The sequence below is a fragment of the Pelophylax lessonae genome, assembly GCF_965119305.1.
Source record: "Pelophylax lessonae genome assembly, contig: HAP1_SCAFFOLD_654, whole genome shotgun sequence".
Classification (NCBI taxonomy): Eukaryota; Metazoa; Chordata; class Amphibia; order Anura; family Ranidae; genus Pelophylax; species Pelophylax lessonae.
The window spans coordinates 1-67468 of record NW_028119691.1 but is presented as its reverse complement, the minus strand read 5'-3'; the positions used below and the strand labels follow the sequence as shown (position 1 = coordinate 67468).

General features: G+C 42.2%; 1 protein-coding gene across 1 annotated transcript; it reads left to right on the top strand.

The window, feature by feature from the left end:
* Positions 1-32365: 32365 nt before the first annotated feature.
* On the top strand, positions 32366-60488 carry LOC309544030 (pulmonary surfactant-associated protein D-like; the record flags this gene model as incomplete). The annotated part of the gene is given in 6 exon segments (XM_082276423.1): positions 32366-32450; positions 56766-56828; positions 58214-58252; positions 59401-59438; positions 59441-59486; positions 60049-60488. Coding segments are annotated over 6 exon segments (651 nt in total). The 3' UTR covers positions 60429-60488.
* Positions 60489-67468: the final 6980 nt, after the last annotated feature.

Below are 67468 nucleotides of genomic sequence, written 5' to 3'. Positions count from 1 at the left end.
GAAAAATCTGTTCACAGAGTTCCAACTATAGGTCCAAAGCGTGTTTATCCAACGCGTTTCGGCTACTGTGTAGCCTTTTTCAAGGATTATATGGTTATCACCAGTTTTTCTCTGTCTATTCTTGCGAGCCTCTTTTGTGTCTGGATGAGTTCGCAGCAGGAACCACTATGGTGCAGCTATATGGTGGTCTTCCAATGTTCTTATGGTTTTTTAAGTGCAAGGGTTGGTATCCTATTCTTTGCTGAATAGATAATCAAATTGGCCTGTTTTCGCCTTAGTATAGATGTTTTGGATGTTTTCTTTTGGTGTGGGGTATCTTATGTAGTAGATACGTGATCAAGGGGTGAAAAAGCCTTTGTCCTCCCGCACAATCATTGAAAGCATAGTAGTCATAAGTATTCAATTTTGGTAGACTTTTATTTTTAGGTGGTTTGTTCCTCGTGCTGCCGTTCTGTCTTCTCCGGTCCCTTCAGTGTGAAGGGACCGGAGAAGACAGAACGGCAGCACGAGGAACAAACCACCTAAAAATAAAAGTCTACCAAAATTGAATACTTATGACTACTATGCTTTCAATGATTGTGCGGGAGGACAAAGGCTTTTTCACCCCTTGATCACGTATCTACTACATAAGATACCCCACACCAAAAGAAAACATCCAAAACATCTATACTAAGGCGAAAACAGGCCAATTTGATTATCTATTCAGCAAAGAATAGGATACCAACCCTTGCACTTAAAAAACCATAAGAACATTGGAAGACCACCATATAGCTGCACCATAGTGGTTCCTGCTGCGAACTCATCCAGACACAAAAGAGGCTCGCAAGAATAGACAGAGAAAAACTGGTGATAACCATATAATCCTTGAAAAAGGCTACACAGTAGCCGAAACGCGTTGGATAAACACGCTTTGGACCTATAGTTGGAACTCTGTGAACAGATTTTTCCAAGCAACAAGCCTGGAAAAAACAGAGAACAACGTCCAAAAACAAAAGTCACCCCTTTTTTCACCTATGTCACGGATATTTTTCCAAAACTTTACCTTCTTCTTAACACACTTTGGGTCTATAACCCAAACACTTACGCACTGGATATAAGTACAAATAATTGTATCCTAACATTGTATATAAATAAATATTTCTGATTACTTTTTATAAATTGTATGCAACTCACTTGCCCGTAAAAGTCCCACCCCACTTCTTGGCCCGAGGCACCAAGCAATTTCCCCCATTTTAGACACATAGGGACGGAGGCAAAAAACTACTGCTCTGCTACAGGATCAAAACAAACCCCTTCTTGTTTTTGCATTCTAGCTTTACAGATTTTGCAATCTTCTTTAAATGACCTTGTTTCTTGCACACAAAACATTCACATGTTTTTTTGTTGCATGTTACTGTTTTCATTTCTATTTTTCATCTTTAAAACAAACTCACCATCACTATTAATGCTTTCTGTTTTACGCTTACATTCATCCACAAGTTTTCCCTTCACATATTCCAATTTCAGTTAATCATCTGGACATGCATTAAGTGCTGTGACAAGCATTTCATAACTTTCTGGTAAATCACTGAGTAATAGTGCTGCGACATGAAAATCTTTTATTACTTCCCCCATACCTCTCAGGCGTTCTACCATTTCCAAAGTGTGCCTTATGTAATTCTGCATATGCTGGCCTTTCATCAGCTTGGTTTGGTATAGCTTTCAAAGGATTTGTCCACACCTGAGCGTTTTGAGCTTGTAAAACGCTCATCTCTGAAGTCTCAAAACACCCAACAAGCAAAATCCCATTCATTTCAATGGCCCCTGTTCACATATGAGCGTTCTGTCATCTGAGGAAAAATGCCTGAAGCTCAAAAAAGTACATGAACTTCTTTTTTGGCAGATTACAAGTGTTTTTGTTAGATGTCAATGCCTTCCTCCAAACACCTGCACAAAACGCCTGAAAAAACGCTGAAAACCGCCCAAAAAAGCCTGAAAAAAGCCCCAAAAAATGCCTCAAAAAAGCCCAAAGAAACCCCTGAAAAAAGCCCAAAGAAACGCTTGAAAACGATACCCTCAGGTGTGAATGGAGCCTAAACAAAGAACAGTTTATTGCTGAAATTAACTTTTTCATGTACATTTTTTAATCCTTCTCACATTTCTTTAGTAGTTTCACACTTACATACATACTATATCACCAAACGTATTGGGACGCCTGCCTTTACACACACATGAACTTTAATTGGCATCCCTGTAGGGTTCAATATTGAGTTGACCCACCCATTGCATCTATAACAGCTTCAACTCTTCTGGGATGGCTGTCCACAAGGTTTAGGAATGTGTCGAGGTCAGGACTCTGTGCAGGCCAGTCAAGATCCTCCACCCCAAACCCGCTCATCCATGTCTTTAATGACTTTGCTTTGTGCACTGGTCCAAATCATTTGGTTGTGGGGGGATTATGGCGTGGGGTTGTTTTGCAGGGGTTGGGCTTGCCCCCTTAGTTCCAGTGAGAGAACTCTTAAGGCGTCAGCATACCAAGACATTTTGGACAATTTCATGCTCCCAACTTTGTGGGAACAGTTTGGGGATGGCCCCTTCCTGTTCCAACATGACTGCACACCAGTGCACAAAGCAAGGTCCATAAAGACATGAATGAGTGAGTTCGGGGTGGAAGAACTTTACTGGCCTGCTTAGAGTCTTGACCTCAACCTGATAGAACACCTTTTTGGATGAATTAGAGTAGAGAGTGCGAGCCAGGATTTCTCGTCCACATCAGTGCCTGACCTCACAAATGTGCTTCTGGAAGAATGGTCAAATATTCCCATAGACACACTCCTAAACCTTGTGGACAGCCTTCCCAGAAGAGTTGAACCTGTTCTAACTGCAAAGGGTGGGCCAACTCAATATTGAACCCTACAGACTAAGACTGGAATACCATTAAAGTTCATGTGTGTGTGTAAAGGCAGGTGTCCCAATACTTTTGATAATATTGTGTATGTATGATTTGATCATCTTTTATAGACAAATAGAACAAAGACAACCCAGCGCTCATACCACAATACTTCACCCAGGGACTATGGCACGTAATGGTTTCAAAGATGCAGCCTTCCTCAGACTGGGCAATCTTCAGTATACTGTGAAGACATATACAAGAGGGCGCAAACATCCAGGGCATTACCACCAAAAGCATTTATTTTAAATTTATAAGACAATGTTATACTCACAAAGGCAGAATGAAATCAAGCTCGACAATAGCACCACTTCAGCAAGTTAGATGGGCATCCCAACCGATGCCACTTGGTGAAAAGGCTCACACGTTTCGGGGGATAGACCCCCCATTTCTCATTTTATCCTGCCTTTGTGAGTATAACGTTGTCTTATGATTTTAGAAAATGGTTTTGGTGGTAATGCTCTAGGCATTTGCGCCCTCTTGTATATGTTTTCACAATAATTATCTAAGATGCATCATTGTGTGCTCTGAGCTTTTTGGCCTTTCTCTATCTACTCATCTGAAGGGTGTTCTGGCCTGAATTAATTGATACATTTCTGAGTACCTCCTCTTATTAACAACATCTTACATTTCCAAGACTGGTAGTTCTGGTTTGTCAGGTTTGCAAATGAAAGCTATGCTGCAGCTGTGTTACTGGCCATTTTCTTTTATTCTTTGCAGTTTTCTTTCTCTTGCTGTATCTTGCACGGTTGCTGTAGCTGGCTATGGAGCCACTGGTGAATATGATTATCTCCCACCCTGCACGGCCAGGCACACAAGTTTTCAACACACACTTGAGTCAGGATTTAGTCCTCGCAGCTTATTTGTTTTTGTATTTTATTAGGGGGATTGAACTTGGATGAGGATAGGGTTATTATGGGATGCCCACTTGATCAACAAGGAATTCTTCAGGAACACAACTATATACATCAAGTATACATATATACACTTCTCTTCTATCTCCAGCACAATCTTACTTGTAGAACTACATCTCCTGGGACCAGGTAGCACTGACAAATTGATCCAACAGAGACTCAGAGGAAGTGCCCTTTGCAGGCTTAGCTGTCCTACTCCTGTGGTTACTGGTCATAGTACCACCTCTTCAGGCACTGCCAGCCCACCTGGCTGCAGCTGCCCCTTCCACTAGCCCTCTTGGCTACTTCTCCACAGTCTTCACAGACTGTCTCTGCATCCATCTCAGACTGCTGGCACCCAGTCCCTTCAGGCATGCCTCTTAGTCATCTGACTGTAACACTCACCAGCCTTCCTGGTTATCTTTCTCCCTGGAGATTTGCCCAGCAGTGTTCTCCTGCTGTCCTCTCCTTGCTCCAGTGCCTCCTGGTCAGGATCCCCTTATGTGTCCTGAGAAGGGGTCCCTTCCACACCCACGCTCAGGCCTGAGTTCACCTCCCCCAGACTAGGGGGACTACTCTCAATGGCCTCTAACAGTCTAACACTCCATCTCCAGCTTCCCCCTGAACTCCACCACCCCCAGCTGGGATGGCCCTGATTACTTGAGGGGGCCTGCCCCCTGCCAACCCATCTATTGGTGAAAGACAGGGCCCTCAGTATATTGCAGGCAGCTCCTCCTCCCCTCCACGCCCATCCTTCTGGAATGTTCTGCTAGTTTCCAGAAGTAGGGGTAGGTATCAGAGATACTAACTGTGAGTCACTCACCCTGACCCAGATTAAACAACACAGGCTTGGGTGCCAGCCAAGCCTGAATTTACCTACACTAACAAAAACCATAACACTAGCACTCTAGCAACGCTAGGGGGTGCTACACTAATATTTTTTCAGATAATATTTTATTGTAATTTAAAAATTAGTGCATAAACACTTATGCAATTGCACACAGGATAATCAATTTCAAGTGAATGAATAAATAAATATATGGATGAATAAATAAATAATAATTATTAGTGAATAAGTATAAATAAATATTGAGCAGCACGTCAAACTAGCAAAAGCTCAAGGTTTGGACAAAGTATAAAGACCGCGCTCTAAATCACACAAAAATAAATATTTGAAAAATATATAAATTCATATATATATTTATATATAAAAAAGGGTCCTTATGTGATAAATGACAACTTCTCCTTTAGATAACAGTGGCTCAACCACCCGTGCTTGTGGAATAAATACGGTATGTCCTCCACTGATATCCACATGCACATACCGCTTACCAGATAAATTTGACCCCATTACAGGTAATCAAAATGGGCACCAGATCAAATAATAAACGATTGTCCTTAAATTGTTCAATTTATTGATCGTTGGCCTTGATCTGTGGACCTTTGAGTGGAATCCTAAGGACAATCATTTATTATTTGATCTGGTGCCCATTTTGACTACCTGTAACGGGGGTCAAATTTATGTGGTAGGTGGTGTGTGCATGTGGATATCAGTGGAGGACAGGACACATTTATTCCACAAGCACGAGTGGTTGATCCACTGTTATATAAAGGAGAAGTTGTCATTTATCACATATGGACCTTTTTTTCACATTTTTTTCACATACAGTATATCACTTTTTGTGTGGTGAATTGATATTTAAAGGAGAAGTTTATGTATATATATATGAATTTATATATTTTTCAAATATTTTTGTTTTTGTGTGTGCCAATCACTAGATTTAGAGGGTGGTATACTTTGTCCAATATTTTATTGTGCAGCAAAATATTACCTTTTAGGCTAAGTTCACATATAGGTGTTTTGGGGCGTTTTTCTGCTCTAGGATCAGCTCAAAAAATGCCCAACAAGACAAATCCTATTAATTTCAATGGCCCCTGTTCACATCTGAGCGTTTTGACGTTTTAAGCAAAATGCCCAACGCTCAAAAAAGTACATGAGCTTCTTTTTGGGCAGATTACAGGAGTTTTTATTTTTTCCATTGGTTACTAGTCAACCTAAAAACGCCTGCCTGTAAAAAAAACCTGTAAAACACCTGAAAAAACGCCCATAAAAACGCCTGAAAAAACGCCTAAAAAACGCCTGTAAATAGCAACGCCAAGATGTGAACGTAGCCTAAAACAAGGCTCATGACATCCCCTTGAAATGTACCTTCCTAGGAAGTAGGAATGTGCCTCACTGCCCCACTGCTCTCCATAAAATAGGGGGAATTAAAAAACAAACCTATTTTAGTCAAAACAGAGATTATGAAATATGCATAACTTTTAGCTCAGCTAGGAAATGTTGATTTTAGCATTCCGCTGCTTCCAGGGGAACTTGGATAGGAGGGGAGGCAGGGGTTGCTACTAATCCCATGTATCTTTTTCCTGCAGCAGCTGAAAACCGGCAGGAGGGAGAGGAGGAGAAGCCAGCTAAGAAGATACAGGGGAAGATACAGGGGATTGGTTCCAGTAAATGCTGTTCCAGCTCCTGTCTAGGATCCAGGGGTTGGCAGGGAAAGGACGCGATCTACCTGTCACTTGCCAGAGAACGATAGGTAGATCCCAATCGCTGGATTTCTGACCCCCATTGTAAACCTTGCCTCTGTAGAGAACAAACACGTATATTTCCTTAAGGAATATTAAGCTAGTTGCTACTTGTTTTAATGGTTTATATAGCCTAGGCCTGGATAAACAAGAATAACCCTCTTTAGCAGTTCCCTGTTTATTAGTGATCTGCTAAGTAACGTTGTATTAGAATGGTTTATGCCCATTCCTAAATTGAAATAGCAGTTGTTTACAGGCCCTTGGAGAAATGTAAACGGCTATAGAGATACATTCATGGTGTTCTATTTTTTAGGAGTGAGCCACAGGCTGGCTATGTGGATGTAAGCTGACTGAGTTTCCTATGCTAAAAAAGGTTCACTTCTCGCTTTTGAATTTTAAAACAACATGGCTGCACACTGGAGGGCACTTGGTGAGAGGCATGGTGGTGCACTGGGGAGACTGGGTGCATATGAGGCACTTGGAGGCACAGGGGTGTATTGGAGACACAGAGCACACTTAGAGACACAGGAGCTATAGGCGTGCGCAGGGGGTGAAGAAGAAGGTTTGTCCTTCGAAACACGTCAGCCAGCAGGGACCAGGATTTGGGTCCCCTTACCCCAGCTTGGTGTTCCAGACACATGTGGCCTGTTGAGCAAATTGTACATTCATGTTTGTTGTGAGTAGACATTTTAACCATTTTATTAATACAATAAATTTATGTTGAATAAAGCATTAGGCCAGTGTGGCTTCCATATTTTATTTTCTACAGTACGATCAGGACAACCCCAGTCTTAGAGGGCAGCAAGACATTTTAAGGATTATCCACATTGTCCAAGGCAATACAGCCACTACAGAGCTAGTCCACTCATGCACAGGATTATGGTGCTGTTGGTTTGCCTGGGCACACCCTTATCACTATGTACGGTGCTGATTCACCCTACTGCCCAGGCTTCCCACCTTGTTGACCCCTCGCCTTGCAGTGCTGCTGGCTTCCCTCGCTTCTCCCCCTGGCTGCTGTGCAATAGGCTGTGCACACCTATGACAGGAGCACACATGGCACAAGGACTCTGAGGTGAAGGAGGGGTAGTGGTAGGGCCAGCCCTACAATTTGTCCCGCTGGGTCCATTGGCCCCAGGCAAAACTTTGAGAGGGGCAGCAAATTGACTACCAAGATTTTTTACTTTCAGCATTTTTTTGTGTCATCAGTTTGCGGCGCATTTCCCCCATCTCATACTGCCCCCTGTAGTGCAAACTGATGGGTATGAGGAGGCGGAGCATCTCCTCCTGGAAACCTCCCTCGCATGATCATGGTGTGCGCAATGAGGTCAGACATCAGCGCACTCCATCTCACGCAGGGCAGGCTGGATCTTCTAGGGTGGTGCTTGCGGCAGACACAGTAGTGACAAAAGGACTGAGGACAGACAGTGGGTGTTTGGTGGACCGGTTTGGTGGTGAGTTATGAAAGAAGACAACAGTATATATAATATTTTCTAATTTTTATATTTACTGTATATAAAATAATGGATGTGGGGCCTTTTGATGGGTGTGATTTTTTTTTGGGAGGGGGGTTGGGGGAGGGGCAGCATTTCATTCTTGGGCCCAGGCAGCACAATGTCTTGGGCCAGCCCTGGGTAGTGGCACAACGAACACTTAAAACTGAGGACCCACAGAAGACTGGAGGCAAGCAGGGTAGACACGGGGAAGAGTAGTGCAGCGGTGGGAATTGACCTTGGCATAGTGATGCATTGCCTCGCCATTTAAGCTGGTACCGATCCGAAGACTGGAGGCAGGCAGGGTATACACAAGGAAGAGTAATGCAGTGGTGCGAATTGACCTTGGCATAGTGATGCATTGCCTCGCCATTTAAGCTGGTACCAATCAGAAGACTGGAGGCAGGCAGGGTAGACACAAGGAAGAGTAATGCAGCGGTGGGAATTGACCTTGGCATAGTGACACATTTCCTCACCATTTAAGCTGGTACCAATCAGGAGAGCATATCCTAATGCAATAGGCTGTGCACACCTATGACAGGAGAACACATGCCACAAGGACTCTGAGGTGAAGGAGGGGTAGTGGTACAACGAACACTTGCAGCTGAGGAACCACAGAAGTCTGGAGGCAGGCCGGGTAGACAGGGGAAAGAGTAGTGCAGCGGTGGGAATTGACCTTGGCATAGTGACACATTGCCTAGCCATTTAGGCTGGTACCAATCAGGAGAGCTGTTTCCGGATTGGACACACCAGCAGTTTGCTGTCCACTCTGGGATTTTAGAAGAGAAACTAGAATTTGTTGATGGGCACATTTGGATCACAGTCCTCATTACCTGCTAATCCAGGACATCTTAGATGTTATGCCATGCAAAAATGACCATAGGTCAAGCTTTTTTCAAAGAAGGAAATTTTATCAATTTACAATTGAAGGCCAACCAATCTATTGACTTGACAACCTGAAGGTCTTCTATAGCTAGTTCAGAAACCAATCAAACCTCTTTCACCTTCCTGTTACCATAGATGATTTCTTATTGGTTGTTAGAGTTACTGCCTCTAGTTCATCATATCTGAACTTTGAACTGACCAAATGTGATTGTGGTATGATAACAGATAGATGATAAGTCAACTGTGAGTATGAAGATTTTTTTTATCCAGTTCCCGACCGGCCTATTGCATAATGACACCGGCAGGAGCCTCTCGTCAAATGGGCGGATATCATATGACATCCTCCTGTCACCGGCCATGACCACCAGACACAGTCTATGACTGATCACTGTACCGGCCTGCTTCCGGTACCATGTGACTGCTGTAACCAATCACAGCAGGTCACATGACAGTTGTAAACAATGAATGGCTTCCTTTCAAGCAATCCATTGTATACAATTGTGTTGCTAGCTTTGATTGGTGAGTGTAATTACATGGTACAGACTGGGCCAATCACAGTCCATCTGTACCATGTGATTAGCTTTGACCAATCACAGATAATCACAACAAAGGAAACTGAATGAATTGATTTCATTCAGTAAAATGATTTCATATAGCATGCACTGCTATATGCAAACATAATGTGTAAAAAAAATAAATCACTTCCTGTTACTATAGTAACCTTATATTGCTTTGATCAAAGTGTGTTAAGAAAAATAGTTTTTAAAAAAAAATGTAAAAAATATAATTAAAAAGATAAAAAAGAAAAAAAGAAAAAAATATATTTATTTTATTTTTTTGCACTGTCACCAGTCAGTATCCTATTATATGATGGGGATGTAGTTTACTGGTGACAGTATATTAAAAAACAATGTATTTTCTTAATTTTCCAAAAACTTATGATGACAAAAAATGACAACTTCAAAAAACTCGCCATGCCTCTTACTAAATACTTTGGACTGTCTACTTTCCAAAAAAGGGTAATTTGGGGGATATTTGTAATTTTCTGGCATTTTTGGGCCACAAGAAATAAGATTGGCCTTCAGTGCATCAAGATTGATCAATTTTCAGATATATTCCATAGTTTGTAGACTCTATAACTAACTTACACTGATTTGGGTAATTGTCACCAAAGAAATGCAGGAGAATACATTTTGGTCTAAATTCAAGAAGAAAGTTTATTCATTTGCAAAATTTTATAACAGAAACAAAGAAAAACATGTTTTTTTTTAATTAATTTTTGGTCTTTTTTCATTTACTTAGCAAAAAAATAAAAATCCAGAGGTGAGGGTTACATCGTTGTGTCATTCAAAGTGTGAGTGCGCTGAAAGCTGAAAATTGACCTGGGCAGGAAGGAGGTAAAGTTTCTGGTATTGAAGTAGATAATATATATTTTTTTTATATATTTATTATTATTATTATTATTATTTTATTTTATATTATTTTTCATATAATCAAAGATATTTTTTTTTTTAGAAAATCAGATAAATTAATACCCGCATTTCTAAAAATGGATTATATTTGATAATGATTTAAAGAATAGAGAATCTGAGCCTTGTAGGGATGATGTTAAAGGGAGCATGCACTGATAGAAATATAAAAACATCCATTGCCCACATCCTTTAGAAAAATCCTGGCCTGGCTGCCTCTGGTTCTAGTACTTTCCGAGCTTCTGATCTAGAACAAGCATGGACATTTGAGAACCAGGACCCGGATCTGCAAACTTGCATACCTTCTTTTGTTTATTATGTTCATAGATAAAAAAAAATAAAGTTTTTGAAAATGCTTTTATTTCTTTTTAGGTAATTTTAGTGAATGTTTAGTAACACAAAGCTTTACTAATATGAAGTAATACTTCATATGTCTAGGTATTTGGGAGCCTGGGACTCGCCTCCTTTCCACCCATTGGGTACCTATGCAACCAGTCACAAAGCCCTAGATTGGGAGGAGAGTCCTAAGCTTTGTGTAAGCTCCAACCAGGCCATATTGGATATTACATAAGGCTTCCTTCAGAAGGTAAGTTAAGAGAAGATGAATATAAGAAAAAACAAAAGTTGGGGTGCATTGGTAATTTAAGTAGACAGGGTCACTTCAGAAGCTGAAAGCTTCGCCAGATCCATAATCACATAGGGTAGGGCCATGAAATTTCGGAGGATTTAGAATTCACAAATTACTAGTTTTTTATGTTCACAGGGGTAGTCATTCCATTTTCCATTTTCACACATCTCCACGCAGTCCTCCTTTATTCCTCTATGATCATTAGGTTCTCCCAAATCCCAGTTCTTGTATGAGATAACCACACCGTTGAGATATTTGAAAGTTCCCGGTGTCTCTTTATCGTTCATACCAAGGATTGCACGTGGGCCATAAGGGCTGGTGAGGGTAAAAATAGCATTATTCTCTGCTGAGTTACGTGGTGTGGCCAGCGTACCTCCAGCTTTTTTACAAATATTTATGGCTTCATCATAGGTGCCTGTAGTACCATCTGAAATATAGATTTTGTCAACACTTGTAGCTCGCTGTCCCTTTGGTAAACCTGAAACAAGAAGAGGAAAAGAGATAAGAAAAGAAACCTATTTGATAATTGAACTGTACTTTTGTTGCTTCATAAATTAAATATATTCTTTCCTGAAAGATTACCTATGTAGCACCCTCCTAGTTAGGTGGCTAATAGGTTTAGGTAAATTTCAGGTTTTTTTTTATTTTGGCTCTTTGTAGCCAGTGCAGCAGGATTTGATTACTTCTGACTGTTATGGGTTCTGCTGCCTACAGGTTTGACTGCTTCCCCTTGCATTCCAATAAGTTCTGGAATATAGTGGGTTGGGAGAGGTGGACCATGGTGTCAGGAAAGAGTTCACCTGCTGGTGACACTGTGGCACCCAGACCTATAGGCTGCAATTCCGATGTCCACAGTGGGTGTCTCCCTGCCACTAGAGATGTCCCGAACTGTTTGCCGGCGAACAGTTCCCGGCGAACTTCGCATGTTCGCGTTCGCCTCGGTGGGCGAACATATGCGATGTTCGGTCCGCCTCCTATACATCATCATTGAGGCAAACTTTGACCCTGAACCTCACAGTCAGCAGACACATTCCAGGCCAATCAGCATACCTCCCTCCCACACCCTCCCACCTCCTATATATAAGCAAGGGCAGCATCCATCTTAGATCATTTCTGAAGCAGTGTGTTAGTGAGAGCAGGGAAAGTGCTGCTGTTGTTAATAGCTAGGGACAGTTGTTAGTCAGTGTTCCCGGTCTTGTTAGTCAGTGTTCTTGGTCCACTCCTGCTGTAAGGACAGCATCCTGACAGCACCCCAAAAAGCCCTTCTTAGGGCTGGTATTTGAGTTTTTTTTTTTGGATATATATATATATATATATATATATATATATATATATATATATATATATTGTCCCCAAAAAGCCCTTTTTAGGGTTGGTATTTGTGTAATTTTTTTTATATATATATATATATATATATATATATATATATATATAGCCCCCAAAAGCCCTTTTTAGGGCTGGTATTTGAGTATTTTTTTTCTATATATTTATCAGGCATTTTTGGAGGCAGGCATGACTTTTTTGGGATTAGTGTCGGGGGGGGGGGTCTAAAAAGTGTACCTGTGAAGTTTCAGCTCTGTAGCATGCCCAGAACCATAAAAAAAAGATCATATAGGTGTAAAAGGAGGGTCCCACCATCCCTGCTCTACTGAAAAATTATCTTTTTTTCTGGTTCTGGACATGCTACAGAGCTGAAACTTCACATGTACACTTTTTAGACCCCCCAGACACTAAATCACACAAAAAAAGTTCTTAAAAATTGTCATTTTTGATAGAGAGACAATTATTGGAAAAATTAAAAAAAAAAAAAAAAAACATTTCTTTGGATTTAGTGTCTGGGGGGGGGGGGGGGGTCTAAAAAGTGTACCTGTGAAGTTTAAGCTCTGTAGCATGCCCAGAACCAGAAAAAAAAAGATCATATAGGTGTAAAAGGAGGGTCCCACCATCCCTGCTCTATTGAAAAATGATCTTTTTTTCTGGTTCTGGACATGCTACAGATCTGAAACTTCACAGGTACACTTTTTAGACCCCCCCAGACACTAAATCACTCAAAAAAGTTCTTAAAAAATGTCATTTTTGATAGAGAGCCAATTATTGGAAAAATTAAAAAAAAAAAATTCTTTGGATTTATTGTCTGGGGGGTCTAAAAAGTGTGAAGTTTCAGCTCTGTAGCATGTCCAGAACCAGAAAAAAATTAGAATTAGGGTTAGGGCTAGGGTTAGGGTTAGGGCTAGGGTTAGGGTCAGGGCTAAGGTTAGGGTTATTTTTAGTGCTTAGGGTTAGAGGGTTAGGGTTAGAGGGGTAGGGGTAGGGTTACTAACTCTAACCCTAAGTATCTCACCGTAACCCTAACCCTATCCCCTAACACTAAACCTAACCCTAACCCTCTAACCATAACCCTAACCCTCTAACCTTAACCTTAACCCTCTAAGCCTAGCCATAAAAATAACCCTAACCCTAAACCTAACCCTAACCCTAACCCTCTAACCTTAAACTTAACCCTCTAACCCTAGCCCTAACCCTAACCCTAGCCCTAACCCTAATTCGTAATCTTTTCTGGTTCCGGACATGCTACAGAGCTGAAACTTCACAGGTACACTTTTTAGACCCCCCCCCCCAGACACTAAATCCAAAGAAAATTTTTTTTTTTTTAAATTTTTCCAATAATTGGCTCTCTATCAAAAATGACAATTTTTAAGAACTTTTTTTGTGTGATTTGTGTCTGGGGGGGGGGGGGGTCTAAAAAGTGTACATGTGAAGTTTCAGCTCTGTAGCATGTCCAGAACCAGAGAAAAATTAGAATTAGGGTTAGGGCTAGGGTTAGGGTTATTTTTAGTGCTTAGAGTTAGAGGGTTAGGGTTAGAGGCGTAGGTGTAGGGTTACTAACTCTAACCCTAAGTATCTCACCGTAACCCTAACCCTAGCCCCTAACACTAAACCTAACCCTAACCCTTAAAGCCCAGTTCCTGTCCCATTTTGGTCGGTTGTGGTCTGTTTGCGGATGTTTGCGGTGCGTTAAACGGGGAGTTTGGTCTGTCAGAGTTTGGTCTGTCACTGTGAAACGGGCGTAACCCTTACACTACCTGATCGATACAACATCATACCTGATCGTATACACACACTGGATGTTTTAAAGCACGTTATTCCAAACAATTTAGGAATGTTAGGTGATTTATGCCCTTTATGGATTAAAACCCGACTCTGCGTCAACTACGTAATTTTCCATGGGAGTTTTGCATTGGATCCCCCTCCGGCATGCCACAGTCCAGGCGTTAGTCCCCTTGAAACAACTTTTCCATCACTATTGTGGCCAGAAAGAGTCCCTGTGGGTTTTAAAATTTGCCTGCCTATTGAAGTCTATGGCGGTTCGCAATGTTCGCCGGTTCGCGAACATTTGCCGATGTTCGTGTTCGCCGTTCGCGAACATTAAATTTTATGTTCGCAACATCACTACCTGCCACCAGAAGCTCATGGTAATCAGGCATCGCCTGATGCTTGTTGCTGGAAGTGTATTTAACCGCCTTAGCGGTATCCCCGAGCGTGACTCGGGGTAGGAATTTTCTGCTATTAGCGGTATCCCCGAGTCACGCTCGGGGTCAATGGGCAGAGCGTGCAGACAGCGCAGCGGAGCTTCTCTTACCTTATCCTGGCGATCCAGCGATGAGCTCTCATTGCTGTGACCGCCAGTGAGATCTCCGCCGCTCGTCTGTCGGTAGGAGGACTTCCTAGTTCCGTTCCCTGCAGCAGCAATGCTGCATGGGAGCGGAACTAGGGAGGGAAATTAAAAAAAAAAAAAAAAAAAACGTTGCACAAAACACATAACACATTTTATATTATATATATGCATATATATATATATATATATATATATATATATATATATATATATATATATATATATGCATATATATATATATATATATATATATATATATATACATATATATATATATATATATATATGCATATATATATATATATATATATATATATATATATATATATATATATATATATATATATATATATATATGCATATATATATATATATATATATATAAATATATATATATATATATGTATACATATATATATATATACCTATATACACACACACATATATATATATATATATATATAAAATTATATTATTGATTCGATTATAATTCATGCGTTATATATATATATATACACACACACATATATATATATATATCTATATACACATATATATATATATATATACACACATATATATAAAATATATAACGCATGAATTATAATCTAATCAATAATATAATTTTATTATATATATTATATATTAAATAATAAAATAATATTATTGATTCGATTATAATTCACTTGTTTGTGTTTCAAATTTATCACATCTGGGATGTCTACTAGAGTCTTGTTTTGGTCAGGTTTAAGTCAGTAATTACTAAGAATTGTAGGCCTATAATACATAACGCCAAATTTCCATGAAAAGAATTGTACCGCTTTTGGAACAGAATTCCTGACAGAATCATACCGCCAGGGAGGTTAAGCCCTGCCTATGCTTTTCCTCTTTGCCTTGGAGTTTGTGCTATGTGCCCCTGACCTGCGTTCCTGAATTCTTGATCCCTTACCTGCCATCAACCATAGACCTGCAGCCTGATCCCTTACCTGCTTGCTTGTTCCTTCTCCTGTTTACCCTTTCCCTGTCCTGGCTTGCTCCCAGCTCCTTCTGCCTGATCTCCCATGTATGAGCAAGGCTCTGACACCGACTAAGCTTCCCATATCCTGCTATCTGTATATACACTCTATTACCAAAAGTATTGGGACACCTGCTTTTACATCCACATTTAATGGCTTCCCAGTCTTGGTCCGTAGGGTTCAATATTGAGTCGGCTCACCCTTTGCAGCTATAACAGCTTCAACTCTTCTGGAAAGGCTGTTCACAATGTTTAGGAGTGTGTCTATGGGAATTTTTTGACCATTCTTCCGGGAAGTGCATTTGTGAAGTTAGGCAATGATGTTGCAGAGAAGGCCTGGCTCTTAGTCCACCCTCTAATACATCTCAAAGTTGTTTTATCAGCTTGAGGTTAGGACTCTGTGCAGGCCAGTCAAGTTCATCCACCCCAAACTTGCTCATCCATGTCTTAATGGACCTTGCTTTGTGTACTGGTGCACAGTCATATTGGAACAGGAAGGGGCAATCCCCAAACTGTTCCCACAAAGTTGGGAGCATGAAATTGTCCAAAATGTCTTGGTATGCTGACACCTTAAGAATTCCCTTCACTGGAACTAAGGGGCCAAGCCCAACCCCTGAAAAGTAACCCCACATCATAATCCCCTCTGAACCAAATGATTTTGACCAATGCGCAAACAAGATCCACAAAGACATGGATGAGTGAGATTGATGTGGAGGAACTTGACTGGCCTGCACAAAGTCCTGACCTCAACCTGATAGAAAACCATTGGGATGAATTAGAGAGCAGACTGCAAACCAGGCCTTCTCTCCAACATTAGTGCCTAACCTCACAAATGTGCTTTGGTCAGACATTCCTATAGACACACTCTTAAACTGGTGGACAGCCTTCCAGATGAGTTGAAGCTGTTATAGCTACAAAGGGTGGGCCAACTCAATATTGAACCCTACGGACTAAGACTGGGATGCGTGTGCGTGGAAAGGCAGGCATCCCAATACTTTTGGTAATATAGTGTACTTGGCTTGTGCAGTTGTTCAGTATTTGTTCACTCACTTATTAGATTCTCTGGTTTGACTTATACAGTTCTGGTATTTTGCAGGTGCGTTTATATTTATGTTATCCACTTATTCTTAATAAATTACATTATTTTACATTTTACTTGTGCCTGGTATTCTCTGTGGAAGTCCACACATTTCTGGTCACACCTGTTTCTGACATAACAGCAAGGCCAGTCCTGACCTGAAGGATCGAGCCAGATATCAACTGTTAGAATCTATTCATCTTGCTCATTCCCTAGTTGATCAGGGCAGAATGTTGTTTGGTGATGTTCAGCCATTGATTCAAGTCTGTGCAGAGTTGACTTTGTCCAGTATTCCTAAAGGCAGTAATTACTTTTCTCCTCCATGTAGTATGGCTTAGGCGGAACTGGTATGGTTATTGGAGGATGATTTGGCTTATTTCTTTAAAGTGTTACTAAAGCCACAACAGTAAACCAGTCTGTATATGCAGTAAAATATTCTTGTTATACTCAGTGTGGAACCTAAGGTTTTTTTTCTCTGATCCTCCCTTCTTCCACAATCCCCAAACCATCTCCTTATAGAACAGAGCCATGGAGGTACTCCACACATTCTCAGTTTAGTGTGTATTGCTAGAGAGTTTTTTTTTCTTGGGAGAGTGAAAATGATCAACACAGGGCCAATCAGCACTGTCCAGACAGAGGATCAGGGGTCCTGCAGACTCATAGGACAATCAGGGGAGAATGAAAGCTCTCACTCTACTGCAGTTGCCTTTGTTCAAAACCTTTGAACATCTGTCCATCCTTTGGACAGATTGCCTCATTCGGCCAGGTGGGACCCTTGCCCTTTCCTGCAAGCCAACCTGCATCCAGCCTATGTTCCAGGGACCCAGTTTAACTTCATTGCTATGTCTCACGCTATCCAGCCTGGCGTTACTGGTTCTTTGTCCACTGTCCAGTTTGGCTCCATGGCTCCATGGCTCCTGACAAAACCGCCTGCCTCTGATGATCTGATACCATATTGTCCAGCCTGATGGTCCTGTGCTTGATGTTCAGCCTGCCTCTGATCCCATGCCCGATGGCTCTTCTGCCTCTGGTGGTCCTGTGCCCGACAGTCTGCTTGCCTCTGATGGCCCTGTGCCTGATGACCTGCCTGAATTTGATGGCCCTGTGCTTGACAACCACCTGCCTTTGTTGGTCTGCTGTATGATGATCAGCCTGCCCTGCCTCTGATGATGCGATGCTTGATGTCCAGCCTGCCTCTAATCTTCTGCCTGCCACCCAGACAGGTTTTAATGCCTTTATATATACTGCTTAGCAATATTCCATTGTTTCTTTGCATGTTGCTCAGCTGAGTTTTAATGCAAAGGTTAAGTGTCCACCTTCTAATGGGTCTGAGTCTTAACGTGCCATGTATGGGTTACCTGCTTGGCCTGAGAATAGTTTTATGGTTGCCTCGATTGAGTCCCTCTGGCAGTGTATTGCTCCTATGGTGCCAAAGCCTAGTGGTTCGGACATACCCTCGGTACCTGGTAGCTGCATTTGCCTCTATGGCCCTGGTGGTGGTGAGCTCCCAGGGAATGGCAGAGTACCATCTGTGCCTTGCCATAATCCGGATGCAATTGCCACAGCTCCAGGAGCCCTGGAGGACCCAGGTTGGGTAACCAGTGCTTTAGAGAGACCCAGGTGGTTGTTGATGTGCAGAGTGAGTCCTGGAAACCAAGCAAGCTACATAGTTATGACAGGACACTTTGGTGTCGGAGTTTAGGTATTGTCACATGACCCCAGGGCAAAGTTTGCAGATAACCTTTGGGACCCCAGCATTGGGGTAACTGCTGCTTTGAACGACTTTGCATATCGAATGTTATACATCTCTGAGTATCTGGCCAACAGGAAACCCAGCCAGTTGCTTGACCCCAACTGTGGGGTACCCAGTCAGTCTCCTGACCCAGGTGGTGGGACACTTTGCCCATTGATAGATCTTGGCAACAGGGCATCTCACTTGAAACCTGGCACTTTTTCAGCCTAGGAGAAACTTTTCCTCCAGAGTCCAGACTTGTTCAACAGATGATTATGTTTTATGGACTCTTTCAGCTATGGCTGTTTGGAGCGTCCAGAGGCCGCTCCTTAGAGGGGGGGGGGGGGGAACTGTCAGGAAAGGGTTTACCTGCTGGTTGACCTGTGGCTCCCAGACCTATAGGCTGCAGTCCTGGTGTCCACCAGCGGGTGTCTCTCAGCAGCCAGAAGCTCATGGTAATCAGGCATCAGCTCATTGCTGGAAGTATAATTAAGCCCTGCCTATGCTTTTCCTCTTTGCATTGGTGTTTGTTCCGTGTGCCCCTGACCTGTGTTCTTGAATTTCTGCATCCTGAACCCTAATCCTGCAGCCTGATTCCTTACCTGCCTGCTTTTTCCTTCTTCTGCTTACCCTCTCCCTGTCCTGGCTTGCTCCCAGCTCCCCCTGCCTGACCTCCCCTTTATGAACCTGGCTCCTACACCGACTATGCTTCTCATATCCGGCTATCTGTATTTACTTTGTCTGGGTAGTCGTTCAATGTGTTTTCACTCACTTATTAGATTCTCTGGTTTGATTTATACCGGTTCTGGTATATTGGAGGTGTGTGTATATTTATGTTATCTACCTATTCTTAATAAATTACATTATTTCACATTTTACTTGTGCCTGGTATTCTCTGTGGAAGTCCACACATTTCTGGTCACACCTGTTTCTTACACTTGGGCAGAAAATGCACAGTCCACAAACAGACTAAGCTAAGATCTTCTGGTGCTTCCAGATAATTTCCAGCCTCTTTCAGGCTTGAGTTTGAAATTGTCAGCTGGTGGAGAGAATGCACTCTTTTTTTTAGACTTTTTAAGACCGAGACAAATTGGTAACTTAAAGGGTCAGTCCACTCAAAAGTGATATTTAGTTCTTTGGGGAATGATGGAGAGTTTACCCCCAAGACAGTCGCTTCTATCGCTGTACTCTTGATATCCCTGGATTAGGGTTGAGCGAACACCTAGATGTCCGTGTTCGACGGGTTCGGCCGAACTTTAAAAAAAAGTCCGGGTCCGTGTCCCGGACTTTTACCGAACTTTTCCCGGACACCGAACCCCATTGAAGTCAATGGGGACCCGAACTTTAAGGCACTAAAATGGCTCTAAAACACCAAAGGAAAGGGCTAGAGTGCTGCAAATGGCAGCAAAACGTAATTAAGAGCATGGCAAGTGCTCTGCAAACAAATGTGGATAGGGAAATAACTTAAAACAACAAAAAAAAACAGAAAAATAAAACAATGTTCTTCTTCATCTCTGAAGGACGAGGCCCATATGGAGTAGGAGGGAGGTTAAGGTGGTGGTGGATGTGGCGGTGACATAGGCGTGCGCACAGGGTGTGCTGGGTGTGCCTGGGCACACCCTAATCACCTAGGGCACATAGCATTGCCAGTGAGGAGATGGGAAAGATCTCCCTGGGACCTGCTCTGCTCTATTTCTCCTTGCCTACAGGTACATGGCCCCGATACATTACTCTCCCTGCTGGCAAACACATGCATGTGTATTTCAACTTTGGGGTGCACACCTTAATGCAATAGGCTGCGCACACCTATGGGCGGTGTAGGTGGAAGCGGCGGTGGAGGAGGACCAGGGCCGGATTAACAGCATCATGGGCTTGGTGCTGAGGATTTTGAAGGGCCTTAGGGCCGTGCCTTGCCATGCACCCAGAGGAGGAAGGGTGCAGCCATGCATGCCTAATTCAACATGGGATGCTGTCTCTGAAGCCCATAAACACATCCATGCATCGCCAACTGTCCCTCCTTGTCCGGCCTTCACGCTGTGTGGGGAGGTTCTGAGGGTGCTGCCTGGGGAAGCGAGCATAGAAGCCAGACTTCTGTGTTTACAAGTGACAGAAGAGCGGTAACAGTGAATATGGCCAACCCGGGGCCTATATAAAAGGTAGGGGCCTGGAGCTGCAGCTCCAATAGCCCCTACATTAATCTGGCCCTGAGGAGGAGGACGAGGTAGCCAACACTGCTTCTTTTCACAAATTTTAAATGAGGGTACACCCCAAAAGAGTGAGAAAGAGCAAAAATGGAACAATGGGTGGGTAAGGTCGGTATCCATTGCTATTCTGCATAAGGTACGGAAAAGTCCCGTGGGATCCATGCCTGGTTCATTTTAATGAACGTGAGCTTGTCCACATTGTCTCTGGACAGGCGGCTGCGCTTGTCTGTTATAACGCCCCCAGCCGTGCTAAATACCCGTTCAGATAATACACTGGCTGCAGGGCACGCCAGCACCTCCAAGGCGTAAAGGGCAAGCTCAGGCCATGTGCCCAATTTGGAGACCCAGAAGTTGAAGGGGGCAGACCCGTCATTCACTACATGTAGGCGTGTGCACACATACTGCTCCACCATGTTGGTAAAATGCTGCCTCCTGCTAAGACGTTCCATCTGAGCTGCTGGTGCTGCTGTTTGTTGTGGCGTGCTGACAAAGCTTTTCCACATTTCGGCCATGCTAACCCTGCCTTCTGAGGTGCTGGCGGTGCCCTGGTTGCGTTGGCGACCTCCTCCTCCTCCTCCTCTGCCTTGTGCTTCCACTGTGGCCCCGCTGTCAGATGGGAATGCCAGCAGCATGGCGTCTACCAGCGTGCGCTTGTACTCGCGCATCTTGCGATCGCGCTCCAGTGAGTGAATTAAGGACGGTACGTTGTCCTTGTAACGGGGATCCAGCAGCGTGGCCACCCAGTAATCAGCACAAGTTAGAATGTGGGCAACTCGGCGGTCGTTGTGGAGACACTGCAGCATGTAATCGCTCATGTGTGCCAGGCTGCCCAGAGGCAACGAAAGGCTGTCCTCTGTGGGAGGTGTATGGTCCGTGTCCTCTGTATCCCCCCAGCCACGCACCAGTGATGGCCATGAGCTGGCCTGGGTGCCACCCTGCTGTGAACATGGTTCCATCTCCTCCTCCAGCTCCTCCTCCTCCTCATCCTCCTCATCCTCCAGAACTGTGCCCCTGCTGGACAATTGCGTCCCTGGCGTTTGCGTGTGCAGGAACCCACCCTCGGAGCCCCTTGCGAATGACTGCCCTGAAAGCCTTGGAAATGTTACCTCTTCATCCTCCTCCTCCTCCTCATCCTGTGCCACATCCTCTTCCATCATCGCCCGAATTGTTTTTTCAAGGAGGCATAGAAGTGGGATAGTTAAGCTGAGAACGGCGTCATTGCCACTGGCCATGTTGGTGGAGTACTCAAAACAGCGCAACAAGGCACACAGGTCTCGCATGGAGGCCCAGTTAAATTAAATAGCGGAATAGAAAATATGATCCAAAAAAAGTGTATGTATATCACACGTACACAACCACACTAGGCCCCAATTACTATTGTTTGTACCCCTAAAAGGCTAGATGAGGAGTAGGGGGAGTATGGAACAGGCAGCACCCTCAAACCTTCAGAAGTATGAGATGAACCCCAACAACTTGGAAAGGTGGATCTCTCTCACACGTACCGACACAGACTATCCCGCAATTCAATTGATCCTCAAAGGTTTTTATTGAATAGCGGAATAGGAAATATGATCAAAAAAAGTGTATGTATCTCGCACGTACACAACCACACTAGGCCCCAATTACTATTGTTTGTACCCCTAAAAGGCTAGATGAGGAGTAGGGGGGGTATGGAACAGGCAGCACCCTCAAACCTTCAGAAGTATGAGATGAACCCCAACAACTTGGAAAGGTGGATCTCTCTCACACGTACCGACACAGACTATCCCGCAATTCAATTGATCCTCAAAGGTTTTTATTGAATAGCGGAATAGGAAATATGATCAAAAAAAGTGTATGTATCTCGCACGTACACAACCACACTAGGCCCCAATTACTATTGTTTGTACCCCTAAAAGGCTAGATGAGGAGTAGGGGGGGTATGGAACAGGCAGCACCCTCAAACCTTCAGAAGTATGAGATGAACCCCAACAACTTGGAAAGGTGGATCTCTCTCACACGTACCGACACAGACTATCCCGCAATTCAATTGATCCTCAAAGGTTTTTATTGAATAGCGGAATAGGAAATATGATCAAAAAAAGTGTATGTATCTCGCACGTACACAACCACACTAGGCCCCAATTACTATTGTTTGTACCCCTAAAAGGCTAGATGAGGAGTAGGGGGGGTATGGAACAGGCAGCACCCTCAAACCTTCAGAAGTATGAGATGAACCCCAACAACTTGGAAAGGTGGATCTCTCTCACACGTACCGACACAGACTATCCCGCAATTCAATTGATCCTCAAAGGTTTTTATTGAATAGCGGAATAGGAAATATGATCAAAAAAAGTGTATGTATCTCGCACGTACACAACCACACTAGGCCCCAATTACTATTGTTTGTACCCCTAAAAGGCTAGATGAGGAGTAGGGGGGGTATGGAACAGGCAGCACCCTCAAACCTTCAGAAGTATGAGATGAACCCCAACAACTTGGAAAGGTGGATCTCTCTCACACGTACCGACACAGACTATCCCGCAATTCAATTGATCCTCAAAGGTTTTTATTGAATAGCGGAATAGGAAATATGATCAAAAAAAGTGTATGTATCTCGCACGTACACAACCACACTAGGCCCCAATTACTATTGTTTGTACCCCTAAAAGGCTAGATGAGGAGTAGGGGGGGTATGGAACAGGCAGCACCCTCAAACCTTCAGAAGTATGAGATGAACCCCAACAACTTGGAAAGGTGGATCTCTCTCACACGTACCAACACAGACTATCCCCCAATTTAACTGATCCCCAAAGGTTTTTGATTAAATAGCGGAATAGAAAATATGATCCCAAAAAAGTGTATGTATATCACACGTACACAACCACACTAGGCCCCAATTACTATTGTTTGTACCCCTAAAAGGCTAGGAGTAGGGGGAGTATGGAACAGGCAGCACCCTCAAACCTTCAGAAGTATGAGATGAACCTCAACAACTTGGAAAGGTGGATCTCTCTCACACGTACCAACACAGACTATCCCCCAATTTAACTGATCCCCAAAGGTTTTTGATTAAATAGCGGAATAGAAAATATGATCCCAAAAAAGTGTATGTATATCACACGTACACAACCACACTAAGCCCCAATTACTATTGTTTGTACCCCTAAAAGGCTAGGAGTAGGGGGAGTATGGAACAGGCAGCACCCTCAAACCTTCAGAAGTATGAGATGAACCCCAACAACTTGGAAAGGTGGATCTCTCTCACACGTACCAACACAGACTATCCCCCAATTTAACTGATCCCCAAAGGTTTTTGATTAAATAGCGGAATAGAAAATATGATCCCAAAAAAGTGTATGTATATCACACGTACACAACCACACTAGGCCCCAATTACTATTGTTTGTACCCCTAAAAGGCTAGGAGTAGGGGGAGTATGGAACAGGCAGCACCCTCAAACCTTCAGAAGTATGAGATGAACCTCAACAACTTGGAAAGGTGGATCTCTCTCACACGTACCAACACAGACTATCCCCCAATTTAACTGATCCCCAAAGGTTTTTGATTAAATAGCGGAATAGAAAATATGATCCCAAAAAAGTGTATGTATATCACACGTACACAACCACACTAGGCCCCAATTACTATTGTTTGTACCCCTAAAAGGCTAGGAGTAGGGGGAGTATGGAACAGGCAGCACCCTCAAACCTTCAGAAGTATGAGATGAACCCCAACAACTTGGAAAGGTGGATCTCTCTCACACGTACCAACACAGACTATCCCCCAATTTAACTGATCCCCAAAGGTTTTTGATTAAATAGCGGAATAGAAAATATGATCCCAAAAAAGTGTATGTATATCACACGTACACAACCACACTAGGCCCCAATTACTATTGTTTGTACCCCTAAAAGGCTAGGAGTAGGGGGAGTATGGAACAGGCAGCACCCTCAAACCTTCAGAAGTATGAGATGAACCCCAACAACTTGGAAAGGTGGATCTCTCTCACACGTACCAACACAGACTATCCCCCAATTTAACTGATCCCCAAAGGTTTTTGATTAAATAGCGGAATAGAAAATATGATCCCAAAAAAGTGTATGTATATCACACGTACACAACCACACTAGGCCCCAATTACTATTGTTTGTACCCCTAAAAGGCTAGGAGTAGGGGGAGTATGGAACAGGCAGCACCCTCAAACCTTCAGAAGTATGAGATGAACCCCAACAACTTGGAAAGGTGGATCTCTCTCACACGTACCAACACAGACTATCCCCCAATTTAACTGATCCCCAGAGGTTTTTGATTAAATAGCGGAATAGAAAATATGATCCCAAAAAAGTGTATGTATATCACACGTACACAACCACACTAGGCCCCAATTACTATTGTTTGTACCCCTAAAAGGCTAGGAGTAGGGGGAGTATGGAACAGGCAGCACCCTCAAACCTTCAGAAGTATGAGATGAACCCCAACAACTTGGAAAGGTGGATCTCTCTCACACGTACCAACACAGACTATCCCCCAATTTAACTGATCCCCAAAGGTTTTTGATTAAATAGCGGAATAGAAAATATGATCCCAAAAAAGTGTATGTATATCACACGTACACAACCACACTAGGCCCCAATTACTATTGTTTGTACCCCTAAAAGGCTAGGAGTAGGGGGAGTATGGAACAGGCAGCACCCTCAAACCTTCAGAAGTATGAGATGAACCCCAACAACTTGGAAAGGTGGATCTCTCTCACACGTACCAACACAGACTATCCCCCAATTTAACTGATCCCCAAAGGTTTTTGATTAAATAGCGGAATAGAAAATATGATCCCAAAAAAGTGTATGTATATCACACGTACACAACCACACTAGGCCCCAATTACTATTGTTTGTACCCCTAAAAGGCTAGTAGTAGGGGGAGTATGGAACAGGCAGCACCCTCAAACCTTCAGAAGTATGAGATGAACCTCAACAACTTGGAAAGGTGGATCTCTCTCACACGTACCAACACAGACTATCCCCCAATTTAACTGATCCCCAAAGGTTTTTGATTAAATAGCGGAATAGAAAATATGATCCCAAAAAAGTGTATGTATATCACACGTACACAACCACACTAGGCCCCAATTACTATTGTTTGTACCCCTAAAAGGCTAGATGAGGAGTAGGGGGGGTATGGAACAGGCAGCACCCTCAAACCTTCAGAAGTATGAGATGAACCCCAACAACTTGGAAAGGTGGATCTCTCTCACACGTACCAACACAGACTATCCCCCAATTTAACTGATCCCCAAAGGTTTTTGATTAAATAGCGGAATAGAAAATATGATCCCAAAAAAGTGTATGTATATCACACGTACACAACCACACTAGGCCCCAATTACTATTGTTTGTACCCCTAAAAGGCTAGGAGTAGGGGGAGTATGGAACAGGCAGCACCCTCAAACCTTCAGAAGTATGAGATGAACCTCAACAACTTGGAAAGGTGGATCTCTCTCACACGTACCAACACAGACTATCCCCCAATTTAACTGATCCCCAAAGGTTTTTGATTAAATAGCGGAATAGAAAATATGATCCCAAAAAAGTGTATGTATATCACACGTACACAACCACACTAGGCCCCAATTACTATTGTTTGTACCCCTAAAAGGCTAGGAGTAGGGGGAGTATGGAACAGGCAGCACCCTCAAACCTTCAGAAGTATGAGATGAACCCCAACAACTTGGAAAGGTGGATCTCTCTCACACGTACCAACACAGACTATCCCCCAATTTAACTGATCCCCAAAGGTTTTTGATTAAATAGCGGAATAGAAAATATGATCCCAAAAAAGTGTATGTATATCACACGTACACAACCACACTAGGCCCCAATTACTATTGTTTGTACCCCTAAAAGGCTAGATGAGGAGTAGGGGGAGTATGGAACAGGCAGCACCCTCAAACCTTCAGTATGAGATTGTGTTCACTGTACCCCACAAAGATTGAGTTCACTGCACCCCACAATGATTGTGTTCACTGCACCCCACAAAGATTGTGTTCACTGCACCTCACAAAGATTGTGTTCACTGTACCCCCCAAAGATTCTGTTCACTGCACCCCACAAAGATTCTGTTCACTGTACCCCACAAAGATTGTGTTCACTGCACCCCAAAAAGATTGTGTTCACTGCACCCCAAAAAGGATGTTGTTCACTGCACCCCAAAAAGGATGTTGTTCACTCCACCCCAAAAAGATTGTGTTCACTGCACCCCACAAAGATTGTGTTCACTGCACCCCAAAAAGATTGTGTTCACTGCACCCCAAAAATGATTTTGTTCACTGCACCCCAAAAAGGATTTTGTTCACTGCACCCCAAAAAGGATGTTGTTCACTCCACCCCAAAAAGATTGTGTTCACTGCACCCCACAAAGGATTTTGTTCACTGCACCCCAAAAAGATTGTGTTCACTGCACCCCAAAAAGGATGTTGTTCACTGCACCCCAAAAAGGATTTTGTTCACTGCACCCCAAAAAGATTGTGTTCACTGCACCCCACAAAGGATTTTGTTCACTGCACCCCACAAAGATTGTGTTCACTGCACACCAAAAAGGATTGTGTTCACTGCACCCCAAAAAGATTTTGTTCACTGCACCCCAAAAAGATTGTGTTCACTGCAGCCCAAAAAGATTGTGTTCACTGCAGCCCAAAAAGATTGTGTTCACTGCAGCCCAAAAAGATTGTGTTCACTGCAGCCCAAAAAGATTGTGTTCACTGCAGCTCACACACAGAAAAATGGATGTGGATCACTGACACCTGCCTATCTCCAATCCCACACCACACAGCAATATCGATTGTAGTTTGTAGAACACAGTTTCCCTAAAATTCAGCAGACTCTGTCCCTAACAGGATTGAGAAGAGATCGTAGATCAGGATTGAGTGCAGACCCCACCCCCCACACAGCAATATCGATTGTAGTTTGTAGAAGACACTGACCCTATATAATTCAGCAGACTCTATCCCTAAAATGCCTACAACTCGCCCTGCCTAAACACTCCGACCTGTCCCTCAATTCTATCCGGACACAAATGGTTTTTTCCTGCCTATCTTTCCCTAATCAGCAGCCAGCACGTTGATGTGTGCTCTGTCCCTGAATCTAAGCAGCATAATGACGCCGCTGCGGCTGCCTCGAACTTATAAAGACTTGGTCACATGCTTCAGACGGCCAATCACAGCTACTGAGACATTTGCAGGCATGGCTGGGATGGCTTAAGGCACACCAGTTAAACGATTGTTGATTGGCTGTTGAAAGCCCGCCATGAAAAGAGCGCCAAAGCATGCAAAACCCGGAAATAAAACGACCGAACACGTATTTTTACCCGAACATACAGTAAAGTGTCCGTGTCCGTGTTCGGGTACAAAAAATCCAATTATTCGGTACGAACACGAATAATACAGTCCGTGTTCGCTCAACACTACCCTGGATCTGCGCACCTGTTGTACCTAGTATGAGGGTTCCCACCACCCTTATGTTTAGTTCCCCCAAGTCTGCTATTTCCATAGTATGGTCATGGTTAATCCTAATCTATTGTAGTATTCCTCAACCTTTTTCAGTCACAGCACCCCTTTATAAAATTGCAAAACCTTAAGTCACACCATTCTAAAATGTGTAAAGTATGACTTACCGACGGGAAACCTGAACTGGGACAATGCACACAGTGACCTTAATGGTCTTTCCTTCACGTCAAAAGGCCCCAATCATGGCAGAGGTCCCTCCTGCATGTCAGAGTCCCCTAAACATCAAAGTCCCCCCCAATGCATCTGATACCCCCCCCCCATCACTTTAAAGTCTCTCCTCTAAACAAGAGCCCCTCATCACCCCCATGACAGAGTCCTCCCTCACATCAGAATCTTCCCATCACCACAGAGTTTCCCCATCATAAGGTCCTCTCATCCATATGTAACCAGTGAAAATTGTGTCTCATGCTTTTGGCAGCCCAGGGGAGCTCAGATGGCAACCCCGGTTGTGAAACGCTGATTTATAGCATCAAGCTAACCTTTGCACTGCTGTTCTAATGTTCGAAGTTGTTTTTCCAAATCCAAATCCAAGACTTGCTTTTTAAGATCTGCAAGTGCTAAGAAAAGAGAAGAAAATTAGTACACTTAGAACTCACAACATAAGTTACTTATTTTTTAAGCCTAGAGGTAAAACACATTCAGTGGGTACTATGTATTTGCTATATTCTTTAAAGCCAAGATTGCAGTAAACCTATACTCCATGTAAAGGGGGATAAATTATAGCAAGACTAAAATGCAAGGATGCAAGGTCTCTAACATCCACCAGCTTTGTGATGTCATCATTGAGGAGAGGAAGAGGAGTTCAGTGGCAACCTGTGAAGCTCTGGTGAACTCCATGCCTAAGAGGGTTAAGGCAGTGCTGGAAAATAATGGTAGCAACACAAAATATTGACACTTTGGGCCCAATTTGGACATTTTCACTTAGGGGTGTAACACTTTTGTTGCCAGGGATTTAGACATTAATAGCTGTGTGTTGAGTTATTTTGAGGGGACAGCAAATGTACACTGTTATACAAGCCGTACACTCACTACTTTACATTGTAGCAAAGTGTAATTTCTTCCGTGTTGTCACATGAAAAGATATACTAAAATATTCACAAAAATGTGAGGGGTGTACTCACTTTTGTGAGATACTGTACATAGTTTTAAGGGTTGACATATTTCATCCCTATTTACCTGATACTGCTCCATCTTTTATTTTGAACAAAAACATTTGGGAATAAATTGTTTGTGCATGAGCTAAAACTCATTTTAGTGTATTTTTTTCCTTAAAATATGGATGTAAAAAACAGTTTCATAGTTATTATGCAACATATAAATTGCAACTTATATCATAACATGTGAACTCGTTGAAGATGACTTCAAAAGCACCATTAAAAAAAAAAAAAAGGAGGGGTAAAATAAACAAGGAAATATTGTTAATTGAATGTTCCCATGTGACCGACTTGCTGACTGGATTGGTACCTTGCTGACTGGATTGGTACCAGCAGACTGGTGAAAAGCAAATGTGGTATTCATACTGAAAAAAGTGCTGAGATATATACTTAGGAACTACAGACCAGTCCACATAGCATCAATAGTATGTAAACTACTGGAAGGAATGATAAGGGTCCATATCCAAGAATTTGCTGATGATAATAGTATCATTAGTACTAACAAACATGGATTTATAAAAGAAAATTCTTGCCAGCCTTTTACCATTCCGTGAGCAGGTAAGCTATATTTTGGATAGCGGAAGGCGTGTTAGCAGTATATTTAGATTTCGCTAAGGCATTTGATACAGTACCACATAAACGATTAATTTACAAATTAACCACTTGACCTCCAGAAGATTTACTCCCCTTAATAACCAGGCCATTTTTTGTGATACTGCACTGCTTTATTTTAACTGACAATTTGTTTATTTACTTTTTAGTAGTAATGGTGGCAATCAACAACTTATAACGGGATTGCAATATTGCGGCGAACATTCAGACACTAACTGACACTTTTTGGGGATTAGTGATACTAATACAGTGATCAGTGCTAAAATATATGAAGCTGTCACTGTACTAATAACACTGGCTGGAAATGGGTTAACATCAAGGGCGATCAAAGGGTTAACTTTGTCTCTAACCAGTGTTTTACTATAGCGTGGAAGGTCCTTTTCCTAGGGAAAGACATGGATCCTTGTCACTGCTCTGCAGAGGCACATGATCCAAGCCTTCCATCCCATCAGAATAGCGATCTGCATGGTTTACATAGGCACACCACTGTTCTGTCTGTCTGCAGGACAATCGGGAGAAACGATCCGCCGCCCAAAGTGCAGGATCACGTATACAGTATATACGCGATCCTGCGCACAGCGGTCACCCTGTAGCAGTAAAACTGCAATAGAGCAGTCAGCAAGTGGTTAAAGTCTTTTGGCAAGGATCATCATTTGTACCTGGACAGAAGACTGGTTACAGGAGTGCATCCTGAGGGTGGGGATTAATGGCACCTTCTCTGAATGGTCTAGATTTGTCCTGGGACAAATTATTTTTAATATGTTCATAAATGATTGGAATAAATTAAAATTTCATTGTTTTGTAAATTGTGCAAACAAACATATGTTCCACAGTTTCTCTTCTTTCTAAAGCAGCCACAGCCTGAGTAGAAAAGCCTACCCCCTGCCGGTATGCTGTGGAGAAGGCTTCTGGCTCCCTGCATGGAACCTTCTGCAGAAATCTGACCTGCCCCCTACTGTGTCAGACCTATAGCCATAAACAAAGCTCCCTGCTAAATGGAGAACTTTGGCTCTAACTCAGCGGGATCATTGCTTTCCCACAGAGAGCAAGGGTCCCATTCTGCAGCATGCTGGTATGGGATAGGCTTTTCTATTCAAGGTGTGACTGATTTAAAGTAAAAAAACTGCAGGTTTTTGCACAGTTCAGAAAATCTTGGAATGAGGATGGACCTGATTATACCTAAGGTTGAAATTTTCAGCTGCCCTTCTATATATTGTTCAATTGAAAGATGACATGAATAATGTATTTATTTAAAATGTGTAGTTAGAGAGCCTCTTCCATTTCACATAAACCCTCATATGATCTAGACATTTTATACAATCCAATCTTGATATCTTCATCAAAATGTTTTGTAGGTCTATGGTCCTGGAGTCATCTGCTCTATGGACCTGGGGTTAGCTGTTTTAATGAACATGGAGGTGAATGTTCTATGAACCTGGAAGTAGCTGTTCTATTGAAATGGAGATGGATGATCTATGGACCAAGAGGTGGTTGCTCCAAAGGACCTGGAGGTGGCATCTAAATGGATTTTATTGTGACATTCACTTTGATTCCCAAAGATTGACACTTTTATAAATGGACCTGATAAAACATAGTTCAAATTGTACGTTTCATTAAGTGCCCCTCTCTCCCTCCCACCCCCATCCCACTGGTTAAAACCCCTTCGGTGACTTACCTCGGTGCTGGGTCAGGCTCCGCCTACTCTCATTTGCCGAGCATGCGCATTAGGTCTCCCCCACTGGCTGACCTAATGCGCATGCGCGGCAATGGTCACGCATTAGACCTTCCCATAGGAAAGCATTATTCAATGCTTTCCTATGGGGGATTTCGGGGACGCTGGAGTCCTCACCAAAGCGTGGCTTGCTGTAGTGCTCAGGCGGCATAGCATGAGGAGTGCCTCACCAACCGGCGGTTTATTGCTGATTCCGGGTGCACGATGCCGGCGTCCCCTGCTAAGTTGCGCCCTAGGCAGCTAGGATGCCTTATAGGTAGTGCCAGCCCTGCCTGGAGGTAACTGCTCAATAAACCTGGATGTGGCATCACTATGGTCCTGGAAGTAGCTGCTTTGCGGACTTGGAGGTTTCTGTTCAATGGATCTAGAGGTGACTGCTTTATGGACCCGGAGGTGGCAGGAACAAAGTGCAGCTTGTTTATGAACTGGCCTCATACAGTTTAAGCATTTGAGGACATTAAAATAATTTTCTTCATACCTGTTTCTCCCGTTTTCCCTAAAGCTACATGGAGCAAAAGAACACCAAGAACCTTCACAATTTGTATATTCCACATCTTTTAGTCTGTAAAGGAGAAAGAAACATTTTTGTCACTGACTGCCAAAAAAACCCCAAAAAATAATGACTACAGACAAGCATACTCTGCAACAGAACATACAGTAGACCTATGAGGACTGTTGGCAATGTAGGTATGATCAGACCATCTTAAGGCTCCTATCTTTGTTATCTGTCCTCTACATAAGTATGTTTGGGTCAGATGCTTCAAGTTCTCTTGAAGGAAAGAATAATGATCATAAAATGTTTTCTAACCTCTCCAATGGTCAGCCAGGTGTGTCTGGTGATATCAGTATGTGTTGTAGTGTCAATCAATCTGGAAAATATGCAACTGTCCTATTGTGTCAATGAGTATGTTGAGTACCATGAGTACCCCTAGCTATTTCAGTTATGTAGCACCCTCCTAGATAGGTGCCAGGATTAGTTAGATCTAGTGATGGCTCGCTGTATTCAGTGGAGCTGTGCCTGTGTTTTGTTAGGGACATTTAGCTTGTCTCAATATAACCAGTGTGGCTGCAATTTGTAAATTTAGCTGTGTTCATTGTAATCAGTGCAGCTGCCTTTGATTAATTAAAGAGGTTGTAAACCCCAAAGAAAGAAAACCTGTAAGACAATGGCATAATGAGCTAGTATGCATCGCATACTAGCTTATTATGAAGTACTTACCCTAGAACGAAGCCCTTCCTGTGGTGCCTGCTTACCGCTGAGATGGCTGACATCTTCCCCGGTGTTTCTTCTGGGTTCGCAGGCTCAGGCACTGTGAGTGGCTGGAGCTGTGATTAAGTCACTTCCACGCATGCGCACTGGAGCCGGTGTTTATGGCATGGTAAGCCGGACCTTCAGAGAGCATATGCCGATGATGTAATCGGCTACATGCACTCTGAATATCTACTAAACTGTGCAACTTTAGGAGATTCTAAGGGCGTAAATTATTGATTTCACTCCTCACCTATCACAGTTTCAGAGGCCATGAAATGCCAAGAAAGGACGACCCCCCCCCCCCCTAATTACTCCTTTTTAGAAAGTAGACACTCCAAGCTATTTGCTGGGAGGCATATTGAGTCCATGGAATATTTTATATTTTGCCATAAGTTTTGGGAAAATGACAAGTTTTTCTTTTTTTACACAAAGTTGTCACTTAAATGATATATTGCTCACACATGCCATGGCTAGATGTGAAGTGACAACCCAAAATACATTCTGCTGTACGGGGTACGGGGATACAGTTTAAAGTACGAGGATACAGTTTAAAAGCCTTTATAGGTTACCAATTGAGATTCTAATGATGGGCATACATGCAATGTTCTTTTTTTTTTCGTTCAGCCCATTCACATTGATCGACATGGATGAAGAAATCTCTGCCAAGAAAAGTGTTAAAAAAATGTATACCGAAGCATAGGGGAAATCTGCCCTCTGTGTCCACCCCCATCCCCTATGCTTCGCCATTTATGCTCTTTTTTTTTTAAACTGCAGTGGTGAAATCACCTCCTACAGCACTGCAATCATTGATTTTTATATATGCTGAGAGCAAAAGCTGTTGCTGTCAGAATAAACAAACCAGTGCTGCAGCTGATGAGCATACCTGTAAAGTAGGGATAAGCTTCAAGTTCGACTCAAACATCGGGCGTTCGCTGAACACACGAACAAATGGGGCACTCGGCAGGAAGTTTGGCTGCCGATGAGCGCCCCATAATGCACTGCGCTGGTGCAGTGAATAAATTACTAATGATCTGATGATTGGCCAAAGCATGCACATGATCTGTATGCTTTGGCCAATCACAGCACAATGTCCTGTCAGAACCTTGATTGACCAAAGGCAGGGTGCCTTTAGCCAATCATGGTTCAGGGGCTAAGTCCATGCCCCACACTATATAAATCTGCATCTTACACAGCAGCCGTGTATAGTGTGTTAGGTTGAGATAGGAGTGAGATTAGGCAGGTAGTTAGTGGATTGTGCGTTTTATCTAGTACTAGATCAATCAGTGTAGTATAAATATATATTTATCAGTTATTGCAGGATATATCAGATAGTTGAGTATATATATTTATATCAGTTATTGCAGGATATATATCAAGCAGTGCAGTATAGTGTAGGGCTGAATCTTATGTTACACAGTGTAGTGTAGTCAGTTTAGTGCTGTGCTGTGATTGTAGTGAGACCACTGAATTGTATTGTATGAAAATTGGTCTAGGCAGGAAGGGGGTGAAAGTACCCTGTATTTAAGTGGTTAAGGGAAACCCTATGACATAAAAAAAAAAAAAAAAAAAAAACAGTGCAAGATTTGCTCGTATCTAGTCCTGGCCATGGCAGCAGAGAACACCGGCATATGATGAATTGGGTCAGTGGACCAATATGACCGCAACTCACTCTTTTTAGTAATGCCCATAATGAGGGATAGGCCCAGAAAGGTTTTAAATTTGGAAACAGTGATCCAACAGTGATATGTTTCCATGCAAATTCTCTGGCAAAAAATTGCTTTGGTCCACAATAGAGCTGTACAGATCTTCCATGAAAAACAGCTCATAAAGACCGTGGGGAGTAAAATCGGCTGTTTCCACCAGAATTCCAGGTTGACCAGTGAATGAGGGAAGTATGGGCGCTGCAGAAGAGGTGGGCTGCCACTTAGGATTTGCAAGCGCATCAGTAAGGACACTATGGGCTCTATGGGCCTGTCTTCGAATTCTTGGTGGTGGGACACTACTTGTGCTACCCACTGCATCAGCTTGAACTGCACTTATGGGACTTGCCAGGTCTCCAAGTGTTACTGCAGCGCTGGTTTGAATATGACCAGGATGTACTAGTCCACTGGTGCTTGCCAGTTCACCAGAAGGTAGAGCGGAACTAGTACTGACACTCTGCGATTGTTGCACCTCAGCAACAGAAGAACAGGGTTGGGTACGCCTGACATTAGCTCTGACAATGGAGTAGTGGTCCCTGCTATCTGTCAAGCTCTCTACAGGTTGAAACCTGATGATTGTGCCTGATTATTATGCCTGATTCTGACAGTAAGGCTTCCCCATCGCTCTCATCTGTCATGCTCAGCATCGTGTAGGCCTGTGCACTAGTGTACCTCTATTTTATCATTTTGCCCAATACATTTATAGGTACCTAGTGTGACTCACAGGTAAAAAAGCACCTATTTGTCAAGGACTGTTTGAACCGCTACCAAAATATTTGACTGCTAGTGCTAGCAGAAATGCTATTGGTCAGAACCGATCACCAGGTCCAGGCCTGGACCTGATGGCTGATTGGTTCTGAACCGAATCAGCACATCGGGCACAGCAGGCGCGCACCCCCTACCCCCGCGCGGAACCGACGTACAGCAACCGACGTACGGTTTGCGCAGCCAGGCCACCTTGCTGCAGTAAAACTGCGACGGGTGGTTGGCAACTGATTAATTCCAGTTTTGATGAGTGCAACATTTGTGGTTTGCCAAGGATTGGTAAGTCCTTATACAAGATTTGGAATTTGGAGGCTCTGAGAGACTGGGTGAGAAAGAACTCCCAATCCAGAGTACAGGGACCTTGATACTAAAAGGGTGAACCTGCCTGCGTGTGAAGTCTGAAAAGGAACAGCAAGGAGTCAGCACCTGCTAGTGAGATAAAGTAGAGTAGTTCACAGCTGTGAGAAAGTGTGGACTGTCTGGAGACTGATCTCCTGCGGTCTTTGTGGCACCCTGAAGCAGACAAGAACTCTAGACCCTGGTGTGTGACTTGCATGTTGGTGGTGAGCCATTGTGTTATTTCAAATAGACCAGAAGTGTGGAATTTTTGCATTTACTTTTGACTGAAGAAAGCTGCTTTTATTTGTTTGATTTTGAAAACAATAAAGACTGCCTGGATTACAACTGGTGCTCATATGTGAGCAATCCAACCAAAAGCTGCTTGAAGTAAAAATTGACATTTAAAGAGTGAGTGCCATTACTGCATACCTCCCAACTTATGAACTTAAGAATGAGGAACATTTTAGGGAGAAAGTGACCCGCACAACACAATCATTTAAAAAATGACTTCAAATACATCTGGTTTTGCATACGCTGAAAATAGACAGAGAGCTTATAGGAGCAGGGCTTTATTTTCTCAGAAAATAGGTGCAGGAACTAAACCACAACCCACAAAAAAACCCCTTCCAGCACACACATACTCTCAAGGCCGCTTCAAAAAGTGGCTGTGGTCAAATTTCACTAACAGTAGGAGGGTCTTAAAGGGGCATTAAATACCAGGAGTGCATTACATACAGAGTGCCGAGTTCAGGGGTGCACTACGTGCAGAGTTCAGGGATGCATTATGTACAGAGTGCAGAGTTTAGGGGTTCGCTGCATACAGAATGCAAAGTTCAGGGGTGGCCTACTCACAGAGTTCAGCCTTCTTCCACAGCTGCTTGCCTCTGCGTTCCCTAACCACATCTCACTTTCAACCCTCTTCAGCTCCGACCTCTGCATGCAACCCCCACCACTGCCTCTATATTCCCCCACCTACCTATAGGTACTGTAAATATCTCCTAAACTTGCACCGTTTAGGAGATATTTACATTGTATGCAGCCGAAGGCGTCATCGGCGCATGTGCTCCTCCTCGTACATCCTGTACAGCGGGTGGTGGCGAGCCGGCGAGCGGGTGAGTGGGTGAGGGACTGTGCTGCTGGGCACTGAGAGCCTCAGTCTGACAGCTGCAGGATGGCGTGCCCGCTCACCGCACTGGTTAGGGGGATTAGTGGAGTCCAGTACTGGAACTTGTTACAGTACTGGGTTCCGCTGTGGGACTCAGCCCACATTCGTGTGACACTGGTATTTGCTTGAAATTCCTGGACGGTCCCGGCGAATACAGTATGTGATTGGATGCTGTCATGATGACTCTATCCAATCATGGCTCATTGTTCTTAGTCCCACCCTACACTGTGAAAGTACTCTTCCAATAGCAGCCATTTGCAGTGTGATATTGGCGTGGAGAGAGATAGAGAGGCAGACATTCCCATGTCACCGTGATTTCTCTACCCTATCTGCTGCAGTGGAAAAAAATAGAGTCACTGCCACCCACATGTCCAGCGTCTAAATGCAAGCTCGTAAAGCTGCTGGCTTTACAACTCCTGCCTTTCCATCTGGTGGATTCTGCCCCCTTCTGTGAATTTACAGAATGTGCTGTATCACAATGGCAGGTTCCCAGTGGCTATTTCTTTTCACGACATTCACTTTTAAGGCCCTTCCAGGTCTGTACCATCACATAGAAGGCAATGTTGTGGCATCGTTGTGCAAGGCAGTCAGCCGCAAAGTCTACGTTATGGATGCCGCGTGGTCCAGCAAGCATGGTCAGGGACAATATATTTTATTCACAGCACACTGGGTAACTCTGCTTACAACTCAGAAGGATGCAGGACAGGGTCAGTGCTGCAGCTTATTGTGCCACAATGTCTCTGTACAGCTAATGGTTATGATGCAAGATTTGTCAGCCTCCCCCCTCTTCCTTCTCCATGCCCTCCTCTGCTGAATTGTCCTATGAACCACAAGTACCCTCAAAGCGTTCAAGGGGCTATTCAATGAGTCAGGCTAAAAGGTGCCAAGCAGTGCTTCAGCTGGTGTGTCTAGGGTCCAGGAACCCACACCAGAGCAGAGATTCTTGCAGGAGCAGGCCCAGTGGTGGTTCACGCCATGCCAGCTGGAGCCAGGAATGGTGGTGTGCAACAATTGCACAAACCTCCTGTCCGCCCTTAGACATAGAAAGTTGACACATGTGCCATGCCAGGCACATGTCCTCAATTTGGTGGTACAGTGTTTTCTAAAAAGGTACCCAGGGTTGGAAGGTCTTCTAAAGCAGGCCAGTAGAGTCTGTAGCCATTTCACACAGTCATACACAGCTAGTGCTCGGTTGGCTGACATTTAGCAGGAATTGCATCTGCCCATAAACTGTCTGATTTGTGACATGCCCACTAGGTGGAACTCAACTTTGGCAAAGCTGCAGCGACGAGTACCTGTGTGAGTATAGCACAACGGCACGCTCAGGCCGGCACAGCTTTTTTTCCCCACGCCAATGGCTGCTGTTAAATGATGCATGCTCTGTACTGTCACCATTTGAGGAGCCCACAAGAATGGTGAGCCGTGACAATGCATACATCAGTGATACAATCCCTGTTGTGTTCCTGCTGGAGCAGACTCTGCATGGCATTATAGACAGGGCACTCGAGGCAAAGCAGCGGGAGGAAGAGGAGGACTTCCTTTTCTCTCAAGGCCCGCTTTATGCAGACACCATTCTTGCCAAGCCACAGAACACACAAGAGGAGAGGAGGAAGATTCTGGCAGTTTTAAAGGCATTGAAGCAGAGGAAGACATACATCAAAACTTAAGCGATGGTTTTCCATTCCCAGAACCCTTGGGAGTAGTACGTGGATGGTAGGAGGCAGTTCCAGATACTGTAATCCTCAGTGACCCCGGGTAGTCTGCTTCCCATGCCTCTGCAAACTTGCGGTGCATGGACTCCCTAATGCTTCAAAGCCTGCATAAGGACCCGAGAATATGTGGCATCAAGGAGAAGGGTCACAATTGGTTGGCATTCCTCCTTAACCACCATTACAAGGGAAAAGTCTCAGAACTCATCCTGTCCCTACAGAGGGAGAAGAGGAAATCTCTTGAGGACATCTTAAAGAAGGATTTTATCTAACCCTTTTCCTGACACTGGTAGGTTACAGTGTCGGGATTATTGGGGGTTATTAATATAATAATAGGTAAAATAAAAATGATTTTAAAAGCCATGTATTTCATATCATGCATAAGAGATTCTGAATGGTACAGCGTCCATCTTGTTTTTAAGGTCAAAGAAAGTTCATATATGTTCTGTTGCAAAATGTCTCTTACAAGCTTACAAGAGCGCATAGAATTTCAACAATAGGGTCTTATAATTTCAGCAGACATTTCTATTTTCTATAAGATCGTAAATAAGGTGATACATTGACATCTCTATCAGATAAGACTCAGTAAGTCTGGCGCTATGTTAAGGGGGTGATATCTCAGTCTTTCTATAAGTATATAACAATGGACAATACCCCAGTATATTCTAGTTGTATTTTAAAATGAGTTAAATATAAATGTTAAAGATACATTATTATATGTGAGAAGATATTAGCCATAATTATGTCATTATATTATGTAAGGCATATACATATATATTTAGGAATGTTATATCACATTTTGGGTTTATATTCTCATAGTAGTAATCTTACTTAGACTTAAGACTAGAGTGAATACTAATTACTTCATTTTTAAGGCATGTGGTAGGAGTGTTTATATAAGAATTGCTTTGGACTAGTTTAAGTGCTGAAGGTGGCGTAAATATTACAAACTAGACGCTCTGTCTGACAGCCCTATGGCATTGTCAAATAATTAATGGATCTTCACTAGCTAGAGGTCAATAAGGTCATCAGATAACAATATATTCTATTATTGTTACACACAAAATCTAATGAACGGTACGATACTGCCCTCTATAGACAAAATACCAAATGCAGTTTTGGGATATTTGAGATATTCCCATATAAAAATATTATATTGTGTTAAATAATATAATTATTGAAATGGCATTACTTTCCAAGGTGAATGATGGAGATACAGATGGACATTTATGTATGTACTGGGAGTCTGGACAAAGTTTTATATGTGTTTTATGATTACTCTTACATATAGAGAAATCATCCTTTAATTTTATTATACCAAGTATTGGGTTAATTATCAAAAGAGGTGTGTCTCTGACCTCACCAGTTTAGGTATAGAATATCCCGACCAATTGGGATAATGTTTCATCCCTCTGGGTTTTACTTATGGTAATTTTTATAGCTCTTTGTTCTTACCATATAAAAGACCAACCCAGATGAGAGATAGGACACATTACACTTTACACTACTGACAACACACCTCACACTTACACCACACACACTATTATATACATTCCTCGATAGACTCATCCAGACATACTCCATCTTGTCCATCATTCATCTGAAACTTGGAGGAAACTCCTCCCTCACTGGCATCCATCTTAGGACTCTGGTAACGACCACTTGAAGCTAGCGGCCATCTTAAGTGTGGTAAATATAACTTGCTGTATTATTTGATTTTATTCAATATTGTTTATTTCCTTCCTTATATGTTTTATATTGCATATTTAAGGGTAATGAGATTACAATCCCAGCCGTATAAACCATAGTAGATTTTTCTCTAAATAGTTGATTTTTGTTTTTATACATTTTTATTAATATCAGATTTAGTGCTTTATTTGCAATTTTAAGTCTTCCGTTTTGCATGGCTTATTCTCACTCATCTGCAGTGAAGTGACTTTCGGCTATGCATTGCGCAGACCATTGTAGTCTGTTTATATAGAACATTTACCTATGGCTTATGCTATACCTGGGGAGAAATGGTAATCTTACTTTCATTTTGTTTCACTTTCATTTTGTTTCACTTTCATTATTGAGCTAAACATCACATTGCATTGATTGTTTGAAGTTAGTATTTTTCTGTAGAGTTATCTTTTTGTGTCACTTCTTGTTTGATCATATATTGTGATTACATTCTTGAGAATAAATATTTTTATATATATTCCACACTGTAGACTGTACTCACTAAGATTGGTATATGCTTTTAAAAAGAAATTAATCAATTAAAAAGAATTCACGACATTGATTTATGGCATAAGTGGAGATTCTCCTTCCGCACAGATCTTTGCTTATTAACCATAAATAAATACACTGCTATATTCAGAGCAGTATAAATATTCTGACATAATTAAGTACGAGCGCGAGATATTATTATTACATATTCTTACAACAGTGTCATGGAAAACGTAGTTTTGAGGCTTCTGTTGGTTAAGAGAGGAGCCGTGTAGAAGGGGGTGTCCTAAGTGATGGATTTCACAATTCTTTTAGTCCTCTGCACCCAGGACTGTCAGCTTCAACATCCTATCTTCATCGTCTGCATCATCTGGTGGATAATTATCTAGGAGCGAAAACAGAGATGGAGAGCTTTCCATTTGACAATCTGCTGGGTTACTGGGTCATGAGAATAGACCACTGGCCAGAACTTGCCCAGTATGCAATTGAGCTGCTGGGCTGCCCTGCATCCAGCTTCTCTTTCGGTGCTGCCAGAGGTTTTGTTACTAGTATAAAGCGCGTCTGTCCACAGACTTCATGGACTGGCTGACATTTATCAAAATTAATCAGTCCTGGATTACCAGCAGCTATGAAGCACCTGATGCCGATGTTGGTGATCAAGTGTCTTTGGGATGCGGAATCTCTGCAAGACTTTTAGGGCTGCCTAGCATTGTGGGTGTTCACTTCATCTGGAAGACATTTTTGGTGTAAGTTTCATGGGCACAATTAACACCCAAAGACCAATTTATCTGTACCTGTTTGACAGGTGCGTATAATTAAAATTTTTGACAGCAAGACCAATTCTTGCTTTCATCAAGAGTACCTCTATAGGGTTATGGTGTGAAAGCACCTCCGACATCCAAAGACCAATTTTTCTGCACCTGTTATTGCTGTCCAATGTCTGAAGAAGAGACACCAGAATTTATCCAAAAACATTTCTAATCTTCTTGTTCCCAGTGCTCTACATTGTGGCCTCCTCATACAGACTGGCTCCCTAAGCCGTAATTTCCAAAATTAAGAAAGTTTGCAGGGAAAATGTAATTTGTTTGGCTTTATAAATGCAATTATTGCTGCAGCAGCTTCTATGCACAGTACAGATGTGCCACTTTACAGGTAGAGTAAGGGGACCCCCCAGGCACTATATTATCCACTTGCCGACCACCCACCGCATATATACTGCGGCAGGCTGGTTCAGCTGTGCAAATCGACATAGGAGTATGTCTTTTTGTGGAAGTGGTGCTGGGAGGCGAGTGTGCCACTAGGCAGAGGGGATGCCGATCCACCGGGCACTCTCGATCGCTCCCCGATGAGAGAGGACGGTCAGCTGCTGTAAACACAACTGACAGTTGTTCTTTCTGAAATTATCACAGAGCACCTGTGATCCTTCTATATAGGATCACAGGTCTCTATGATCATCTCACAAGTCCCTCCCGCCACAGTTAGAAAACACTCCCCTAGGCTCACAATGAACCCTTTGATCACCCCTAGGTTAACCCCTTCCCTGCCAGTGTCATTATTACAGTAACAGTGCATATGTTTAGCACTGATTACTGTAGTGATGACACTGGTCCCCCCAAAAGTGTCAGAAATGTCAGTTAGAGTTCCGATCTGTCCGCTGCAATGTCATGGTCCCACTAAAAATCGCAGATCGCCGCGATTACTAGTAAAAATAAATAAATTAAAATGACATAAATCTTTCCCCTAGTTGTTACTCTACATTTACAACAGGATATTGTGTATTACTTTCAGTTACTATAGCGGCTGCGTCCGCAAACATGTTTACTATGTTTGTTACTGTTGTTCACCCACCAATGAAAACTTAAGAAAACTGTTTGAAAAAAAAAAATACTTCCCCTAGTGTGTAGACGCAATAAAATTTGCGCAAACCAATCAAAATATGCTTATTGCAATATTTTTTTTTTTTACAAAAAATATGTAGCAGAATACAAATTGGCCTTAAAGAATGAAAAATTTTGATTTTTACATTTTTTTTTTGGGGGGGGGGGGATGTTATATAGCAGAATGTGAAAAATATTGTTTTTTTTTTTTTCAGAATTGTTGCTCTTTTTTTGTTTATAGCGCAAATGATGAAAATCTATGGCGGTTCGCCCGGTTCGCTGATTCACGAACATTTGCGGAAGTTCGCGTTCGCCGTTCGCGAACATTACATTTTATGTTCGCGACATCACTACACCTGGGGCCATATCCAGGCTCAGTGTCTCGTGCATGGATATGGAAGTTGTGTATGTGTTGTGTGTCAACTGTTTTATTAATGATTTTTAACCCATTTTAGTATGAATATTTATAGATTTTAATATTTAAATTATACTTGAAATTTATCGATTATTAATTGCATTGCAGACTTATGTATGGATTCATGTATTTATTTATTGTATTTATTCACATAGTAGCCTTGTAGTTTTTTCTTATACCTGTCACATTTTATTGATCTTGATTGATTGGAAGGTGTATGGTATACGCACAAGCCTTGTTTTAAATATAGCACTGATATGTAACCACTAGAGGTCAGCACACATGTGCTGCAGTAAACAATCTAACCGCATCAGTTCTCACTATAGCGGCCGTAATTAATTTTATTTTTCAACACAAATTATTTTTTAACACACATTATATTGAAATAATTGGCTTTATCATTCATTCCTAAATTTGTAGCAGATTGTACAGCGATCGTAGCTGTTCGCATCAAGGTACAATGAAGGAGTGGCTTATGTGTATATAAAAAGTTCCTGGCACGCTCAGCACGTTAGCTACAGATGACGCTGTGATTGACAGCGAAACGCGTCTAGCAATTGGCCGAGCGGACTGCCACGTCACATCCGGCCGGTGGAGCGCACGCTGTGGGAGCAGCGAACCACCGTGCTGTGTCCTATATGCTCAGTTTCTTACTATGTTTGTGAGTATGATTCTTGTTTGCTTTAATAAAATTTGGTAAAACGGTCTTCACTATGGATGGTTCTTTCTTACATGAGGAAACTCTGCATTAAGAAGTACCATCAAGGATCTTAATATCGGCATCATAGATTCCCATGCAAAGATTGTGATCACCATTACATGCCTGTTTACAAGCGCATTGTGGTAAGTAGTAAACCACATGGGGGTCATCCCCATCCAAGCACGGATTAAGCACAGAAGCACTTTATTTGCATTTCTTTGATGGACTAGATTATGGACTTTATGTATTTCTTCACTAATTTTTATGAATTTTTATGAATTTTTATGAATTTTGATGCATCACTGCTCATTATTTATTCATATGTGATATTGAAATTTGCACATTATATGTAGTTTTATTCACTATTGGTTGAAGCAGCGCTGCTACACTGACTTGTATAACGTTGAGGGATACTGTCACTCATGTGTACAGTGTATACTGGAATTGTATTGGTGTTTCTGGAGTCTGACTCGAGTGGGCAGGGAAATATTCTTGTGGTGACCCACCACTTCACCTGGTATGCCCAGGCATTCCCAACTAAAGGCCAGTAAGCATCTACAGTGGCTAGAATTCTGGTAGAAAAGTTTTGTCCACTATGGCCTATCTCAATGTATTCCCTCTTGAGAGTAGAGTCCTCAAGAGACACTTAGATCTTTTGGACATTCAGAAATTAGGAACAACTCCCTACCACCCCCAAGGAGATCCTCAGCCAATAATGCCCCTTACATTGGTGATGAGTGGGAAGAATGCCTCTCACATTGGTGATCAATGAGAAAAACGCCCCTTGCATTGGTGAACAATAGAAAGAATGCTCCTTACATTGGTGATGAGTGTGAAGAATGCCTCTAACTTTGGTGATTAGTGGCAAAAATGCCTCTTAAATTGGTGATCAGTGGGAAGAATGCCCCTTACATTGGTGATCAGTAGGAAGAATGCCCCTTACATTGGTGATCAGTGGGAAAAATGCCCCTTAACATTGGTGATCAATGCAAAGAATGCTTCTTACATTAGTGATCAGTGGGAAAAACGCCCCTTAAATTGGTAATCAGTGGGAAGACAACCCCTCACATTGGTGATTAGTGTGAAAAAGGTACCTTACATTGGGGATCTGTGGGAAGAATGCTCCTTACATTGGTGGTCATTGGTCAGTGGGAAGAATGCTCCTTAGATTGATGATCAGTGGCAAGAATGCACCTTACATTGGTCAGTGGGAAGAATGCACCTTATATTGGTGTTCAGTGAGAAAAATGTCCCTTACATTGGTGATCAATGGAAAGCATGCTTCTTACATTAGTAATCAGTGGGGAAAATTACCTTACATTGGTGATCTGTGGGAAGAATGCTCCTTACATTGGTGATCAGTGGAAAGAACGCCCCTTACATTGGTGATCAGTGGGAAGAATGCCCCTTACATTGGGGATCAGTGGGAAGAATACCCCTTACATTGATGATCATTGGGAAGAATGCCCCTTACATTGGTGATCAGTGGGAAAAATGACCCTTACATTGGTGGTCAGTGGGAAGAATAACTCTTATATTGGTGATCAGTGGGAAGAATGCCCCCTCACATTGGTGATTAGTGGGAAGAACGCTCCTTAAATTGGGGATTGGTGGGAAGAATTCCCCTTACATTGGTAGTCAGTGGGAAAAATGTCCCTTACATTGGTGATCAGTGGGAAGAATGCCCCTTACATTGGTGGTCAGTGGGAAGAATCCCTCTTATATTGGTGTTCAGTGAGAAAAAACGTCCCTTACATTAATGACTAGTGGGAAAAATGGTCCTTGTATAAGCTCCAACCAAAACCATTTCGGAGCAAGGCAAAGTACATGTTGAGAAAATAAATATCCAAACTGCGCTAACCGTGAATATGATAAAGTTAAATAAGCTGCTGACACCACAACTGACGCATGTTGTATAAATATAAAGACAAAACACAGTGCAGCACTAATACTTAAGATATGACACAGTGAAAATGTCAAAAAATGAGAAATATAAAACCACTGATATAGCTCAGTGACAATACATAAACAGTGATATAAATCCAGTGAAAATCATATCAGTATATGTAAAGATAAATCCAATGTGAGAGCGAAGCATCCACAAAAATCATAGGGTGATAGTGGAGTGAGAAGATCCCCACGCCAGCACAATGAACATGAATGCGCTCACCGGAGGGCATGGACCCAGATTACCATATAGTAAGTGGGTCATACAGGCTGGATATCAGCATAGATGTCCAATCTGGTGATCCAATCACATTGGGGGACATCTATGCGGGGACTCCTACCTCTGAGCATCTGGTGATACAATCACATTGGGGGACATCTATGCTGATATCCAGCCTGTATGACCCACTTACTATATGGTAATGTGGGTCCATACCCTCCGGTGAGCGCACTCATGTTCATTGTGCTGGTGTGGGGATCTTCTCACTCTACTATCACCCTATGATTTTTGTGGATGCTTCACTCTCACAGGGGACTTATCTTTACATATACTGATATGATTTTCACTAGATTTATATCACTGTTTATGTATTGTCACTGAGCTATATCAGTGGTTTTATATTTCTAATTGTTTGGCATTTTCAAAGTACATGTTGACTTTAAGCCAATTTTAAACTAACTTAACCATCTAAAAAAAAAAAAAAAAATGACAGTAGATGTAAACCCAATCCCTAAAATATCAAAATAAATGTTAACATGTTAATGTAATTTTAAATGTAATTTGTACTCTTTTCAAATGAGCATTTTTCAGTAAAATAACCCCTGACGACCCTGCCATGAAGGTCCTTGGTTAAGCACTTCCTCCTAAGGGTGACAACGCTCTGTGCCTGTCTCTTTGCTCCTGCGTTGTTATCCCATAAGATGGGCTTCCAACAGAGCATGGTCTACGCTAATCACCATATGGCAACCTATCCTGAGAAAATGCTATACTTTGAGCATGTTTAAATGGCTACAAAGAGGTTGCAGGAATTATTCTGTGTTGCAATTTACATAGAAATGCAATCATATAAATATAATTCAGATAGTACCTAAAAATGTAATTCTACTCACCGACTTGCACACGTAGAAATCTGAATCAGGTATAGTGCAATAGTTCCAACACACTTCTATATATACTGATAAGATACTGGCTTATTTGCATAATTGAGGTAAAAAAATACTAGAAATATGTAGAAAAACAACATGTAATATGTTTAAGAAACTTTCCCTAAAGTATGACATTCCCTGCTGTCACTGTTTCTTAGTTAATGAGGCCACCCTTCTCCAGAATAAACCCAGGTCACCCTTCTCCAGAATAAACCCAGGTCACCCTTCTTCAGAATAAACATGCAACATGAACATTTTTTGCTCCTTACATTGAATGGAATGTATTATAAGTCATGTAAATTAGCATAGGTAACTAGATACATCCCAAACTGTGTGAACAGAGGATGCTTTATATATGAAATGACCAATAGGAGATACATTTTAAGTCCAGTAGCAAAACGGTTTAAAGCTCCATTCCGGACTAACATTATTTTTTTCCCAGTCCCATCACCCTTTTACCCATCCTACTCAACATTTTCCCCCCTTATTAAGCCAGATATACTCACCTAAGTCCCCCCTCCAGGTTCCTCACCGCCATCGGTCCCAGAAGACCGCAAATCCAACTGTATGATGTAGTCTAAGATCACTGGACCCCTACTGCCCCCTGTGATGATGTTGCTCCTTTCTGAATCCTGAGAGGACCCCTCCACTGGAGATGCAAAAGGAAGAGCCCATGTCATGTGTCATCACACAACTATGGCTTCAAGTAGAACTATAGGCAAAACTTTACATATTGGATAGAGCAAGTGAGGAATATAACCCCTGTCACAATTTTTTTTTTCCGCCATCTGTGTCCCATCATGGAGATTTCTCTTTACTTCCTGTCCCATTGCCAAATAGAAAGTAAGAAGAAATACCTGCAAGTTGAAGTGGAGCTCCACCCAAAAAGGAAAGCTCTGTTTGCTTCTTCCCCCCGTCCGCTGCCATACATGGCACCTTTTGGTGGGGAGCAGGTACCTGTTTTTTGACAGGTAACCACTCTCACTTGTGGGGGACTTTGCAAAGTCTCCTGGAAGTTTGGCCCCCCCCTCCTCCTTTCTCCGCCACCGGTCCATTCACAAAGCGCAGCGCACTTCGAGCATGTGCAGCAGGGAGCCAGCTGCGAAGCCTCAAGGCTTCACTGCCCGTTTCCCTTACAAGAAATGGCTGTGGCAGCACCCTGAGAGCCGACTGAAAAATTGGCTCGGGTGAAGACACCGCTGGATTCCAGAACAGGTAAGTCCTAATATTAAAAGTCAGAAGCTACAGTATTTGTAGCTAGGAATGATTGAACGTTTTGGGTCGACCATCGGTTCGACCCGAACAGTGGCTGTTCGAGGTTCGGCCGAATTCTGAACTTTTTGCTGAAAAAGTTCGGAATTCGGCAACTAGAACCGACCAAAATGCAATGGGACAGGAAATGGGCTTAAAAGCCTGTGATTGGACCAGAACCATCAGTAAAAGCCAAATGAGGGGGCAGGAGAATGCTAGGAAAGTGATTGGAGTGACTAGGGGGTCCATAGGCCAATCATTAGTGAATACGCCCCCCAGTATATAAGATAGCCCCCGCCAAATTCCTAGCATTGTAATACAGGGACGTGGAAGAGAGTGGAAGCAGTTCTGTGACTTCTTCTACTAAGTGTCATTTAGCAATTTTTAGTGTGAGGAAAGGGATATCTAGTGTAGTTAGGGTACTATTTTCCACTATAGTAAGATTTAATAATTTAGTTTCTGTAAGGAAAGTGTTAAGTGTAAGGGGACCGTAGTGTAGTGTAGGGTTAACTGACTCTGACTGCTATGGCAGGGTGACAAAACCCTTCCATGTCAGGGTGACCGCTATAGAGAAAAGATCGTTTCTCTTAGGTCACCTATCAAACCGGGATATGACTTCTCGCCTGTCTCCCTGCTTTTTGCTGCAGGCGTTTATAGGGCTTTTTTGAGGACATGTTTGGAGTCAGGCATGACATCTGAACTTCTGTGTAGGGGTATATATACATACACCCATGTATGTATATATACACATACACATATATATAGTTGTGAAAGTAGCAGAAACCTATGGTTGCGCTAATTAAATAATTAACACCCATATGGCTTCTCTGCTATCACACCTATATGTTTGTATGTGTATAAATACATATAAGTGTGTGTATATATATATATACCCCTATACAGAATTTCAGATGTTTTGCCTGCCTCCAAAGACCCCAAAAAAATGCCCAAAAAAACCGCCAGCTGCAAAAACACACCTGGGCGTTTTTGTAGCTGGCGTTTTTTTGGGCATTTTTTAGGCATCTTTGGAGGCAGGCATAACATCTGAACTTCTGTGTAGGGGTATATATACACACACCCATGTATGTATATATACACATACACATATATAGGTGTGAAAGTAGCAGAAATCTATGGTTGCACTAATTAAATAATTAACACCCATATGGCTTCTCTGCTATCACTAGGGATGATCGAATGGTTCAGGTCGACCATCGGTTCGACCCGAACATTGGCTGTTCGAGGTTCGGCCGAATTTAGAACTTTTTGCTGAAAAAGTTCGGAATTTGGCAACCAGAACCGACCAAAATGCAATGTTACAGGAAATGGGCTTTAAAAGCCCGTGATTGGACCAGAACCATCAGTAAAAGCCAACTGAGGGGGCAGGAGAATGCTAGGAATGTGATTGGAGTGACTAGGGGGTCCATAGGCCAATCATTAGTGAATACGCCCCCCAGTATATAAGATAGCCCCCGCCAAATTCCTAGCATTGTTATACAGGGACATGGAAGAGAGTGGAAGCAGTTCTGTGACTTACAAAGTGTCATTTAGCAATTTTTAGTGTGAGGAAAGGGATATCTAGTGTAGTTAGGGTGCTATTTTCCACTATAGTTAGCTTTAATTATTCCGTTTCTGTAGGGAAAGTGTTAAGTGTAAGGGGACCGTAGTGTAGTGTAGGGTTAACTGACTGTGACTGCTATGGCAGGGTGACAAAACCCTTCCATATCAGGGTGACCGCTATGGAGAAAAGAGAAAGTTTCTCTTGTGTCATATTCAGAGCACTAATATGGCTTCTCACCTGCAAGCATTCTTTTTGCTGCAAGTGTTTATAGGGCTTTTTTGAGGACATGTTTGGAGTCAGGCATGACATCTGAACATGTGTATAGGGGTATATATACACACACATGTCTGTATATATACACCTGCACATATATAGGTGTGAAAGGAGCAGAACACTATACTTGCGCTAATGAAATAATTAACACCAATATGGCTCCGCTCCTATCACACCCATATATGTGTAAGTGTAAAATACATATCAGTGTGTGTGTGTATATATATATATATACCCCTATACAGAAGTTCAGATGTTTTGCCTGCCTCCAAATAACCCAAAAAAATGCCAGCGCCAAAAAAAAATGCCCAGGTTTGTTCTTGCAGGCGTTTTTTTGGGCATTTTTTGGGGTTCTTTGGAGGCAGGCATGACATCTGAACTTCTGTATAGGGGTATATATACACAGCTACACATATATAGGTGTGAAAGTAGCATAAATCTATGGTTGCGCTAATTAAATAATTAACACCCATATGGCTTCCCTGCTATCACACCTATATGTGTGTATGTGTATAAATACATATAAGTGTGTGTGTATATATACCCCTATACAGAAGTTCAGATGTTTTGCCTGCCTCCAAAGACCCCAAAAAAATGCCCAAAAAAAACACCAGCTGCAAAAACACACCTGGGCGTTTTTGTAGCTGGTGATTTTTTGGCCATTTTTTTGGGCGTCTTTGGAGGCAGGCATAACATCTGAACTTCTGTGTAGGGGTATATATACACACACACTTATATGTATTTATACACATACACATATATAGGTATGAAAGTAGCAGAAACCTATGCTTGCACTAATGAAATAATTAACCACTTAAGCCCCGGAAGATTTTACCCCCTTGCTGACCAGGGGGTATTTTGCAATTCGGCACTGCGTGAATTTAACGGACAATTGCGCGGTCGTGCGACGCTGTACCTAAACGAATTTGGCGTCCTTTTTTTCCCACAAACAGAGCTTTCTTTTGGTGGTATTTGATCACCTGTGCAATTTTTTGATCATGCGCTATAAACAAAAAAAGAGCGTCAATTTTGCAAAAATAGCAATATTTTTCACATTTTTTTATATGAAATTCCCCCCCAAAAAAATGTAAAAATCAAAATTTTTTAACATTTTCGGCCAATTTGTTTTATGCTACCTATGTTTGGTAAAAAAAATCACAAAAAGCATATTTTGATTGGTTTGCGCAAAAGTTATTGCGTTTACTAACAAAGGGAAAGATTTTTGTCATTTTTGTTGTTTTTTTTTTAACGCGTAATGGCGGGGATCTGCGATTTTTTTGCGGTACTGCGACATTGCGGCGGACAGATCGGACCCTTGACTGACATTTTTGACACTTTTGGGGTTACCAGTGACATTACTACAGTAATCAGTGCTATACATATGCACTGTTACTGTAAAAATACACTGGTAGTGAAGGGGTTAACTTTATTTGAGAGGGAGGGGCTGTGTGTGTCCCTAGGGGCGTGCTTTCTACTGTGATTGGCTGTGGCTTCAGATGTATGAAGAGTGATCGACGGTTCTACATAGTAGAACCATATGATCATCCTTCATACACCGGGGAGAATGACAGGCAGCTTGTTTACACAAGCCGCCTGATTTTCTCCCTCTCCCCCCGCCGATCGCCGAGTGACCGGCGGACATCGGGTCCACCAGTCACACGCGCGCGCTCGCTCCCTAGACCCTCACAGGCTAGCGACGTAGACCTACGTCGATTTGCCTGTGAGGGGCTGACTGCCGACGTAGATCTGCGTTAGGCAGTCGGCAAGTGGTTAACAGGCATATGTCTCCGCTCCTATCACACCTATATATGTGTATGTGTATAAATACATATAAGTGTGTGTGTATATATACCCCTATACAGAATTTCAGATGTTTTGCCTGCCTCCAAAGACACACAAAAAATGCCCAAAAAAAACACCTGCACCAAAAAAAAAAATGCCCAGGTGTGTTGTTGCAGGCATTTTTTTGGGCATTTTTTGTGGGTCTTTGGAGGCAGGCAAAACATCTGAACTTCTGTATAGGGATATATATACACACACACTTTTATGTATTTATACACATACACACATATAGGTGTGATAGGAGAGAAGTCATATGGGTGTTAATTATTTCATTAGCGCAAGCATAGGTTTCTGCTATTTTCACACCTATATATGTGTATGTGTATATATACATACATGGGTGTATGTATATATACCCCTACACAGAAGTTCTGATATTATGCCTGCCTCCAAAGTCCCCCAAAAAATGCTCAAAAAAACGCTTGCTACAAAACCGGCAAGGTGTGAAAATAGCGGTGCCATATCCCTGTTCTATATTAATTCTAATACAAACAAACTTTTTTTTCTGGTTCTGGACATGCTACAGAGCTGAAACTTCACAGGTACACCTTTTAGACCCCCCCAGACACTAAATCCAAAGAAATCTCATTTTTTTTTTTTTTTTTCAATATTTTTTTCAATAATTGGCTCTCTATCAAAAATGACAATTTTTAAGAACTTTTTTTTTGTGTGATTAATAGTCCCCGGGGCATGACCCAGAGCCCTAGGCACTTTTTAGGGGCATTTGTTGGGTTTTAGGGCTTCAAAATGGTGTTTTTTGATTACCGAAGTTCGTGTCCCATTGATTTCAATGGGGTTCTGAAATCCAGGCCGAACTTTTGGGAAGTTCGGGTGTTCTGGTCGAATTGAACTTTTGAAAAGTTCGATCATCCCTATTTGTAGCTGCTGACTTTTTTATTTTTTTTTCTGAAGGAGCCTGGAGCTCCTCTTTAGGGAATTTCTTGGGGACCCCCAGGTCACCAGAAATAGTGTCCCCATTGATTGCCCCTCTATTACTTTTCTGGGGACAACCCAAAATTTGGGATTATCTTTTACTTTAATTTTCAATGATATTGGTAAACAAGACAAATAGAGAAGGTGAATCTTCTTAACGAGGGCACAGACAACAATGTAAACTGACTGTTCTAATCCCTCCCCACTATATCCAAAACTATAAAAAAGTTTTTTCATTATACTTTACATTAAGTAAAAAGAGCATTTCTATGTTTTTTTTTTTTTTTTTTTTGAGCAAGCGATCAGATAGAGGTGGGTGAGAGGAAGGAGGAAAATATAACAATGAGACAATGCACATAACTGCCTTGATGAAACTAAATCAGAAGTTTCCCTTCACTTCTGAGGATCCCCGTTATATCAGAGTTTCCCCCATAACATCAGAATTTCCCCTTCACATCAGAGTCACCCCTTCACATCAGAGTTCCCCCATACATCAGAGGTTCCTCTATATACTGTATCAGAGGACCCATCACATCAAAGATCCCCTATACATGAGCCCCCCATCACATCAGAGCCTCCCGATCACCAGAGAACCCCCCCCCCCGCCCCCCATCCCCATCCCAATCCCAGAGCCTCCAATCACTCAATCCCACTTTTCATCAGGGCCCTACCTTTTGGCTTCAGCTGAGCAGCAGAGGGTAGGAGATTTAGAAGGTCTGGAGGAGGTGGAATTCCTTCTTGACCTGAATGTTGGGGGTGACCCTGCATGCCGCCCTATGCGGATCAGGGTCATGCGTTGCCATGGAGCGGGCAAGTCAATCACCATCACCATAGCACTCAATGATGCCATGCATCCTGGAATCAGAGCATGATTGGTTGTTTTAATGCTGGCGGCTAGCCTACCATGGCAACCCATATTGTTAGTTTAAAACAAACTAGGTCCTTTGCTCATGGCACCCCAGGGGAACTCAGACGGCACCCTGGTTGAGGAACACTGGTCTAAAGTAGGTACAAAGACTGTTTCATGAGGAATAGACAGCTCTTACAGTTATGCACAAGAAGAAGAATCAATATGTGCTGGGTGAAGGGTAAATAGTGGGAAACAACATATTCATATAGATATCTATACACAAAGTAGTGGTGAGCCAACACGTATTCTCACTTATAGTCCATGCAACATCATCCAAAGGGTTCCTTTACAACACTCATGGAAATACCACTAAAAAAGGATGAAGTACAGAAATATCTTGCTCTTTAAGTTTATTCGCTTACACCAGGGATGAGCACAGGTTTGGTTTGAAATTAGGTTCAGACCGGACCCAAAAGCAATCTGCCACTCCAATCAGCACCCAATCAGCCACATCCAGAACATTCCTCGCATCTGCATTTAACAAAAGGGTGGAGACACTTGTGACATCATTTACCTGATATGCCACATGGCCATATTTGGACAGTGGGGCCTATTTGGTTAAGGTTACTGCATGCAAAAAGATGGTCACATGGCTCATTCGACTAAAATATTGCATGCGGTAACAAATTATTCAATTCACAATAGAAAAAAATAATGATTATGCAATATTTACTGAAAATGTTTAAAATTGCTAAATATCGCAAAAAGCCATGCAATATTGTGTTAAGGTCAATTCATAAACAAAAACTGAACCAAAAAAAGGTGCGATATTTACCACATGGGTTTTGCTTGCGGGTTTAGCAGGCGGTTATTAATTATTAAATATATATGTGTTCCACTGCGCTGAAAAAATGTGAATTAATATTCATAAACCTTGCTGCTAGTTAACCACTTTAAGACCGGGAGGATTTCCCCCTCTTTTTGACCAGGTCCTAATTTGCGATTTGGCAATGCGTTACTTTAGCGGACAACAATTGCGCAGTCGTGCGACGCTGTACCAAAACGAAATTTATGTCCTTTTTTTCCTGCAAATAGAGCTTTCTTTTGGTGGTATTTGATCACTTGTGCAATTTTTATTTTTTGCGCTATAAACAAAAAAGGGCGACAATTTTGGAAAACAAACAATATTTTTCACATTCTGCTATATGACATTCTCAAAAAAAAATTTAAAATCAAAATGTTTTAACATTTTAGGCCAATTTGTTTTCTGCTACACATTTTTGGTAAATAAAATCACAGTAAGCGTATTTTGATTGGTTTGCGCAAAAGTTATCACGCCTACTAACTACGTGAAAGATTTATGTCATTTTTATTTTTTTATTTTTTTACTAGTAATGGCGGCGATCCACAATTTTTTGGGGGACTGCGACATTGTGGCAGACAGATCGGACCCCTAACTGACATTTTTGACACTTTTGGGGGTACCAGTGACATTACTACAGTAATCAGTGCTAAAAATATGCACTGTTACTGTAATAATGACACTGGCAGGGAAGGGGTTAATACTGTGGGTGATCAAGGGGTTAAATGTATGCCTCATGCTTACTGACGTGTGGGGGGGAGTTCTGTGACAGACACAGAGATCGCAGCTTCAGCTATGCTGAATCTGCTGATCTCTTCCTGTCTGTCACTGAGAAGATCCGCCTGCTTTGTTTACATAAGCAGGCGGGTCTTTTTACAGTTTACAAGACGATCGGGGGAGGAAGGCAGCAAACGCCCTTTCTCCACCCCCGGCCCGACCCCACTGTGTCTAAACACCACTTCCCCTCCAGTGACGTAGGTCTATGTGACTGGACCCAGGGGAGCTGCACTGCTGCAGTAATATTACTGTGGGCAGTTGGCAAGTGGTTAATGTATATCTAGCACTACCCCCATGGGAGCTGCTGGTTATTGATTTCCCTGGGTTACCCATAGCAACAACTTGACAATATAGCATATTCTAAGTGCTCGGCTCAGTCAGAAAACAGTCCAGGGGTTTGGGTTTTTGTTGTTTTATTGGAGAACTGGGATGGGAGAAGGGATGAGTGGGATACTCCAACTGAATAAACTATGCACAATTGCTGGGACTTCTGAATAAAGCTGAGTGCAGCAAGGCTGCTGCTTCACCTTGCCACTATGTGAAGAAGAATTAGATGAACTGTACTGTACATCGCTCTTCAGCGTCCTACTCGGCACCCCCTTTGTCCCTACTCTTCAGGGTTCTATACGGCACCCCCTTTAATCTGACACTCTGTGTGAGCTGACCCCTTGATCCTCTGACTTCACTGTAGTGGTCCCCCTTCCTGGGCAGACCCTTTGGCAAGTCCCCTGGTACTCACGGACACTGTTTTTCCCGGAAGACTCTGCCAGCAGCTCCACTGGATCCTCTGCAGCTCGGCTCCACTCCTGGTTCACTAGGCCGACTGCCTAAGACCACTTTCCTCATACAGCAGGAGAGACAGCCGTCAGCCTCCTCCTGGGACACTGCTTCCCACCAAAGATGCCCTGTCACATGTCCCCCTGGCCTTTATGAGCAATCCCAGGATGCACTGCAAGAGTGCCCTCCCACTGAGGGCACTCGCCAATGTGTCACTGAGGGCACTCGCAAAAGCCAATGTGTCACTGGCTGGGGTTCCTTCACTGTCCAACAAGCTCACGCTGATGGGCACATTTTATTCTACCCATCAGAGGTTATTCCTAGGTCTGCAATATAGGCCCTTGAGCCCCTGATGTTCACGGGGGGCTTATTTTAGGGGTAATGTGTTAAAGGTGGCTATCATTAGATCTGAAACATAGTCAACTTTTCAGCAAATTACAGTTGGGTGGGTGGTGTGAATGGGGGCAACTAAGGTTTTGCTATGGGGGTCCTGATATTTTTAGTATGCGTTTAAGTTTTTTTGGTAAATACTATTTTTAGTAAGCCTTGTCGCAATATTCTTGTTGTATATAAATATTATCCTCAGTGGCATATCTTCCATGGATGATCTTCTGGTTTACAGCCAGAGCGGCACATTTCGCCACGACGTGCTACGCGCAACGCTTTTATTTGCCTAGGGCCCACTTTTTATCTTGCACACAGGCCTACTGATTTCATGATATGCCCCTCATTATCCTGTATGTTATTCTATCTATAATTCAGTCTGTCACTGTATTACATGGCTGTTTAGGATCACCTGGTATACAAGGGGTCACCGGACCATCAGGCCCAAAAGGAGAAAGAGGGCCTTCAGGTAAACAAGGAACATATTGTTTGTGTACATGAAAGAATTTTTTTTTTTTTCCTCTGGTCTGAATTTCTACCCAAGCTTCCATTATTGGTATCTCACCAAACTCTGCTGCAACTCAAAACCCAACTTCAGCAAAAAATCTTTTACTTTGGATAGAAGGGAAGGTTAGTGAGGTACACACTGTCAGTCTCACCCTGCAAGTAGATTTTCCCGATTGCAGGATTCAGGCTGCCCTGTGCAAAACCAACTGCACAGAGGAGGTAAGTATAATGTGTTTTATTTAATTTAGAAAATGCCTTTTAGCATAGCCGTGTTTGGTATTCTCTTCTACATTAATGTAACTGCTTTTTAGGAAGGTAACTTTATTACAGCAAGAATTATAGAAAATGTATGAAATCGAGTTCTATGGAGTTCAGCTCTAAATCACTAAAGGTTAGTACATAAGCCTTGTAGTTATGTATTTCTTAAAGTGCACAATAGACCATATACAATGGGACAATTTTAGGACAGGGCCTTTTTAGAGGTCCTTAAAAGGCTTATGATGTCTCAGCATTCTCTTGAACTGGACTGGCCTTTTGTGAAATGTGTTGCCTTCCATGACTGCTTAGCGCAAACAGGATACATTAATCTCACTATTCTTTTACTGACTTTTGAATCTTAAGGAAAAAGCTACCCCCACATATGAGGTTCATCACACCTTAATATCATCATTGTGAGAGCCTCTGTTTTTATTGCTGTCTGTGTCCCTAATAGGTAGATTCATCCCTCACGTTATGTCAGGACAAGAAGTCATGGAAAAATCACTTTTCTTCAGGGTTAAATAGGCTCTAGAAAATGGGATCTGCACTATTGAGTAGATATAGCAAAATGCTTTCAATTGTATGTCTAACAGTCCAAAAGCGAGCTAGAGGACAAAAGACTGATCACCAGCATGGCCTGTGGTCTTTCTACAAAATATATTTTCCCCCATTACTGAGTTGCCAGGCCATGTTCTGCACTGTGTCTCTGTATGGAGGCAGCCATCTTTGCTTTCCTATGTTAGAGCCTCCAGCAAAGAGAACAGTGAGTAGCACAGTGGTGACATCTACAAATCTCACTCCATATCTGGTGACATAGTTAGAGGCAGCAGTGCTCTACATTTCACACTACAGATATAACGTTTTTGGATGTAGGTGCAAGAATGCCTAGACACCCTCACACATCCATTAGCAGAAAGTAAGCAGACAGACTGTCATCAATGTGTTTTTTTTAAATAATGATCTTCGACCAACAGATATTCATAGGCTAAAATTTAGTTTATCCTTCTTCTGCACAGATTATTTAAAATTTTAACTGTACGTGTTTTGTTTGATTAACTCTCTCAATTAAATATGTTCTATAACTAACAGGACCACAAGGACCAAAAGGGGAAAGAGGAGACAGCGCAGGTAATAGGCCATGTCATTTGTTCCTTACATAATCACATATTACATTGATTTCATTCAATATTAAACTGTTAGGCCAGGTTCACATCTACAGTATCTGGTCTGCTTTTTTAGTGCCTTTTTAAGATGCGTTGTATCACGTCTACACACCTGTAAGAAGTGGTCTAAGTAGCGCCTTCCAGTGAATGGAGTTGTTAAGACTGGACCCCTCCCCTATGTGGCACCAAGTGCGCCTTTGAAAGCTAGGCACTTGCTGCTTGACCTGAGCATACACTGCTGCCTTTCTTTCATGAGGATTATGGTGGTTGTGAACCCTACCTCTTCCTTTTCCTGGGTAGGACTTTGGAACAGCAACGTCTCCTGTTTTTTTTCCTGTGGGCACAATATAGCAGTTGTTATCATGCTTCCTGGGTTACTGTGGACTCTCTCTCTACTGCTGGGGAGATCATGAGTACCCCTCTTGGTACCATATATTCACAAACATGGCTGTGCCTTTTATGAGGTGTTCCCAGCACCGATGTTGAATTTTTTAAGATTTGAAATCATGGAGTGTTTAACAGGAGAAACTGGAACACACTAAGGGGAACAGAAACACCAAAAACTCTTAGTGGGACAGAAAAAGTATTAGTAACTAGATAGAGAGATCTCACTGTTAGAACATCCGAAATATCGCTTTTGGCTGCAAGGATCCTTCTTCCTAATTTACTTGACCATTAACTGACCGAAGCAACTACCTATGATTATGTTTAGGGATAAAAAAAAAAATGAAATTATGGTTTTATACTTCCACTGCTATAGTTAAAGCCCCAGGAACACATGCAGTCCATACAGAAATGCTCAGATCTCAGAACCACAAAAGTCAAATGGAATAGTTGAAGTTAGTAAAGAGACAAATGTTCAGTAATCTGAAACTGTCTATAGGGGGTTTCTGCTTTGGGTAATATGGTAGAAATGCTCCTTTATTTTGGTCATTAGTCAATTAGAGGCATAGACTGAAAAACTGGAATGAAAAGTTTCTTTAAGTCTCTTAAATTCTACAGAACAAAGAGAAGTAGAAAAATGTTTTAATTTTTGGCCCTGAGCATTTTAAAGAAAAAAAAAATGTTTAGCATGTGATACATTCACCTAAATCATTTCAACTCTTTTCTTAGCAATCGAAAATCTTAAACTGCAAGTGACTGGTTTGGATATAGAGGGATGAGAGATCTGCAATCAAACCTTGAGAAGCAGGGAAAAGGTTAGCTGGATGCTTTATACTGTATGTGGGTGATTTTATCCTGGGTAATGTATATCTCGTGCTTGGGGTCAATGGGTAGGTAGGCAGATGAGACGGCTGACGTCAACTCTTCATTGGGGGGAGGAAAGCTAAAAGGACTGGAAGTCCAACCTATGCTGCAGAAGCAGTCCACAACTCAAGGCATGGTCAGGAGTAGTCTGTTACCCAATAATACAAATGCTCAAAATTGGTGTGGCAAGCTAAAAGCCCAACTCCAGGAAATCTAAAAACATTCCATTGCAGTGCAGGCATAGCCTTACTTCAAGGGAGGATTTTTAGGTGTCCTTGAGTTCAGCTTTAATTGCACAAGAGTTTCTGCTAAGCCTTCAGTTTAGATCTCTAGATTTTAATAAGTTGAGCCTACTAAATGATAATTTTTAGATGTATGTCATCAATGGTTGCCATAGTTGTCCACCTATTACCTTTAACCTAATAAAGAGTGGCAGATGTTACTTTCTACTATGTGTACCATCAAGTCTCATAGTGAAAATATTTTCTTTTCCTCTTCTTCCCACTGTTACAGCTTTATTTTTTACAAAAGGAGCCGTTAGAAGTGGCGACAAAATCTATATTATAAACAGTGTTGAAGCCACGTATTTCGAAGCCAAAACTAACTGTGCCAGTGTTGGAGGTCAGCTGGCCTCACCCCGGACCTCCGAAGAAAACCAAGCCATCTTCTCAATCCGCAAGCAGGTTGATAAGCACACATTCATGGGTATGAACGACTTGCAGAAAGAGGGTGATTTTAGATATCCATCTGGAGAAACCATCATCTACACCAACTGGGGCCCAGGTGAACCCAACAATGTTGGTGGCAAAGAGCACTGCGTGGAAATGCGTGAAACTGGAAAGTGGAATGATGAAAATTGTGCACAAAAACGGCTTTTTGTTTGTGAGTTTTAAATCAATGCAAATAAGCTGATTCTTTGAATCCATGCACCTGTTGTATTTTTCAAACGCACCTTTGATCGATCATTTTTCAAAACCTAAACTTTTAGAGGCTACAATCTATTTATTTTCTTGGGTGATTCCAATTAACAAGCATTTATACATTTGAGTATAAAGTGAGTGTGTGCAGTTATTTTCCTAAAAAACTTTAAATGCATGTAACTGTAATAAAAATGACACCTTATTTACAGTGTAGTTCAATCTTATTTCTAGTTTTATTGCTTCTTCTAAAACATGTACCAGTATCAGAAATGCTTAGCAGTCCAGCAAATAGAAATAATGAATAGTGGAAGTGACCCAAAACAACCAAACACAAATATTTTTTTACGCAAAGAATAATTGCTGAACTTATCAAAATAGGACCATACCTGATCTTAGCATTGAAAAAGAAAATTGGTTGGGGAACGTCTCTTCCCAATTCATTAAAATTGTCAACCAAGTATTGCCACAGTTGGGATTGAGAACCCCGTAATGAAGAGTGGGCAGTGTAAGTGCCTGGGTAGCTGCTGGAGGTCCCCAGAGTAGTGAGATGGGAACAAAATAGATTATGGTTATGACATGCAAGCCCTGCCCCTGCGATTGTGGGATATCTTAGGTAAAAAGGCTCTATAGAAATACTTTGGCAGGTGATCACTTGTGCTTGGTTAGTCATGGTATGACCAAGGCATGGAAATCTTTGAGGCTGTAGCTTCTGGGAGCCTTCACCTAGGGGGGAAGCAAGGAAAGAGAGGTACAGGACTCATGAGACTACATATATCCCTTTGGCTTAGAATGTAGCACCTAACCCCTAAAGGTAACTGGCTCTCATGTCTGCTGTTCTCTATCTGCTTCCAACTTAGGGAATGTACTGTCGCCATTGGGATGACTAAAATAATGTAATGTAAATCAACTGTGAATCAACTGGATTACAATAAAGAGTAAAATGTCAGTGTGTGGACTCCTTCTCCTAAGCTCATTTTGGGAACGTCTTCTGGAAACAAAACTTGTTCTGGTTAGGCCAGGCCAGAGGTCTCATGGGGTTGCCTCATAGCACTTTAGTGAGTCTAAGGAGACCAACCTATGCTGGGCAGGAATGGGTTAAAGAATATAGGGGCTCTCCTACCACATGGCTGTGCACGTACAGGACCTTTCCCCCAGCACACAGTTAGGCAGTGACACAAAGGTCCCTCTGTGGATTCATCTTTAATGAGGTATGGAAAGGCATCTGTTGAAGACTATGATCCACATATAAGACATAAGATATTCTAAATTTTGTGGTAGAATGCTATACTGTGAATCTGATATAAGACAAAATCAGTCCAATTGATGTACTGACAGCCTAATCTAATAATCTAATTTCTTGAGGCCCTAAAATGCCAGGACAGTACAAATAACCCCCAAGTGACTCCTTTTTGGAAAATAGACTGTCCGAGGTATTTAGTAAGAGGCATGGCAAGTTTTTTACATTTTTAAATTTTTGTCACAATATTTTGGAAAATAAAGAAATTAATAAAATGTGTTTCTTTTTTCACAATAGTTTTTTTTCATACTGTCACCAGAGCAGTACAGCATCATCACATGACTGGTGTGGCAGTGATCATGGATACCCACTGGTGACAGTATGTAAAAAAGAAAAATAAGGAATATATTTCTTTTCAATTTTTAATTATTTTTTTATTTTTTTTTTACTATTTTTTTTCTCTGTTTTTAACATTCTTTTTTTTCTTACTATTTTTTTTTCTTTTTCTAACATTTTCATTTGCTTTTTTAACTTTTTTTTTTTCATTTTTTACTTTTTTTTAAAAAATATTTTTATCAGAGTAGTTTAGTGTCAACATAGCCACACTGTATTGCGCTTCGGGGTGATATTTTTACTCTGTGCTTGCTGTTACAGTGAGGAACACTGTAACAGCAATCTTTTGAACTGTCATGAATGGATTTCCATTCCTAATAAATTCCTTACTTTTGGCATGCTGTGATTGGCTACAGTTAATCACATGGTTCAGTGTGCTGTGATTGGCCCATGCACCATGTGATAGCTATGGACCAATCACAGCATCACTACAGAATGCACACCTGTTATCACTATTATGAATGGAACTCATGGTATAGTTGGGTATACATTATAATCATGTGATCAGATTGCAATCACGTGATCCCCCAGCTGCTCACTGAGTCCGGTGATTGATTTCCACCCCAAGGTCAGCTCTGTCCCGAAAAACGTTTATAGTGCAAAAAAATAAAAACGAAATCTCTATTGGTGGGAAAAAAAGAACATCAATTTTATTTGGGTACAACATTGCATGACTGCACAATTGTCAGTTAAAGTAACGCAGTGCCGTGTCGCAAAAAATGGCCTGGTCATTAAGGGGGTAAAACCTTCTGGTCTTCCTGTCCCTAAGTGGTTAATTAAGCATTGGAAGCAGCAGAAGCAATACAGCTAAAACTAACATTAAGATTCTAAAAAAATATTCTATTCAAACACACACGTTTGTGTACAAACCATAAACCCACACTACAAAGCTGAGGGATGGATGACTAATCCAGACAGCTCTCTGGTCGCCACCCCCCCCCCCCCTGGTTCTAGAATATTGGAGAAAATTCTAGAGATTAGTGGGTGGAAACCAGGAGGGTTGTCTTGCATATTTAGGGGCCCTTAGCCAATCCTTAGGAAGTGAGCCTGGCAGGGAACTAAGGAGCCCTTAAATAGAAATGATTCATGCCAGCAGTAGAGTCAGGTGGAAGATGGAGATGAAGTGCTGAGGGCGTCTGGCCCTTGAGGGATCCCTGCTGGGGAGGGGCTCTACCTTGGCCTGGGGCTCAGGTGGCTGGCCTGGAATAATCCAACCACAGGACAAGTTGGAGAGACAGAGTGAGTATATTAGTACAGTGCAGGGATAGACAAGGGGAGAAACTGCCACAAGCAGCAGGCTGTTCGAAATAGACTTCTCAGCTGTCACGATACTTCAGGAAAGTTGTTTATTTTCTTAAAGTAAAGCAAAACATATAAAACAGAACAAAATAGAAAGGTTTCACACATCAAAAGGAGAGAGAGAGTTACGTGTCTTCAGAGTGTAAGATGTTATTTTCTCATCTCTGCTTGATCTGTAGATATAGTTGTCCTTTATACTATATGTAAAGACGATGTCAGTAAAAAGTGTGTCCCAAAAAGGTAGTAATTCTAAATATAAAAGTAACACCCACTCTTGCATATATGGTTTGAATCTATAGTAAGATACATAACCCCACCCAACATACTGACATAAGGTTCAAAAATAAATATACCTACATAGCAAAATGGCTTCTCTGTCCTTGAAAGAGACATCTTGAAGTACCCTTCAAAACTAACATCATTACATTATGACATTTATATATATTTCAGAGATTTTTATCATTTTAACTCTAAATTTCTTGAAGACAGCGGTGTGCTTAAAAAGGAAGTTAAGTCTGACATTTTTTTCCCCTTACCTGAGAAGTAAAGGCATAATATGCTAGTATGCATTGCATACTAGCACATTATGTGACACTTACCTTCAAACTAAGCCCTCGTCGTACCCACTGGAGGCCGCATAAATCTTTGCTGGTCTTTCTTCTGGGTCTGCGGACTCTGGGTGTGCTACTGGCCAGAGACGCTTGACGTCACTCCCACATGGGAGTCGCCGGTCACGGCACAGGCCTCTGAAGAAATGATGACGTCATTGGCGCAGTATACAGTAAATATCTCCTAAACAGTTAGGAGATATTTACAGTACCTATAGGTAAGCCTTATTATAGGTAAATCTTACAGGGGGTCTTACTACCTCTTTAAGTATTCAGCCTTGCCCTGGGACCTCTCCAGTGTATCAGTCAGTAGGACTGGGAAGAAGAAGCAGGAAGGTGGTGAATCGGCAGCCAGGTGGGTTAGCATCACTGCAAAGAGTAGAGCTGGGATCAGTGTCTACAGAGAAGCAGAAGGTGTTGCAGGAAGCAGTTCACTCCACATGTGCTACTTTTCCAATAGGGACTGAGAGTTCTTAGCCTGTAAGTGGCTGTTGCTAAGCTAACAAAAAGACTGTTAGTTCCTAATAGAGTGAACCAAGCGGAGATGTACAAAGGATTAAGATATTGTGCAGAAGGATCAAGTGAAAGCTGTAAATAGGGAGGAAGTTGTCCCTGGTTCTGTTGTTATTGTCAAGTTGGACATCCCATAATTCCCTACCCCATCCAAGTTATCGTCTCCAAATAAAACAAGAAAAACCTGTTTAAAGTCTGTTTTCTGTGCCTGGATGCAAGAAGGAAATGCTATGACTGGCCTTGCAGCAGTGAGGAACTCTGACATCTGCATGGGGATAGTGTTTCATAGGCATATTTCAGTTAGATTAAAAAAAATTCAGTTAGAATGGAACAACCTCATACTTTTGCTTGGGAGATCTTCCATGGTTTTATTTGAATAAAGCACTTCTTGACAACCCGTGTCTTCCCAGCACAGGCTTCCATCCAGGAAACGCCTTCACTGTCTTCAATGTCTCTTCACTGTACCTTGACTTAGCCTTTTGGAAAACGAGCTTTGAACAAACTTGTCAACACTCACCAGGGTCCCCAGGCCTCATCTCGGCCCTATATGTTTCCCTAAATAATCAAGCACGCTCAGCACCCCTCTCATACATGAAACAGTGGAAATGTGACCTAACCACCTGGTCAATCTGGAGCACTAGAGTAAGGCCTGGTTAACAAAGCAAAATGTTCTTCTAATATGGCAACCCTTGAATCCGCATACAAAGTATTTTTGCAGTGGCACTGGATCACTGCCCGGTTAGATGATGTGAAACCTGGGTGCAGTAATAAATGCATCAGGAATTGTGGCCGCCAGGGAATGTGCCAGTGCGCATATGCACCGCAACGTACCAGTATATTGCAGTGCCTGATAAAATATCAGTTAATATGAACATTCTACTAAATTTTTCCCCTTCTTGAGGATTTACCTAAGCCTCATAGCGATTACAATCCAGATCACTCATCATGCCCTTCATACACCCTATGCACCCGACACTTATCACACAAATAGTCCCCAAAAAAATCAAAAGATTCTGTCTCTTCTTCTGTGGCTGCAAAGTCTTATCCATATGTGGCACAGAAGGCGTAGGCGTTGATTACAGTGGCATCATGATCATCTTTTCTGCAAGCTTCTTGGAACAGGCAACAGTCACTCAGCAACAGCATCTCAGCACTTCAAGAATAACTGAAAAGAGGAACAATCAGTTTAGCTAGTGACTGGAGATGGGGTGAACAACCCAGAACTCCCGAACAGGGGAAAAGTTCTGACCCAAACAACGAACCACATTTAAGTCTATAGGTGGCGAACGGGAAAAATCTAAAGTGCCCATTTTGAAGGCTTACAGTATATGCAGGTAATTGGCCATAAAAGGGATATGGAGGTCTGGGTATGGCGCTGGGGGGACATGTGTCAATGCAATTTTCTTTTTTCAAAAACGGTAGTTTTTTCAGGAACAGTGATTTTAATGATGCTTAAAGGGCAATAATAAAAATGAAAAATTTCTTTAAATATAATGCTGCAGCAGAAATGGAATTTCTAAAGAAACAAAACGAGTCAAATCACATTATTGTCTCCCAGGTTCAAATTGCTGGTGCCTGGTCTGGTATGGGTTTTAGGTGGCACCCCATGCCCTAAAATCCATACCAGACCCTTATCCGAGCATGCAGCCTGGCAGGTCAGGAAAGGGGGGGGTGGTAAAATGGAAATAGCCCCTCCTCCTGAACCATAACAGGCCATGTGCCCTCAACATGTGGGGGTTGGGTGCTTTGGGGCAAGGGGGGCTCTGCCCCCCCCCAGCCAAAAGCACCTTGTCCCCATGTTGATGGAGACAAGGGTATCATCCCCACAATCCTGGACTGTGGTTGTGGGGGTCTGCAGGCAGGGGGCTTATCGAAACAAGGGGGCCCCCAGATCCTTGCCCCCTTTTGTGAACGACCAAAAAAGTAATAAAAATACAAAGACAGTAAATCCATCGTCAATCACACAGCCCGCCAATCCCAAAAAAGAACAAAGAAAAAAAATGTTTCCATCTTCCATGAAGGATGACCACCTATTGAAAGCTCCACCTTTTGACAGTTCTTATATAGGTAAGGGTGGGGCCACCTGGCAACATCACCTGGTGGAACTGTCCCTTTGTGACGTTATGGACCGTTGCATGCTGGGTCGGTGATAAACAAGGGGGCGGTGCCCCCAGGTTTTTTTTTTTCAGGTGTGGTGGGCAGCGTGATTAACCAGTTCTGGACCGGAAGGATTTCCCCCTTAATGACCAGGCCATTTTTTGCGATTCGGTGTTGCGTTACTTTAACGAAAAATTGCGCGGTCGTGCGACACTGTACCCAAATAAAGCTGATGTCCTTTTTTTCCAACAAATAGAGCTTTCTTTTGGTGGTATTTGATCACCTGTGCGATTTTTATTTTTTGTGCTATAAACCATAAAAGAGCAACAATTCTGAAAAAAAAAAAAAATATATATATATATATATATATATATATATATATATATATATATAAAATGTTAAATCTAAATTTTTCATCATTTTAGGCCAATTTGTATTCTGCTACATAGTTTTGGTAAAAAAAAAAAAAATTGCAACAAGCGTATTTTGATTGGTTTGCGCAAAAGTTATCGCATCTACAAACTAGGGATTTATGTCATTTTTATTTATTTATCTATGTTTACTAGTAATGGCGGCGATTAGCGATTTTTAGCGGGACTGCGACATTGCGGCGGACAGATCGGACCCCTAACTGACATTTTTGACACTTGTGTGGGGACCAGTGACATTACTACAGTAATCAGTGCTAAAAATATGCACTGTTACTGTAATAATGACACTGGCAGGGAAGGGGTTACCACAGTGGGGATCAAAGGGTTAAGTGTGAGCCTAGGGGAGTGTTTACTAACTGTATGGGGGAGGGACTTGTGAAATAACCATAGAGACCTGTGATTCTATATAGAAGGATCACGGGCGCTCTGTGATCA